At 37.4% G+C, this 62,656-nt stretch overlaps 1 protein-coding gene across 1 annotated transcript; it reads right to left on the reverse strand.

Moving 5' to 3' along the window:
- Positions 1-12,758: 12,758 nt before the first annotated feature.
- On the reverse strand, positions 12,759-60,742 carry LOC127988362 (serine/threonine-protein kinase Nek7-like). Its single transcript, XM_052591105.1, has 9 exons — positions 60,545-60,742; positions 54,047-54,184; positions 51,280-51,342; positions 46,880-46,990; positions 43,587-43,695; positions 40,047-40,154; positions 33,337-33,431; positions 20,613-20,726; positions 12,759-14,428 (listed from the first exon to the last, which is right to left on the reverse strand). Exons 1-9 carry the CDS (start codon positions 60,596-60,598, stop codon positions 14,318-14,320), a joined length of 903 nt encoding a protein of 300 aa, XP_052447065.1. The 5' UTR covers positions 60,599-60,742; the 3' UTR covers positions 12,759-14,317.
- Between the last annotated feature and the right edge of the window lie 1,914 nt (positions 60,743-62,656).

Raw genomic sequence — 62,656 nt, forward strand, 5'->3', positions numbered from 1 at the left:
CTGCTCTCTGGCTTTTTGAAAAGAATCGATTACGTTCTGTCTTGTTTATACAGGGATTACAGTGTTTATCAAATTTTGCAATAATGTTTGTTACCGTCCGTTCATCAGTTTCGGATGAGGTAGTAAAACCATTTGACCTTCATCTTTTCCTCCGCATTCATAGTCCGCTCCAAGTAGAGATTAAACTGGTCCCTCCAGGGTTTCCAGGACTTGGAAACATTGTCGGTGTCCATGCATAATCAGTGATAGGGGCTTTAATCCAGCCATCTTGCAGCTCTGCTAAAATGCAGCTCTCCGCCTGTAAGCTAACAATCTAAAAGTGCCCATGCTGCCACTGTGCTGTAGGTATTCAATGAAGTGACTCTTCTGGTTCCCCACTACAACAAACATACAACAATTGTTCCTATTGTCACACCTACCAGTAGTTGTCCTTCACAAACAAAATCTTTTTGTATCATAGGTAGAATGCGAAATTTTTCAAAACAAGCATTTCAGTCAATTGCATGTGACACCAATTCGTGGTTATCATTGTTTGCTTTTTAATACAAAAAAAACAAAAAAAAAACAGGTTAAAGGAATCAAAAGCCAGAAACCGCCCTGATATCATGAGATGTGATGTCAAATGCAGAAATGTTCTTGCTTTTATGCCCTCCAAAAATAATTGTGCACTGGTCAAATATATACAATAATATAATATAACAATACATATAGAGGCATTCAAAAATCGATGGGACTACACTGCATTTGTAGATTGTATCTGTCCTGATAAATCCAATACATCCTTAAAAGACATCCTACTCACCAGTCAATCAACAATTGAGGTAAAATATGAGAGACATTACCCTTGTAAGAAACCTAAATGTGAAGTTCCAACCCTCCACCACTGGATGGCAGTGTGCATCCATGAATGTGTTTATTTACTTAACTTGCCTAATTTTGCCTTTTTTGCCACTGTGGGTGACCTGTGTTTTTTAACACATCTACATGAACCCCTTCGTCCACCTTTTAAAAGGATCATCAGCCACATTTTCCCATTTTGAGGTCTGTGATTAATAGTGCAGCAGGACTGGGCCCAAATGAGCTTTTTCAGGAAATAAATATGTTTCTCGAGCTCTCTCTCTTTGCAAAGGTTACAACATGGTGAGGCAAGTTTTCTTTTTGATTGACAGCTTCCTAACAAGGGCAGCCTAAAGCGATGGAGTTGCGCCCTGAAGCCCCTCTCCTCTCCCACAATGCACCAGAGGGCACAGGGCTGTGTGTGATGTGTTTGTCTTTATCCTGTTCCACCTGCACACACACACACACACACACACACACACACACACACACAGTCAGAGGGGTATAAATGTGGAATTACCGAAATGAACTTTCACTGTTTCTCATTAGGGTGGAGCCATTAAAACATCTTCCAGTGTCCTCTGACTTCCATAAAACCGATTAAAAACTACTACAGACCTGTCAAAGTGTTATTACATATACAGACCTGCTTCACAGGGCACAGGGCTGTGTGTGATGTGTTTGTCTTTATCCTGTTCCACCTGCACACACACACACACACACACACACACACACACACACACAGTCAGAGGGGTATAAATGTGGAATTACCGAAATGAACTTTCACTGTTTCTCATTAGGGTGGAGCCATTAAAACATCTTCCAGTGTCCTCTGACTTCCATAAAACCGATTAAAAACTACTACAGACCTGTCAAAGTGTTATTACATATACAGACCTGCTTCACATTTTAACATTGGTAAATTACACTTCATATACACAAATAGGCAGGTGGTAAATACCAACAGCCGATAAAGAAAAAGGTGTTAATTTGATGACAGGATGGTGAAAACTACAACAGCTTTTGAACACCTAATATCATGTTGCAAAGATGCTATTGTTGATGGATGGATGGATGGATGGATGGATGGACGGACGGACAGATAGACAGACAGACATTGTATAGTTATTGGTTCCCAACCCAAAAGGAATGACAACCTCATCAACACTGAACACCGAGCCTTGTTTATCTACAAATTAGTCGAATTTTCTATGGAGGTAACCATGGCCCAGTTTTGAAGGCCAAGAAAATGTCCAATCCGCTGAAGAGTTCCTCAGTATAACAGTAACACAGCTGTAGCATGTGGTGACAGTATCACAAGCGCCACAGACAAGCATTGCTGACCAGCTGGACATGGAAACCAAGAGTACCTCATTGTCGGCATACCTTGGAAATCTATTCAAACAAGAGCTAGAGGTGGTCATTAAAATTCCAGATCAAAGGATACATTCATGTCAACTCCCTCATTTCCAACACAACAACAAACCTTCTTCATGTGTGGCGCTAATCAAGATGTGCCGATGCAACAAAGCATTCAAACGTCAACTTCTAGCTCTTCTAGGACCAACTGGCAAAGAATACACCACAAGGGATACCAAACATCTCGAATGCACTTTGATGTATACATCTATTTTTAAATATATACATACTATTGCGCTCTCCTGGGCTGCACTATAATATTCCTGACCAAACAGCAAACAGCAGGTATGCTAGCAGACTCTCCAGAGGTGTTCATCTTCTATATCTTCTGACAAGGCAGCTCTACTCATTCAGTTCTTCCCCATTTCTCGCTCTAGTAAAGGTGGAATGTGTCAGTCACAAGCTAGCATACAGTGCAACACGTACATTATTCTTAAGCTTTCTACAGAAAGGGATTCATACACCTTCCACTGATTATTAGAAATATAGAAATATCACATCAGATTAGAAAAGAACCTTGGAACATTCATCACCCATTTAGAATCGAGACCATTTCGATCGAAAAGAACATTTACAAGTTCTTTTCACATGCTTGTTATGTTAAAATGTTTGTTAGTAATCAGTAGAGTAAGATATTATTGCTAACAGAATAAGTGAGGTACTAGGAGAACATTCCCTGGCTGCCCGAGGGATTTGGTAATAGAGTTCTCCTGACTGGATGACATATCAGAGATTAAACAGGGACACCGACCTAATGAGCTGCAGCTAAAGACTAGAATAAACAAATGTGTTTGTTCTTTGTCATGGCTAAAGCTAACATTAATTAGCTTATGATATCACCTTGACTAGCATGTGAAACAAAGACATAGGAATTCTTTGTGCTTGGAAAGTAAAGTACATTGAATTTAACCTTAATGTCTCATGATAAAAACACCTTAGAATCTAAGTAGAGCTTTTATTATCTGGCCTTGAGTATTTTCCCAATTAGATACACTAGGAAATAAGTTCACATATTAAAACTCCCATTTAACGACATCGTTACAATAAGGACAATAATAAGAAGCAAGGCCTACATCAGAAACTTGGAATGGCAAGCATTCCCCCGAGAAATAGCTTTTTTTTTTTTTTTGGAAAGATACATTGGCTGCACCCCAGAGATTTGGCTCTCAAAAGCTAGCCACACACAGTATGCAGCCTTTGTTCCACTGAAAGCATTTGTCTTCAGTGCAGCGCAAAGAAGAGGGGTTAAAATCCAATTCAATCGATATCACTGGAGATGTACAGATACAAACAGAGGCTAAGGACCCCTCCCCTTCTCCAGCTGAAAGTTAAAATAGAATAAAATGTTGAAATGCCTTTGAAGTTTCAATACCAAACCCTGAGCAAGTCGATACTCACCGTATTGTTACAGATATCCAAGAAATTTCTACAGAAATCCACAGAAAAACAATGATAGTCCTACCTTCATATTCACATTGAGATGTTAAATGCTGTCTACTTGTACAAGGTCATGCATTTCTGAAGAATAAGTGGTGTTTTAAACATTAGCAGGGACCTATTAGGGACTTGATGTCCACCATAAGTGAGAGTAGGTGGTCCATGAGGGGGGATTGCATACCCAGGCAAACTTATGTAAAATAAGACTACTGTCCCGAAACCAGGACCAAAACCTAACATTCACCCTCCATTCTCTTACTTTACCTCCTTCCCTCCAGGTTAACCCTGTGCGTCCCAGCTAATGAGGAGTTTCCGTGGCCTGCTGAGCTCCCGGGATGGGATGGAGCTTACCCCCGGTGTGGGACTGGGGGAGCGGGACGGTAGAGCACCGGTGTCAGCCTCCGCTTCGCTGCACATACATCATGCCGGTCATTAGCGGAGGATCAGGCTGGACCTTTGGCCAGCGCGCCACTGGCGGCAGGGAGGGGATGGCCATAAAAAACCCCAGGCTCTGTCACTCATTGTCACTTAAAGCGAGAATTTATCAGGGCCTCTGCCTGTGCACCGATGAATAATGAATGAGGTTCTGGAGCTTTGCCTTGACGCTCGGGTGCTAATGGCGCCGGAAAGCAGCGGCAGGACCATCCTTTGTGCCGGAAGGTTGCGCTGTCAGGGTACGGGCTGGCCTCTATTGGTAGGCGAGCCTAGCCATAATATCACACATTCACAGTGAGGTCTGCCCCTTCTTTTTCGATGTCCATGCCTGGAGCACCTTCTAGACCCTGTCTATTCTGTAACACCAAAAGTGTAAGTAAGTTTAACACCATTTAAGCAGTATTAGAGCACTCAGATTTTCGGAAGTGTCAGAATTCTTGTTCAAGTAATGCGTGTTGACATTCCCTTGCGTTATTTAGCACGAGACTGGATGAATGTTGTTATTTTGACATTAAGCTGCTTAGGGTGGTCTAAGAGGAGTTAAAACTTACCCTTGAATATAAATATGGAAGCACTTTTGCCTCCAAGATCTGTATTCAGGGAAAAGTCTGGGAGCTTTAGGATAGACTCATAAAGACCAGCATATTGCATCAGCTGTGAGTTTCCTCTAGTAAAAGAAAGCAAGTTTAGTTTAAAGGCAAAGACTTGGTTCATATCCAAAGATCAATGATAAAAAAGCTCCGTTTATTTTACTCGTTAATTCCGAACAAACTCGAGACGAGATGAACACATCTGACAGCTTGGGACCTTTGTATATTTGAAGCAGCACATATAGAGAGATATGAAGACACCTCAGAATCTATAAATTATTTCCCTGTGCTATACGATCAAACTTGTTGTGCGTGTAAACGGTGCGAAATGCAGGATATACTGTCGCAATCAAATGTGTGGAGCTGTGCACCCAAACTTCTTTGAGAGAAAAGTTTGTTTTCTGGATCGAAAAGGACTGCACGGTTTACACACTTTTGATACTGTAACTAACCATAAAACTCTACGCTACTGATGAAATAAAGAGTTCAAATTCAGTCTTAAAGTCTTGGAGCGAAAGAGTTTTTGATTTATTCAGAGAAAGATTTTAGGGTGAAAAACAAAAAAACGAAACAATAAACAAGCGAACATTCTGAGCTTCTGCCACACTTTCTTCCTGTCAAGTCTCTGAGAACTTTCAGCTAATTACGAGCAAAGCCTCACACCACAGAGAACTTGCATCCGTCGCTGTCTGAGGATGACAAAAGGCTTAGAGGGGGCAAGAAACAAACAAGCCCCAGAATAAGAAAAAGGCTTTCCTGCTAGCTGCATGGGCGACAGCAACATCTAATCAGTTTTTTTCTTTTTTTTTTCTCAGCGCTGCCTTCAGCGTCGCATCCAAGGCGCAGTTCCTCTGATCAGTGAGCGAAGGGGCTCTCCCACTGCGCCAGTCTCCTGTCCTCTGAACCATGGGTCAGTCCTTGGTGAGTAGCCTTGCTCCTCCATCTCCATCTATGGTGGTGCATCTCGTCTTCATTACCATGCAGAGACACATGCCGGGGGTAACGGCACCCCAGGACTGCCTGGAGGGGTTGCGCTCTATCCGGCCTCCATCGGGAACTCCTGCGCTGCTGGTTGCCGGCGAAATGGGAGCGCAGGATGGAAACGCAGTGCATTAAGTGACTCCGTGCCTCAGGGTCAAAGAGGAGGCGACGTGGCATCTCTGCCGAGCGATCGTAAACAAGCAGAGGATGTTAGATCTCTTCATCCTATTCAAATGCTTTATTATGCTGATTTTTGAGCAAACTGTAAACTAATCAGGGCAACTTTTTACCCGTTCTCGCATACACACAGGGGAAATTGTCAGAAAGGTTAGGCGCAGAGAGTCAGTTCTGGTGCCTCGCCTCAAACTTTGCACTCTCTGGATCATTTCAAACAAACACACGGAGAGTCCGGGGCTCTGTTGCGGTGAAAGAGATTTCATGCGGCATACTTATTTGGAAGGGGGTTGGTGGACCATTGCGAGAAATATTCACATTCAGTATTCTCATTGGGAGCGAAGTTGTAAATAGTTAATTATGACTCTGTATGCAAATGTTGGCCTTTAAATGAATTCAAGGAATAATTTCCATGTTCATGTATTTGCATAAATGCATATTACATGCATTTCACACTCAACACCTCAAAATGTCATAAAGAGTGATACAAATTTTAGTTGAAATCCAGTGTATTAACTTGCTATACCTCATACAGCTCACAGAAAACACTACAGGTGTCAGTATTTTTACTGACTATTATTATTAGAAAACAAAATGTATTAACATATGTATTATCCATTAACAGTCATATGTAGCCAACTGTACATTTCGATTAAGTAAAAAAAAAAAAGAAATTATCAAAAAGGTCATGGGTGATTAAACTGCACTTACATCATAATGAAAATGACTCATTCTTTTTTTTTTTAAGTAGTAATATTTTAAAAACCTGTCTGTCCAGTCATGTGTTTGTAACCAACATGCAGGATAACATATATCTACATTAACATAATAATAAAACATACAATAGAAATAGACATTTAAAGAAAACAGGCAATGATCTCTGGGAAATTACACATCACTATAAATATACATAGTAATTTCCCATTTTCTTCAAAGTAGTATTAAAGTTCAGAAACAAACTTTTTTTTAAATTATTTTTCTTTAATTCATTTTGGACACTCTTATTTTTCTAAACAGAATGCCCCCTTAAAATCATTAACAAATAAAATGATCCTGGAAGCAACTACAATCACAATGCAAAGAAATTGACTTTTTAACGTCATTTTACCCAAAACAAAGAGTGAACCTTCACAAATTCTTCACCGATCACCAATTGCATTGAAGATCCGACACATTATTGTTATCCTTATTCCTGGTGGTATGGTCTTAAGACAAAGCCTGAGTTCTGGCTGACAAGAACAGGTAGAGAGGAGGCGGGGGAGGGAAGGAGGGCGGCTAGGACGACTGTGTTAATTGGACTTTACAGCAACGGTGTGACAGGTGTTGTTTGGAAAAAGAAAAAAAATAACTCGCCGAGAGTTGGGAAAATAACACACCGAGCCATTTGTCAGGAAAAGGCAGCTCCATCCTCATGCAACCGCTTCCCTTGCCATTTTCCCTCAAAATGAATGCTGTCTGCTTGTTTATCGCCGACAAAACTCCATCCTCACACTTTTAAATTTTGTCCCTGCCACATGGAGGTGGGACTAAGCCTCTTTAAGCACTACCTCTGATAGAAGCCCTGCATCAAGAGTAGTCCGACATGATGCCCCCACCCTCATGCCAAGATATGCCGCACTTGTCATTTAGAAGAGAAAAATGAGGTGTTTTTACAGTTGCGGCAGGTCATGCCACTTTGTTGTTTCGTTGCTGTCAGTGCAAACTACTTTTAAAAACACAGGATGTCTTCTCTTGCGTTAAAAGCTGTCAACAAATAGAGCCGACAACAGCTCGCTCCCAGCATTCTCCCCGGGCAAAGGAATTGGTCCAAAACAGATGTTTCACCTCTAAATATATAGAGAGTCTGCTGCAGCTGCTTGTGATAGAGTACGTACAATGTAATTTTGTTTGTCGGTACAAACTTCAGCTATCTCCAGCTGTGTTGCAGTCAACTCCAAACCACTTTGAATGTGATTTCAAAGCTGTTTTCTTCTCAACGAAGGACTCGCAAGGTCATCAGCCAATGAAAAGCATCTCGGCGGCGACTCTGCTGACAATTTCAGCCTTCCCTGCATCGCAGTCTGTCTTTCTTCTGGTAATGACCGGAGACCAGTGGTACAGCCTCTACTGGCAGGCAGAACAGAGGAAAGCGTGGGAACGTACAGGCAGACATGGGCTTTTGCTTCGGCGTGCAGCGAGGCCACAGGTTTATGCAGGAATGCCTGTGGTCGCACGCTCGCCGCGTAAATCAAGGCCCCAAAACAGAGCATTTCATTCAGTAAGGTTGGGGAGGCAAAGCTCTGAGAGAGCCTGCATCTGGTAGCGTTTTTGATTTACTAGGGACCTGCACAACATTACAGCACTGGAAAACGGTGGGAGCCTGAGTCCAAAGGGCTCTAATGCGTAGGCGAAGGCTGTCTTAAGGATTCGGTCGTAGCGGCTGGCATCCAGGAGTGCTTTGCCATTTCAGAGGATATGAGACTATGAGTAAATGCGCTGGATTAAATTGAGTTTTTCTGTATGAATCTGCAATAAAAAAGCGAGCTTGCCAATGGGAGCAGAACTCATGTCAGCATAATAGCACTTGAAACGAGAATATCACATTATCACATCTGACATGTTTATAACACGGCAACACACAAACAATAAACTTACCTCTTTGCATTACAAGCTGTAAAAATGAAAAGGAAACACAAGTTCTGCATAATAATTCTACATGACATCATGTTACAAGCTCATATTTTAATGAAGTTCAAACTTCTGCAGACAAGACTGTACTTAATTCAGAAATCAACATAAATGCAAATACATGCAAATGATTGAAGTCCTTAAAGAGAGAAAACAAACTGAAACAAGACTGATTATTTATGGAGAACCTACCTTGACACATGGAAATAGATCCTTTTCCTAAGATTTAGGAGAACTTTTTCATTTTGATGTTAAATTTGCACTTTTGCGACATACGTTACATAAATTTTTTTTACATTTATTCATTACCAAACAAATATGAATAGTTAATGAATAAATATAATAGAAATGAATAAATATAATATAAATAAAAAAATCACATATCAGTGCTTTACCATTACTATTTAAATAGAGCTTATATGATGGACCATATCCATCTATTGTTATTTTATTTTTTTATTTTTTTCCAGAATGATTTCAGTTACTTTACACTCCAGATTGGAGTCCAAAAGAAAATAATGGCAACATTCTCTCTTTTCATGCTTACTCAAGCAAGTCTATTTAACTTTTTTTCACAGCTTGACGGAGGGAGGCAACAGGATGGGATGTGACATTTTGGTTGGAAAGGCTTCAGAATTCAAAGCAGCTGTGGGTGAAAACCACCTGTAAAGACACTCTCTGGATCAGATTTCTTTTGAAACCTCAACCTAGCATTTGTTTCCAATAGTTAGTTTGCGAAAAACCCCAACAGGTTCTAGAGATGCTTCCTTGGTCGGGCAAAATGGGCTAAATATACCAGGAGATGCTGTTCAAATGTTTATGGGTCTTGCTCAGAGGGTAGCCTTATTTTTTAACTTTGCTAAGGTTTACCACAGATGACCATATATCCCCATGCTTCCTCTGGGAAGGGAAAAAAGAAAAAAAGAAGCATACATAGAGTAAATGGACAACAACACTGTTTGTGCATATGTTTGTGGAGTATGCAAGTAACAAGACTGTACTTGTGACTGTGACTGTACTTTGTGGAGTATGTAAGTAAATGGACGTTTAAATGGTTTTAAATAAAATTTTAACACATTCATGCATGATGACTTCAAAAAGGTAAAAGGGTTTAGAGTAACCAATACTATCTCACGACCAATTCGTACAAACTCACTTTTACGATTTTGTATGATTTGTCTAGACCCCATTGACGGGTAGGTTTAGGGGCGGAGGTTAGGTGTACCTGTAGGTCATTCGTACAAATTCAGACAAACTGTGCAACTCATAAAATATGTACGATTTAGAACAAAAATCGTATGAATTTGAATGAGTGAGGACATACACATTTGTAAGAATTAGGCACTTCGGGAAAATATCTACAAATTCCTGTGAGATTTGGTTGGAGTAACAGAGTTGACCTTTTTAAGACATTACAAGTTTTACGTCTTTCGAATATTTTTGTAGATGTGTGTAATAAAAATGTCTATAGAACCAAAGTTAAAGCTGGAATCAGATATGCATTGGTAAAGTCTTTTTCACTCGTATATGAGGAAACGCGTTTTGTAGAATGACCCAATAAAGAAGAAACAAAGAAAACAGAATCATTAACAATACATAAGTCAGAGTTTACTCGCTGTTGTTCTTCTTTCCATAGAAACCGCAGTTCTAAGATATTGCCAGATATAGCATTTTGGAGAAAACTTTAAAAAAAAACTAAAAAACAATGATTTGAATGGTGGATGTTTGGAGATCATCCCTTGATAATTCTCTTCCCTTGACAAACTAATTGGTTTAAAGTTGCCAAGCATGCGCCACAAGCTATTTCAAACCTGCGTGCTATTGATATTTCAAAGCACAGATCCTTTCAATAAAGAGAAAAAAATGCCTGAGATGCACTAGCTATTTTCCTCCATGCGTGTCCACAGGGGGAAACGAACAGTGAGGAACCCGGATTCTGTCTACTTGTTTTTTTGGGGTTTTTTTTGCCCCGACCAAGACTTATTTGTTGTCCCAGCTGCACTCACAACTCCAAACTTGGACAAAGTTTGGCTCAAAGACTGTCACTCTCTGCTGACCACACAATCGGCCAATAAAGCGTCAGCTTCCTGGCCACTTCAAATACCGAGAACAAGGCAAAACTCGCCTCAAGAACCATAGCTAAACAGAAACGGCACGTTTCTCATGCCGAAATACAGAAACGAAAAAAATAAAAAAATCTATGAAAATGCTGCCAGCAGCTGAATCTGCTGCCAATGCAGAAGGGACATGTTACAAGTGCTGGTCCCTCTGGCAACAGACAGATATAGAGAGCTGAACCAAGCACCTGGATTTTAAGGAAAGAGAATATATTTGGCCTTGGTGCAAAAGGTAAAAACATCTGAGTCAGTTGGGCTTCTGTAGTGACATCTCTCAGTGTCTGTGCAGTCTGCCGACAAAGTGTAAAACGCATCAGTGGGTAACAACTAGCATACTGTTCAATAGCAGGTCTACATTGCTTTGGAGCATGTTTTGTGAACAGCTGACAAAAATCTCAATTTCTGGAGACTGATGCAATTCTTGGACATTAAAAATCATGGTACCACATAAATTGTCACATTTTAATGGCCGTTCCAGTTATGAATCATTTTGATTCGGGACAACTCCCTAATGAATTACTCACAGATTTAAGAACTTAATCAACTAATTATAACAATGATTCTGTCATAAATTATGACAATAATAAAATAAATATTGCAGCTACAAAAATATGCTACAAGTTATCTGTTAAAATGAGTCTCTTTTGCTCACCAAGGCTGCATTTATTTGATAAAAAAAATACAGTAAAATCAGAAATATTGGGAAATATAATTTTTCAATTGAAAGCGCTATTTTCCACATACTATATTTAAAATGTTTTTTGTTTTCCTAATATCAAAGCTTATTTTTCAGCATCAGCATCCAGTCTTCAATGTCACATGATCCTTCAGAAATCATTCTAATATGCTGATTAGAAAATTTAGATAAATGCATTTATAGGCCATTTTTATGCATCGCGAATAAAAGTATTATTTTCTTAAAAAAAAAATAATAATAATAATAATACAGACTGTGAAATGTTATTTATATTTAAATAGATTTTTAAATTGAGATTAATCTTTTATAGACAACGTTATAGACAATTTTTGTAAACAAAATTCTGTACCATTTCAACATTAACCATATAATGTGATTAGACGTTATATTGCGTTGTGTCATCTCAAGACAAATAATACATTTTTGTGTTGGGACAACGTTTTCAAAAAGGTAAAATGATTGACAGTAATGGAGCTGACATTTTTTATTGAACATTTAACAGTTAATTAAATGAACATTTAACAGTTAATTAAATTTAAATTAAACAAATACTGTTAAGTAACAAGTATCAAGTTAAAAAAAAATAGGCCAGTAGCGTAAATTTACTGCAATCTTCAAAATAGCAAAAATGACTTGAATTAAAAATAATTCCAAAATCCCTATTATGTTTCTAGGAATAGAAAACACTAAAATAAAGAGATCTATTATATTCCTAATATTTTTCAGGAATCTGATGACTGAAATTTTGAATGGGATTTTGACTCCTAATTCCATTGTTTAAACTCATTAGCTAACGATATGAAAGCTGCACCACAGAAAGAAGCCTCCATTCAGATCTATTACAATCAATGCAGTGCAGTTAGACTGTGCCGCCACAAGATGGATACCTGCATCTGTTTTCTAAAAGGAAAACATACACTAAATGCTCAGACGACAAACAAAAAAGAAAGAATCTCTTTATAACTAGCATCGACACTAGACCAGTGTGGCTAAAGATAGCAGCGTACAACAAGCACAATATCAATTGTGATGTTTACTTAAGTTTGTTTTCGTTGTTCTGTCAGTTCCAAGGGAGCAATTTCCAGTGATGAAACTAAACCGCTCTCCTTGAGGAATTCATTAGAATGAGAGGAAATAGTCCCCTTGCCGATGCTTTTCCTGGAGGGAATAAGCCGGACGTGGACCCTGGGGCACGAGCGCGACACGCTGCCAGCTAATAAAGCTCAGGGCTAAGTGGAGACAGTCGCTAAAAGAATACAAATAAACACAAGTGGGCGACGCTATGGGGGACTGATTGGCATGTGCAATTAAAAGACTCTGATTATAGAGTTTTATAGCTGAAAGTTTATACGTTATGCAAATTTTGCATATATATTGAAATAACCACAACACCAGAACACAGGGTTAACGTCATTTAATTTGATTTATTATTTTTATTTCAGTTAGCATATAAAGAATGAATGTGCATCTAGAATGTTAAACATAAACCGTCAAAAAAGACAAATAAATAAAAAGTTGCCTTTCCTTCCCCTCCCAAATGATTCGGGTGAAAGTAGAGAGAGTACAGTCTGGCAGACAGTGAGTGTCCGCTTCATGTGTGCTTTACCGCGGTAAAGGATCCAGATCTGGCTGGAACAGGCCTCGCGTGCCTCCTCAAGATAAATACATACTATTATTGATAAGGCAACAAGCGTAATCTGTTACGGTGTTAACAAAAGATGAAAGAAAAGGGTGATTATCGCAAAATACAGTAAAAAGAAAACTGTAAACACTAAAAATGCTCACGACTAAAGTTACAAAAAACATACCATTTTATACGTGGTACTATCACAGCAAGTCATACTGTCTGTGAAATGTGCTGCTGTGTGGAGAGTTTAACTTCATACGCTTGAGGAACTCATAGTAGACCCGAGTCTGCCAAAGATCACAAGCCACATTCTGGAAAGCAGCACTGTCTGGAAGAGGTCAAGACGTTTCGGTGAACGTAGCACCGTTTTGTAAACGTACCTCTTTCAGGATGCACGGTTGTCGCAAACCGATCGAAGGACGCAATTGCTGCCAATTCTGTATCAAAATTCGGTTTTGGTTTACGGGAAGAACAGTTTTCTGAAATACACGCAACAAGGCACTATGAAAGATGTGTGACTATTTATAAGTTACTACATTGCATGTTAGGCCTTTGCATTAATTCTTTATTAAAGTTCAAGTATCAGCCGTAGAGGTGCTGATATAATTGGGTAGGATTCGCCTTTGAGAAATGGACTTCATTCTGAATGCATTACTTGAAATCTGGTGAACGCAAACGTATTGTCATGATCTATGATTCAATGCATTTTAAAAGGTCTAAGGCTTAAAATACTATGGAGTATTGCAATAAATGTTAAGATGCTGGACAGGCGATACTTGGATTGAATACATGTTTAGATATGGACTAGTTATTTTGTCCTTGGAAACTGCGAGCACAATGCACAATGATCTCATGCTCTTTTAATAGAACGACAAACCTCTGAAATGTGCTTTTTAAGGGAAAATGTAATTCTCTTTTTATAGAGATGTTTTTCTCGTAAGGTTTCGCTGTGAAAAAGTTTTTGGAACGGCTGTTGTGGGATTTACAAAAGCATATCAGATTTACATTTCATGCTTGTGACAGAAAAAAATCAAATGGAGGTAAATATGCAATCATTGATGGGACCAACATCGGAAAGAGCAAAAATCAAGCCGAAACAGTTTACAACACTGCTTATTTTTGCTTTTTTCTTCTTAGAAGTGCTATATGTAAAGGTAGGTTTTGTCTTTTTGATGTAGTTCTAGTAACCCAAAGGCCTTGCTTTGTGCCGTATGTTGTATTTTTTGTACTGAAAGATGCCAGGTTACATTACAATGGAGCAAAACAAGCTTTAAATGACATTTGTGGGCCAGACGAAGGTCTTAAAAGTAGAAGCACGAAGAATCGGGTGGCTGACTCAGTTTGCGATCGTCAAGGCGTGCATGTGTTTGGCGATGCCATATACGTAGGTGATGTCAGGCCTCTTCTCCGGGTCAGGGTTGATGCACATATCTACCAGTTTCCTCAGCTTGAAGGGGGAAAAACAAAAAGATAAAAGACAAAACGTTAATTCATCACACTGATCCATTCAGAGACCCAGATTAAAAAAAGGTGACAAGTGAGCCACTGAACAGTTGACAAATCACAGGTTTGTGCAAAGTTTTTGAAAAGTGGTTTATTTCACATTTGATGGGGTCATCCTGATTATATTGGTGCCAAAGCATCAGTGTGAGTAACGCTTTTCAATATGGTTCCATTGTGTTAACTAAATTTATATATGTGCGTATATAAAGTATATATAACATTTATTTACAATTAGGGCTGCAACAATTAATCAATAAAATATGATTCTCATTATTGACTATATGGGTCTGCCCGTGCACATACAACTGCATCAGGTCACATCAAATTACAGCACTGAATAATGCATTTCTATGGACAAAATGCATCTACATATATTGGAAGAAACATAATGAGCTCCTGCAGGAAACGTATGTGATCCAAGCTGCCCAAAACATGAGAAATCTTTATTTTAAGTTTCAAGCTAATGCATTAGTGTAATGGCTTGCCTGTTCAGCCGCTTTTACAGATGTGTGTGTGCGTCCTCTTTTAGTTAATGGTCATATCCCTATCTGTAAATGTTCCCTATTCATGCAAGCCTTTCTATTTTTGCATAAAGGCCCGTCCTGACTGTCTGCGTTAAGTTTTAAATCTTTACTGAAAGAGCGCCATCGGGGCGGTTGCGCACGTTAAACAGACAGAACACAGAGAGGCGAGGGAGACAATATTCAGCGCAAAAACATTCATTCTGCTGAAATATCTGTTGTTTAACATTTATATTTAGGTTTAAAATTCATCATGCAGTGTGATTAATTTCTGAGAGTAGGAACTGTGGAGGGACAGCAGCGTGTAATTGTCTGAATATAAATATCAGATGCTTTTACAGGATAAAGAAATGACAGTAAGAGAAGACCAAGATCAAAATCCACACGACACATGTTCCTGCAGAGCATTACTGTGATTTTATTCATCTCTATTGTTTTCATTTTTGATCTAGAGATTTAAACTATATGCATTATATAACCTACAGTGATTAACAAATTAATTAAAACAAATGTAAGGTTTTTAACCAATTTTGTAAGGTTTGTGCCACTGCTGCTCTTAACTTAAAGTACTGGTAATTACCAAAATATTTCTTTAGCTCTCTGTATTGGTTAGACCTCCAATATGTGTAAGCTTTTTAGTAACAATAGTAAGGAGTCATATATCTTTAATGTTATAACAATTATTTCTGTTACCCGTGAAAGAAAGGCAGAAAAAAAACTGTCAAGTGGCTTTATAGTGTTTTTTTATTCAGATACCCAATTAGTCAGAAAGTACATAAACAATGCCAGCAAGCATGCAAGCTGTTATTAAAGGCAATGGAGGGCATTTTTTTTATTATGTGAATAAATACTAATTTAGTTGTTTCAGCTTGCTACTTGTCCAAAAATTACAAAAAAATCCGATAGATTTCTAAAATATTTGTGCTTTTGTCTTATGACAGGTGGTCTAATAAATTGTTAAGCACTGTATGTTTTCATATCATTCAGTGGAACATTTGTTTTAAGGACACTGGGCAGAATGTGGAAAAGTGTGTTTTGTTTTGTAAAATTAAAATAAAGAATATAGGGGTTTTAATCCGATTAATCAGAAAAAATAATCGTCCAACTAATCGATTATAATATAAAATAATGATAAAGTTGCAGCCCTATTTACAATTGTATATATTATCATGTTTTTACATATATAAATGACAAATAATATAATATAATGTAATAATATAATATAATATAATATAATGTAATATAATATAATATGATATAATATAATATAATATGATATAATATAATATAATATATGATACGATATGATATATGAGATATGATATGAGATATAATATAATATAATATAATATAATATAATATAATATAATATAATATAATATAATATAATATAATATAATACAATATAATAATGTACACCAGGTTTTCTGGACTTTTGCTAGTAGAGACTATATTTTATAATATAGTTAATTTAGACTTACAATTGTCTTACATTTTGAAAAATATTCAACACACAATAAAAACTATAATGATAATAAAATAGTACATATTATTAATATAAAAAAATGTAGTAGTAAAATGAAAGAACAAGATTTTTATAAGGATAATAATAATCATCAAAAATAAGCAAACACACTGAAACACAGTTTTATTCACAGTCTGGAGCCTCGTATTAGTCATTGGGTCAAGACAAACAAGATGATTGACAAAAATGGCAAGCATTTCAGAGCTCAGTGAACCGGAGAGCTGAGGGATAGACTTTAAGCAATGTAACTTCCAGCAAGAAGCCCTCTGGCCCTGCGAATATTTGTTAATTCTCCGCTAAAAACATCCTAGACCAAAAAAACCCCGCAAGTCAGGGAAGTGATTGAGAGTCGTGATGCTGCACTGAGAAATAAACTGAGCACAGACAAGTGGCAGCAGCAGCAGCATCATTAAAAGTGGGGGGAAAGGGAAAAAAAGAGGAAGGAAAGAAGATGCCCCTGTGTCGGATCGCCATGGCAACCGCCTCTCTTGCCGGGGCCTGGCTGCTGTTGCATGGCGCGGCGTCTCCTAATCAGCCCGGCATGTGAAATGCAAATGCAGACAGTCTGAGAATTAGTGGAGAAGAAATGGGGGGCGGCGGCATTGGGGGCGAGCAAGGATGAAGATATGTAAAATATTCATGCTTTTGCGCGAGAGAAATGCGGGGGGTTCGATGGTCGCGTTTTTTCCCCCCGTTTTAAGGGGGGCTGTCTGTCAGGTGAGATACAAGGAGACGGTAAATGACACACCAAAGATGAACGGCTGACACTTTTTTGCCTTTCGCCTTCAGGAGCATTGTTTACATGTAGACAGGGAGGGAGGCAGGCATTCCTGCAGCTCTGGAAAGCTGAAGGAAGTGCTGAATGGAGGATGAGTCGGGCCGGGCTTGTAAATAATAATAATGGCAGCTTTGGTCGGACGTGCCGGATCTGTCGGAAGATTTCGATGGCTGACATCAGAGAGTGACAGCATGTTACGAGGAAAGACCGGCAGTGCTGGAAATTCACAAGCTGGTGTGGTGATGGTCTACTTGATGGACTAGTATGAACAAGCATGGCAACTACAAGTTAGACACCGCTAACTAGTTTGAAAATGTAATTATGTCATCATTTTCTCACCTTCACGTTGTTCCAAACAGATATGGGCATAAATACATGGAAATGTATTTAAAATACAAATACAAAATACTGTGTGGAAAAATGTATTTAAATACAAATACAAAATATTGTGTGGAAAAATTTATTTAAATACAAATACAGTATTTTGTATTTTGAAAATACACAAAATACATGTGAAACTGAAGATTCAGTGCAGGTATCCCTATTAGGCTGAAATCTATCTGGGTCTATTCTGAATGCCAAAAAGCATTTAGATGTGTGCAACTGCTTAGAAACTTTCGTTTTAATTTTATATACATTTTTCCTTCCCCTGCAGTGTAAGAAATAAAAAACTACAAAAACTACAAAAAACTAACTTTTATTATGTTTTATCACCATCATTAAAAGCCAATGTGACAGACTGGCATTCCAATGTGGCCCAGTTCTGTTTGTTTCACAATCTTAAAGTATCTGCCATCCAATATTGCTGACCTAACCCGCCCAGTTGAACTACTTGATGGAATTTCGATGGGTGATATGACCAAAATCTTAATTTTACTTTACAGTAACAATATATGGCATGGTTTCACAATTATCAATATCAGTTTTGATACCACAGCAAAAACTGAATTTCAAACTCTTTTGATGCTTTTTTTTATGCAAGTAGTATAGTAACTTTTATATTTGTTTAATGTAAAGTTTGTTTCTATATACATAATTAGAAAATCTAAAGTTTATCTAAAATATTTTTTTTTTACAATAAAATAAAACTAAACAAAACTAAAAGTGTGGTGTATCTTTCATCATTGCACACAATCACTACAGTAAACTGCACACAATCACTACAGTAAACTGATGTAGACAGACGATGATTAACCTAATTATTTCATCTCTACATAAACATTTGCATAGATGGGTAAACACAATCACAATTTGGAAATGTGTCCAGTTGCATTTTCATAAAGCACCATGTTTGTAAAATTTAAAATGATCACATTTACAAAATGAGCCTGCATAGCAGAAATAATGAATAAAGTAATGGTAGGTGTTTAATACAATCGAAATAAAATAATTAATGAATTATAAAACATTAGTATTGTTCAATTTAGTGTTATACATATGTTATCATATTATGTGTTTTGTTCTAATATCACAAGTCACAATTTCAAGTTTACTGGTTTTAACTTGATTATTTAGTAAGGGTTTAAGAAGTGTACTAAACAACTTTTTCATGTGTCGTGAAAATGACTCACAACCTAATCAGTTTACATGTGAAGAAATCCATTTATTCACAAACTTCTCACGAGACGAGTGTTTGACGTAAACAGTATAAGAGATGTTTGACAAATTATTCGGCAAACTACTTCCTCTCATCGCTGTTTTTTCGTGGTTTGGAGAACATTTACTCAGAGTCGCCTTCTGTTGTTTCACAGAATTATACAACGGAGAGCACGTCAAGCATAAAAGCCTTGTAGGTTTACTGAGGAGCGCATGCAGTAAGCAGGTTCATGGCGTAGAGCCATGCGAATTGCGAAAGTATAAACAAGGCTTCAACTGCTCAAAGCTAAAGAGAAAGCGGAAAGTCCTATGTAAAAGATTTAGAAAAAGTTCCATCGATTCACAATTTATACCATTGTTACGAATCTATGATATTGTCACCCATCCCTAACATGCAGTAACGTTATTGATTGAAACACATTTGACAAGCTACTTTAATCAACAAGTAGCACATCCTCACTTTATTCCAGAAAAGTTGCCGATCCAAGGCTGGGTTGTACAGCGGCTCATGTGGATGAATGTTGGGGTTGGGGGGGAGGGGCGTGTCTGGTCTGAACTAGTTGATGCATGAAAACAGCACCCTGATAAAGAGGTTGACTGGCTCAAAGTATTTTGAAAATACAAAAATACTCGTCTTAAATGTATTTAAATACAAATTACATTTGATTTTTCCCAAAGGCTTTAAAATACAAAATACAAAATAGTATTTTGTATTTCAAATACGCATTTTAAATACATGTATCTGAAATACTGCCCATCCCTGGTTCCAAACATGTATGACTTATAAAAAATGACCCAGTGTTTTTTGTACAAAACAGTGAAAGTCAATAATATTCTTCAAAATAGTGTAAATAATGACAAGATCGACATTTTTGGGTGAACTATCCTGTTAAGGACAACATAATGGTGATATAGTCACAACTATTAGAAAGGAGAAATTACAAATTTCTGCTAATTTACTCACCAACGTCATCCAATATATTCATGTTTGTCTTTCTTCAGTTGCAAAAAAAATGAAGGTTTTTGAGGAAAACGTTGCAGGATTTTTCTGCATTAAGTGGACTTCAATGGGGATCAGTGAGCTGAAGGTCCAAATTGCAGTTTTAAATGTAGCTTCAAAGGGCACTATAGGATCCCAGCAGAGGAATAAGGGTCTTATCAAGTGAAACGAAATTTTTATATAAAAAAAATATAAAAATGTATACTTTTTAACCAAAATTGCTCATCTTGCACCAGCTCTTCAATGCACATGCATGATTACACGCATTGCGTACTCATGTAGGAGTCAAATACAGTTAATTCTTCATCTGAAGCTGCATTGAAACTACAATTTGAACCTTCAACTCATTGGCTCCCATTGAAGTCCACTATATGGAGACAAATCCTGGAATGCGTTCTTCAAAAACCTTACTTTCTTTTCGAATGAAAAGAAAGTCATGAACATCTAGTATGACATGGGTGTGAGGAAATCATCAGAAAATTTTCATTCTGGAAGTGAACTTCTCTAAAATGAGGTCAGACTTTCGGCAAAAACATCACGGCAAATCTGCGTTAAAATTTGCTGTGAAATCTGATGATAAATTTCGAATTGCGTGGATTGTTATCGAGATGACTGGATTTTGTCTGTGAAAATTCACCGTACAGTCATTCAGAAGAATGAAATACAGAAAAACAAAGAGTGTAAAAATCTCTTGCATTTGAAACATACCTCCTCAGAGTAATGGTCAGACGGTAGTGGCGGGTAGTCACACTGCTCAATCTTTTTACACAGTGAGTAGAGGTTCATTTTGTCCCCGTAGAATGGACTCTGCAGGGCAGCCATCTAAGTGAAGAGAAAAGATAAGACAAAAAGGCACTTTAGAGAGAAGGACATTTGGTTCCAGACATCTTGTTAGCTTAAAAAATGGGTTACACGTTCTTATGGAACAATCTGTCAAGGTTCATATCTTGATCATTTCAATTCAATTTATTCATTCCTTAAGTTTGCAATTTCATCAAATGTGTAACTATTGAAAATGCATTTACAATTATATTTTACTGTTCTTTCCATGGCTGTGCCATTAAATGACTCCAGAGTTCACACCTGGAGGTTCAGTAAGTACCCATCTCTCTCATAAACAATACTGCAATGCACACTAAATCTTCATCAAGCATAGGCTGCTGACTGTTTGTGGAGTGACTACGGTGTCCCATGTCACAGACGGAAGCAGACAACTGCCATCTGTTTGCTCAAGACGTCAGATAGCTGAGAGTCAGGTCTATAGAGCATGTATCATGTCACTCCCAAGACACTGTGCATTACATTAATCATATTAAGCACAATACACATTTTTCATAATATAATAAACTCATTAACCTAACTATAGGATGTTTAGCTTCTTGTAGTATTAAGATAGAATTTGACTGATGATGTGTGGAGACAAATGAACATATTTTGAACATTTCACTGGTTCATTTAACTTACAAATTCACAGTTTTTAATCCAAATTGTATTTTTACTTGTCATGCTCTCAGGTGGTAAATTAAACCAGTCTTAATCAGTTTCTTGGGCAACGAGCCACTTCTCTGTATTTTGGGTGAACACATTTTATGAATGGGTACTCAAACATCATTTGTTAAATCAAGGTGAAGTGAGTCCACATTGTTCACCATGTTGTGTGGGCAAAATGCATGCTGACAGTCAAAACATGTCATCATAGACAAAGCTTAAGAAACTTTTTGGCAGAAAATTTATTTTTTTTACCCTCATGTTTTTCCGACCAGACTTTTGGAAAGCATCTGTGTTTTTTGCACATACAATGGAAGACAATGGGGTCCAAAGTTGTTGTTTTGGACCCCAATGACTTTCAATGTGGAGATGTGGAGAGAGAACATTCTTCAAAATGGACAATGATAGCCAGACCATGTAATTGGAGACAAGATAATTAAATTTCACTGTTTTGGTCAATGGCTTCATTGGAAACTGAAATTTATTTATTTACTTTTTGGTTTGGTTTTTTGACTATATTTTCTATTGCCACAATTTTGGTGGATTGCTGCTTTTTTTTTGTCCATAAACAGTACGTAATGGAAACAACCCCATCAGACCCTACTGACTCACGGTTTAAACAAAAACACTTAGATTCTTTTTGAAAAACAAAGTCATAGAGGTTTTAAACGACATGAGAGTGAGTAACTGATGACGTGCTTTACCACTACCCACAGATGGCAAGTATCTCCAATAGAACCAATACTTTAAAAATTAGCATGAACTGTAGGTTTGTCATAATACATTTTATTAATTAGGACCCATCTGCCAACTCATGGCCAATTAGCTTGCTATATCTGGACTGAAACACTTTACAGAAATATATGGATGTCCTGTCTCAATAAAGCCTTAGAAAAAAGACTGTGACATTTCAGCTTTTCAGTATATGTTTTGTAGAAAAAAGCCAGAAAGAGATGAACAACACTGTCGATGTCACAATTCTAGGACATAAATCACGGTGGTACTGAAGACATGCAGTGTATCCTGGTAGCCTGGAGCTGTGCAATCCCGCTCAGCCAAGAAGGCGATGCTTTGATGACGTTATGAGATTATGATACTGCAAAAGCAGACTGGCAAAAACAGCTCCAAGCAAATCCACTGACTGTGGGTGAGGATATTTTCAGAAAAAAGCTTTCCAGATGCCAAGCATTCGAGCCACACAATACTCGCACGAAACCACTACACCGCAAACGCACCCTGGACGAGAACTCAATTAAACTGACATAGAAGGACAGAGAGGAAACGGCGAGCGAGTTAAAGGGGTGGGGGCGAGGGGTGTGTGATCGAGAGAGGCGAAACGACGGTCTTGGCTGTCAGAGGAGAAGCGTGGACTGGCAGAACTCACGGAGCAGAGGCGGATTCATCGCTGCTCCGCACGAAATAGGAACGGGAGGGGCGGAGGAAGGAAGGGGGAGCCCCTCTTAATCACTGGCAGTGCTGGAACTGGGAGGACTGGGATGTTTCTATAACATGTAGCGCTCTTACGGGAACCAGAAGTTCTTGTTTCTGATCTAAATGTGCCAGAGCAAAACTCGTCAACTCGTTTTGGGGTATTGTGTCAGCGCAAGTCCAAACAGACCACGCCTAAGTGTCAAAGCCTGCATTCACACAGCAGCAAAAATACAGTTAAGTGGCATACAAATTAAAGTGATAATCAAATTATATTACCAGTCACATCATTTTTTTAAGATTCACACTATCTTATTTAAGAAATAGTTTGGTTAGCCTGTGTGGTGTTGCATTTTATCTTCTTGTTATGTTCTTTTCCTAAAAAAGCATATTGAAATAAAAAAGTAACTAAGGATGCAAAAACTCAACTAAGGAACTGTGACATTTTAGCAGATGTTCTGTGAAACGAGGCACGACTTTGCTAAAGCAAAGAGATAAATAACAAATGAAAATCTGAGTTATGCCATCTGAAAGTTTTAGATCAAGTCACTGCCTTCTATCACACCAGCTCCAAAACATTCAAAGCGGTTTTCAATTGATCTAAATATGACAAATGATCGTATTTATATATTGATAATATATTTATTATCAATATATAAAATAAAATATATGTATTTGAATAATGTATAATATGTATTCAAAGCAGGTGTGGTTTCTATGAGGAGGCAAGGGAGACAGTGCTCAATCAAAATATTGGATGAGGAAAAAAAAAGAGTAGTACAAAAAAACCTCCTTCAATATCATTAAATATAACATTAAAAAGTGCACCACTTGTTTCTCTAAAAATGCTGAGATAAACAGTGACACCAGCAGGTACAGCAGGAGTCGGCCGTCTCTCTCTCTCCTCCCCTGAGCCCATTGAGTTTTAACAGACCCCCTGAAGTGTGCGGTGAGTTAGGTGGGGGGTAATTGAGAATGAATGGGGGAAAGATATATGGATATGACTGGTTATGTTTGGCTAAGATTGTTTAATGCAATAAATCCCATAAAACATACATACATACACACACACACACACACACACACACACACACACACACACACACATATATATATATATATATATATATATATATATATATATATATATATATATGTTATTCCTATAGAGTAATTTCATAGCAACATCTGTCTCGGAAGCGTGCCACTGCTCTTGCAATGAGTTCCTCGGGATAATTGCAACGTGCAGTACCGTAGAACAACATTTAGCAAGAAGAAAATGCAGCAGCAGCTTTGACTGTTTACATGTGGTGTGCGTACCTGTGGAAGTGTGGCCACAGAGGGGGGTCAGGGGCGAGTAGCAGCTGTAGCCAGCAAAGGGTTAAACAAGGACCACCATATTTTCATGCATCTTCTGCTTCTGACAGATGAAAAATGTCAACTGTCCTGTTTTTATTTTGGAGTTTTTGCACTATTCATCTGGTTCATTAGTGCCTGGGCGCTCTTGGCCCTGACAGCTGCTCGCCCCGTGCTCCCGGCCCCTGAATTTTTCAGGCTAATTTGATTCGGGGCGCCCAGGCGATGGGCAAGATGATTGACTTGCTCCCTGACCCCCGGAGCCCAGCAGCTCCCCTCATTGGTATTCTAGAAGAGTCCACCCCGCACCACGCTGGCCTGCTGTCTGTCTGCGGGGCTTCGGCTACCGGTGCATGGTGGCCAAAGACACACGCCTTTACACACTCACACGCACACACAAAAGGGGGGGGGGGGGGGGTTGCACACACAGACACCAAAGCTCAGAGGAACATACTTAAACAGAATCTCAACCACCAACACATAAGTGCACTGACACAAATACACACCAAACAAGTAAAAACAGCCACACCTGCTCAGAAACACACACACACATAGATAGATGCTCACAATATCACAACAGGAAGGAAGAATAACTAAAGACAAACACATATGGCCACCCAGATAGGAAGACAAAAACAGACTCTTTTCTAATACCTACCTGAATATAACCTGACTGCCCTGGCTTGCAACAGTACCTTTTTAATGGGTGAACCACTAAGGCCAAACCATATTTTTTATATATTCATACAGAGCATTTTTTTTCCCTGTATGCAAATGCAGACACACACACACACACACACAAAGATTAATGTTTTGAAATGTTTTAAAAGACAGTTTTGTGCTAATACAGTGCCCCATGTGGCAGCACTGAGAATGCAATGCAAACTTGCATTATGAATTAAAATTAAAATTAAGCTATATATTTTTTTTTAATACACAATGCGCATATATATATATATATATATATATATATATATATATATATATATATATATATATATATATATATAAGGGGTGCACCGATCAAGATCGGCCGATCGTTAATGCGCATCTCGTCAGTAAAGCCGGTTCTCTAATCAGCGGTTAATTCCATCAGGTGCATGATTTCACATAGAGCAGCTGTTACTACACAGAGCCATTGTTAACTGAGAAGATGCGCAAATTAACGCTGAAAATGAACGTGGATTTGCGCAGCTTCTCAGTTAACAATGGCTCTGTGTAGTAACAGCGGCTCTATGTAAAATATATATATATATATATATATATATATATATATATATATATATATATATATATTCAGACACGTTGGTACCATATTGGTTATTGGACAACATTATATTTTTTTTGTTATGTATCGTAGTGGTCAATAATATATTTTAATGCATTGTCACTTTGCTGTCTTATATTTTGACACTATTAATTTAAAAATGTACTTGAATGTAATTTTTGGAAAATCTCAAACTTATATTTATTTTCCATACCCCACATGATGTTGTAATGCATAAATTTACTTGTAGAACTTAATATAACCAAGCATTATACACACACACACACACACACACACACACACACACACACACACACACACACACACACACACACATATATATATATATATATAAAACTGTATTTTGACAAGAGTCTAGAATTTGAATATCAGTCATTTATTGGATATTAGCCATAACATGAAAATAAACAGTGGCTTATCACATCAGCATTCATCTCAATCTAGAAGATCTTTCGATTCTCCATCTTAATATTGATCTTTGTACTTCATTGAACTCTTTGCATGCCAATTAATCTTCTAGCAAAGGTCCTGGCTCTCAAGGGCCATGGAAGAGGGCGTAGCATATAAAAAGAGTCACGAGTTTGAGTGTGAGAAACCCATCATTTCATGCTGCTCATCCTTCTCACACAATTCTAATGATATATTAATCAAATGGAGGCGCATGCATAAGAAAGGAACACAATTAAATATGAATCCATATTCTGTGACTTAAAAAAAGTCTCCATCTGAAGCCGCAGACAGGCACTGACTTGTACGAATGCCTAACCTACACACACAGTGCTGTTTAAGCTCTCTGGGTTTTCCCCTTGAACAAATAAGAAGAGGAAAAATCCTCACTTCTTCTCTTAGTAGCACCATCACCCCAAGAAGAAAAGTTTCAGACACGTGTTATGTTTGTAAATTTGCTGAATGAGTGTGCAGCGTTTCTCGGTTTTATGCATCATTAGCAAAACATGGGTGCGGCGGCTCATCAGAATGTTAAGAGTTCTTCCCGAGACGCCGGCGTTCACATACACCGCACTCCCAAAGCATCTTTAAAGAACATGAGTATTCCGCAGCTGTACACGGCTGGGCCAAATTAATTCACTAAGCTATCAAATTAAAATTTGAGATCCGTGGTGAGAAGACACCAAGGTATACTGGGTAATCTATATTTGAATAGGAAGCGGGGCGGACTTAATTAACTCAAACGTCTTGATGGATGTTTACTATTCAGGTGTGGGATAACACTTCTCAAAAAATCTGCTCTAAAAATTTAATATATAAACCTTCCGAACTCTGAAAACGAAGTGCTACAACGCATCCCAGCAACTACGGACTAAGCATTCTTATTTAATGACAGAATATCATTAGCAACACGTATCAAAAATGCAACACACCTCTTGCATGGTGTGCATGCTAATCTCTTTGCTTTTAACGCTCTTGTTAATCCGATTCGGCTCTCATCTCTGACATTCTACTCAAAACACATGGTCGTAAACGAAGATGTGACTTCACAGTTTAATTGTAAAACCTGCAGCAGGAAACCTGGCCTCGTGTTTTTGCGATGAAGGGAGATGCAACGGTCTCTGCCTCTTATTTATGCCAACATAAATCTGAAACACCTTCGAGAACGTCTATTAAGAAGGGGTTTAAGAGGACTTCAAAAGGCCAGGCCAGACCGTGAGCACAGAGATCCACCAATATGAACTTTCTTTAATAGAGAGAGGAGATGTTGCGGGGCGGAAACTGTGAGGACACGGAAAGGGCCATCTGGGTAGCTTGAGACGATCCTTTCATTTTCGGAATCATAAAACTCAACACCAAAACCAATCGCATGAGTTCTCCAAGGATGGGTTAGTAGATCATAGACTAATACAGCCACAAGAAACAGTCTTGATGGTTGGAGTAAGGAAAATATAGAAGAGAATCCATAAAAATTTGTGGTCTTATTCAGGGTTAAAATGGAGTCAACGGAAAGGTGAATTCGCTGCACTGTAGTGGTGGGGACTTTGATTAAACTCTTTGATTTGGAATATCTGAATCAGCAAATGATTAATTTATCTAAATGATTCACTAAAAAAAATAGTCTTTACATTATTAAAATATGCATATATAAATCTATGAAGAGAATCCAGAAAAAGTGCTTAAGCATCATAAGCATGACCATCATAAAGATGTGTCCTTTTGATCTCAAGACACTAACTACATTGAAGGAAGCATATTTGTTCAGCCGGTCCAAGCAATGAAATCCTCCTTTACATTCCGCACTTTAACATCAAAGTCAGTGTTGTTATTGCTAACTATTAAAAACTATTTTCGTTAACTAAAATAAAACTGAAATTAAATAAATGCAGACTATAAAAACATACTAGATTAAAAACCTAAACTAGGTATTTTATGAAACTTAATTTAAAAATAAGTTTCAGTTGAAGTACTGAAATGACTAAAACCGAAATAAAGCTAAAAAGCGAACAAAAAAAGTAAAAAATAAAAAAAATATCGCCAAACATTTGCTATATGGTTTAAGAACCTACGCCTTTTTCACAAACTACTTACAATAAAGTTTTTTTAACCAAATTTTTTTATTCCATTATTTCAAATTATTATTATTATTCATTTTCATTGTAAAGGTGCAAAACTTGGTTAAGGTTTTAGCACTTGTTATAGGAGCACAATTAAAAAAATGATGGACATGGTTCAAAGAGATTGCATTGAAAACAAATAGGAAATGAATTTCATCTAGTGGAAATATCTGGTACTTCAGTCAAACTAAATCTTACAGATAGCTCAGTTTTTGAGATATCTAACTAAAATTGTTAACATAACTTTTGATTTTCTCTTAGTTTTAGAATAAAACATGTTTTGGAAAATATATATTTAAAAAAAAAAGAGTAATTAGTATTTTTACATCTACTACTACTTTTAATTTTACTTTAACTTTTTCCATACACACGTGTGGATGTGTGTGGATGGCTGCAAAAACTTGGTATAAAGTTTATCAGCAGTAAGCTTTCAGCCTACTAAAACATTTATTAGGTACTTTGCTGAACTCCCAACATATGAACTAAACACCCAAACAGACAGTGTGACCCTCAATTCTTCCACTTACCACAAAACCACACATTTTCACTATGATGCAGAGAGCTGTCAATAATGCAGATGGACCGTGCAGTACAGTGCAGTTCTATTGACAGATGCACAGTGGAGAGCACGTGTCCCGTCTGCCGTGAAGGCCTTTGGGTGTCAACTCCAACTCTGGCCTTGTCCTGCACCCCTCCTATTCATCACAGGATGGCCGGCCAGCCACATCGACTGACCAAATGAGCACCAACTGCGAGTTTCAGCATCAAACGGAATAGCAGATGCATATTGAGGAATACAATGCACAGGTATTGATGATTTTCAATCGAGGCCTTATGACCTCAACAGCTTGCACCACCCCCACCCCCTCCTCGAATCCTCCATAACAGATCGACTGAAAGATTCATGCTCTCAGAATAAAGGAATTACATGCACACATATAGGCCTTTCACACAAAATAGATCAATGAGGATCAATGGAAGATGGCACAAGTCTGCAAATTACCAATTCAGTAGTTCAACACTGCAGCTAGCTTTTTATTGTCTACTAAGACAATGTTTACACACACACACACACACACACACTCCAAAATAAATAATTAAACTGGACATACACAATATACGGGCCTATATATATGAAATGAATGTCAATGAAATGACACAACATTCTTTTTGTCCCATCTATTAAATTATTTAAAAATGCATTAAAAATTGATTTCATACATTCAATGGCTTGAATACATCTCTACTACTATGAACATGCTCTGATATTATAATGAAGAACAGAAGCTTAAAAAACCTGCTTTTTACAGCTTATTAACATTTCATAAACTTCTAAATTAGTTCAGGTTGTGATGCAACTTTACAAAAGTGAGAATAAATAGATTTTTGTAATTTAGTAAATGTGTGTGTGTGTGTGTGTGTGTGTGTGTGTGTATGTATATATATATATATATATATATATATATATATATATATATATATATATATATATATATATATATATATATATATATATATATATATATATATATATATATATAAATTAAAAATACAAATTAAATATGTAAATATTTTAAAAATGTAAAGTCATTTGTGCATTTTTTCTGAAACCCTTTTTATTTTTCATTTATTTATAGAGAACACACCAATTACCCACGCATAGAATAGATCATAAATAAAATAATAATAACATTTTAAGTAATTTGATCGTAAAATTCTTTGAGGACGTCATTGACGACAGACTACAGTAACTCATACATACATATATATATATATATATATTAGGGGTGTAACGGTTCACAAAATTCACGGTTCGGTTCGATACGATACACTGATGTCACGGTTCGGTTCGGTTCGGTTCGGTACGTTTTAGATACAGCAAAATGCAAAAACATCTCAACTTTTCAGAATGCCGCAAGCGCACCGCGGGTCATGTGACAAGAACTAACCAATCAGCTTCATCCTTTCCCGTAACAACGTTGAAAACTCAGCCAAGATGAAGGAACAGCTGATTATAGTTGTATATGGATTGCAATTTTGAAATAAATTTAGTAGCAGAGCTACTGCAAGCGATTTTTAGAGCTGCAAATCCATTTATCCTTCGCTGAAATTTCCGCGTCTCATGGAGAGAGCACGTCATTGTTGCTTAGCAAAGACAGACGCCTCATGAGCGCTTCTGCCCGAGCGCTTTGGAAAGGAGGAGAAAGACGTGCTTAGCGTTTTCCACGCGTTTTTAGGAGCGATATGTGAACGGACCCTAAGGCGCTCGCTCACTCAGCACGCGCTGAAGGCTCATTGCAAAATGTCTAATGCATTTAACAGACCAGAAATATAAGATCCTAAAATAACCAACAGGTCTGGTGTTTGGGTGCACTTTGGATTCCCTGTAAGCTATAATACTGGTGTCTAAATGCTGCAGGCATAGTTTGTTGCGTGCATGTTTCTCCTTTTTTTCGTCTTTTCCCAGATACTGACACAATAAGGTGATGTCGGCGTAAATGAGTTGACATGTTTCAAGTATTCACGCTGGTGTTTTTTTTTTTTTTTTAAAGCAATGAAGCAACCGCGCGAAGCCCTCACTATATAGGATTTTAGAAAGAATGCAGAGCACTAGTGTAGTGTGCAAACTTACCACAGTGTGGATTTCAGAAAGTGTGCAAAAACTTCACGTGCACACTTACCATAACATGGATTTACAAATAATGTTCTAAGGAGGGGCTCTCATGTCACTCTGATCGAGCAGCTCATAGATGGAATCATGCATCTCAAACAATATGTTTGAGAGTCATCTTCTTTTTCTAGTCTGTTAAACGCATTGGCCATTTTGCAACGAGCCTTCAGCGCGTACTGAGTGAGCGAGCGCCTGACTGAGTCATAACATAACATAAACATAAGTTGGTGTTTTTTTCTTCTTCGGGAGTGTCAGGGGCGTTGCCTGTTACGTCGTTTGGGTTATTGGGCTACCTTGTTGAACGCATATCATTATATTTCTCTTTTTTTTTTTCAAATATAATTAATTAGTCCAACGAACCGTTCGGTATGCATAATGCGTACCGCGTACCGAACCGAAAGCGTCGTACCGAACGGTTCAATACGAATACGCGTATCGTTACACCCCTAATATATATATATATATATATAAATTATGTTGTCTTTTGACTTTTAGAGTTTATACATTTTTAATAAACATTGAGATTATCAACTGAAAACTTCAAAACTTGGTAATAACGAAAGAAAAACAGTCCTCCTTTACTATAACATCACAGCAACTGCCGGCGGGTTTGCCGATCATCAGATCTGTCATTCAAACAGATGTCACTTCATCACCTCTCAGCTCCCCGCCTCCTCTAGGTCACGTGACCTGCTGGAAGCGGGACAAGATGAAAGTCTTCTTGTACCAAGGGGCGACAGCACCGATCTGTTCAAGGCCAAGCCTGGACCTGGCTTTAACAGAAGCTTAAGAGATCACAACTGTTCCCCGTTTGCCTTCTCCCCGCACTTGGCTGACCCATGGCCACTGCTAAGCAGGGCGGACTGATCACACTGATGGGCCTGGTGCATTATGGGAGACTAATTAGTGCCAAGAAACGCTGTCTCCAAGCAGCGGAGAACTCAGATGGTTGTTTTTCAGCCCCAGGCACTTTGGGAGGTGTAGCTACTGGTAAGCTTCCCCCCAAATAAGAGGCAAAAGACGGAGAACAGAAAAGAAAAAAAAAACACACTCTGGGGATTGAAGGGATAGAGTGGGTACCGGACTAACAATGTGTCTATTTCCACACTGTGCGAGTGTGAATTTGCGCCTGCTTGCGTGTGTTTATACACCAGTTTTCAGTAGCCAGTATGTCTCCTGGGATCAAACGTTGTGTCATTTACGAATTGCTGCTACCCATTCCAGGTGGCCCAAGTCACCTGGATAAGAGGAAACCAGGGCCAAAAAACACATAGAAACATACAAAATGGCCAGTTTTGAAAAAGGATCTGCGCTTTAGCAAAGATCTATTCTGCAAGATCTCACACTGTTGGATGCTTAAAGGGACAGTTCCCCTGAAAATTATGATTATATCATCACTTAATCACATTCATGTCATTTCAAAGACTAACTGTCTTTCATTGAACACAAAATGAGAATTTTTGAAGAATATCCAGGTCGTATTCATGAATCCATGGAAATGTTTTCCTTTCCAATTACTTTACTACAGGCTGAAATAGTCTGCCTTTATTTTCTAGTCTAAGATACATTATTGAATCCTATAAAAACAGTGGTTTTCAACCGGGGGGCCTATAAATTATTGAAATGTACTTATGTATTTACCACTGGCACTTAAGATATTTTGGCTACCAAGCTTAAAAATGACAAAAGAGCACATTAAAGCATCCTTGAAATGGTTCGTATGGTTTTCTGAAGCTTTGCATTCTTCTAAACAGTTAATCACTGAAATTCTGACCTTTATAGCTGTTCTTGATTTATTTCTGAGAGCAAGTAGTAGTAATGTCTAATTTGTAAATGAATCATTCTTTTTAATAAATGAGTTTTTTGTTTTGTTTTGTTTTTAATCAACTGGACCAATTCACAAAACTATGCGAATTACTCATTCAAGAACAAACTCAATCATTGCTAACCCTAAATCTAACATCTCACCAGAGGTGAACATTATTAAAGAATATGACCATATGACTTCTAAAAATAGTCTACTTTTATGGTTATTTGTCATTTGAAGCGTGGCACACTTACTTTCATTATACTGAAAAGAGAGGAATGGACGTTCTTCAAAAATGTAACTTTCGTGTTTCATTGAAAAAGGTTTCAGAATGACATGAGGGTGACTAAACTATCCTTATCCCTTTAACTTCCCCTTTAAGGTCTAAAGATTTATCACAGCCGGAAAAAAAACAGCTGACCTTCTTGCAACTTCATTTTACAGCAAGCTGAAGAGAAACCACTGCTCTGAGTATAATGGATCCTGGTCTGCTGTGTCGAGGAGAAGCATATGCTATTAAAGTCCAATCAAAGCAGTCAGTATCATTTCATAGTAAGAGCAGTGGATGTTATTTAAAACACATGTAAATGTCATTCAAATTTCCTCATCAGCTTGGAAACATACTGCAGGTATCCTTCGCAGAGACCATTTACCTCGGAGTACAAAACCATATTGTAGTTTTCACGACAGACCGCAAGGTGTAGGATTGAGTCTCACAAAAGGAGACGAACAGCGCTGGCAGAAGCTCGGGAAGAGAATGGGAGAGTAAGGGAGGGTAGGGGTGTATAAACGGAGGAGGGGGAGTGATGGGATGGGTTTCTATACCTTACCTCATAGAGCAGACAGCCTAGCGACCAGATGTCAGATTTGAAGTTATATCCGTTTTCGTGTATTCGCTCGGGAGACATGTAATATGGGGTGCCCACTGGAACAGAAAAAAAAAACAGATAGAGACAGAGAGAGAGTTAGGCTGTCTGGTTTGCTATGCGAGGAGTTCATCCATGGATGCTTCATTGACAAAGGTTTCAGACTGAGGAGTTTTAGATGACTAAAGTGAGGTTACTAACAACAAACTCAGTGATGCGTGTGTACAGTGTTGAGGGAAAAACATGTAAACCGTTTGTATACTACCACTGAAAAGTTTGGGGTTAGTAGCGTTTTAAATTTTAAAAAGATGAGAAGTGACAGTAGAGATTTACAATATAACAAAAGATTTCTACTTTAAATAAATTCAGTTCTTTTGAACTTTTGTCAAAGAATCCTGAAAAAAAGCATCATGTTTTTCCACAAATAATAATAACTTGTTTTTAACAGTGATAATAATAGGAGTGTGTCTTGAGCAGCAAATCAGCATATTAGAATGATTTCTGAAGGATCATGTGACACTGAAGACTAGAATAATGATGCTGAAAACTAGGGCTGTGACTCAAATCTACGGTATCTAAAATTTTAGAAAAAGTTGTGTCTGCTCAATTGTGCTCCTTCCTTCAAATTTTTTTTTTATCTATATGAAGAATATCAGTCACGAATTTCAGGCCCCACCATAGCACAGAAACTGCACTTGTTAAAATTACACATGACTTCAGACCAAGGCTGCATCTCATTTCTAGTTTTACTTGATGTTAGTGTTGCATTCGACACCATAGATCATTACATATTTATAGATAGATTACAAAACTATACAGATATACAAGGGCTTTAGGATGGTTTAGATCCTACCTGTACCATTTCACTTTCTTTATTTAAATGAGGAGTCATCTCAATTATCACCAATAAAATATGGAGTGCCACAAGGATCTGTCCTAGGTCCTCTTATTTTCAATATACATACTGCCCATTGGTAATATTAAAAGAAAATACTGGATTAGTTTCCACTGTTATGCTGATTATATTCAACTATATATATCTTATATTCTATAAGTTAATTTTCTAATTTATTTCAAATAAAACATATTTCTTTTTAACTTATTTCAGGTGGATGAGTGAGTGTGATATAACTTATTCAACAAGAACTCTGATTTGCGTAGTCCCTTTGACAGATTCTTTTAAAACAAACCAGCACACATGGTTCTCAATTTCCATGATTTAATTGAAAACCCAGTTGAGACACACAGAAACAAAGACACTTCTGCTCGACATACACCTATTGTACAGTATATCCAAAATAATTATTGATTTTTTTTTTTTAAATACTGATGTTAAGATTCCAAAAAAAAATTACATTTAAATGTATTTAACCTAACTATTTAAAGACACTTATAAAAATAAACTACTGCTATAACAAAAAAGAAATTACACTAAATACACACACACAGAATTTAATAGAACAATGGCAATGAAATAAAACTGCATTCGTTTGGGACATATGACGTAACTAACTTGATCTGAAAAAAAAAAAAACCTGTATAATTTGTGAACAGAGGTGGTTTGACATTCAGATTATGACTTGTAGAACAACTTTTATAGATGGAGCTGCATGTCAATGTGAATGTTCATGAATGCATGTAGGTGGGTGGTTTAGCGAGCTGGGGGGTTTAGACTGCAAGTATATGTATTGGGGAATGAAAATCTCAGCTTACATGTGAGGAGATTTCAAATCTCTCATTCACTTCTCATTACAAAATAACCTCAATGATTTACAACAGGAGCCATTCAACATGGCCAAAAATGAAACTTTAATCAGTTCACTCATGTTTTTTTTTTTTCCCTTGCTCCACTCTTTGTCTGTCTTTGAAATTCAATAAAACCAAAACAGCCACTTTACCAAAACCGTCTTTGATGGTTCTACCAGTTGTGCCACAAGAACATTTAGGTCCTACCTGATGATTTCACACTGTACCTAAGCTAATGAGTGACTGCTAAAATCCAATATATACTGGTTTGATGCTGGATTGTCTGTTTGCTTCACCAATGGAAGACAGCGCAAATGTTTGCCTGCCAAAGGTAAACAATGATTACATGCCATGATGTTACATATGCTGAAAGGCACTGAGAATCGCACTGTGACAGACGTGAGACTGAACAGAGCGTCAGGTCGCTTAGTCTGTGGCCCTGCAAAGAATTGTGGGTAATTGGCAGTGACTAATAGCCATCAGGCAGAAGAGCGGGACCCAAGAGGCCAGTCAAACTCCCTACGCTATACTCCCTAAAGCCGTGACAAGCTCCTTACTGCTCAGTGACTGTGGCCAACCAGCCAGGCAGCGTGAAAGATTGATGATAGAAAGAGGGAGGAAAAAAAAAAGAATGGAGTTAAAAAAAAAAAACATTCTGACAAATGCTTGCAGTTTATGAAAGTTTAGCCTTGGCACAAACAACTCAGATCTGACAAAGCGTTAAGAAGTCTCAGGTGGCGAGAACAAGAGCCAAAGCGAGACGTCTCGACACTTAACGGTGTCAGGATGGTTGGCTGGGTAGCGGGGCTGAGGTTGAAACACTTGCTGAGAAAAACACAAGCAAAGACGTGGCCCTTCTCTCCTACCATCTCATCCTATGATGCAATCAGTGTGTCAAACCGACCTATGTTAAAAAGCTTTTCTTTTATACAAGTAAAAGAAAGTCAAACAGAAGGTGAGAGCTGGCCTATGAGATATTACAAATGGCGTCAACAGAATCTGACCAGTCAATATTATTGACTTCAATATACATTAGTGCACAGGATTTATCCAAGGATGATCAAAAAAAAAACTAGAAAAACAAAGGTATATAAAGAAAAAAAATAGATACTGATTTTGAAGTTTGCGAAGGATTACATCTAAAGGGATAGTTCACCCAAAAAGAAAAATTAGGTGTTTAATTATGTCTCTCCAAACCCGTAGAATCTTTGATAATCTTCAGGAACACAAATTAAGATTTTTTTAATAAAATCCGAGCTTTCTGGCCCTTTATAGACAACAACACAACTGACGCATTCAAGGCCTAGAAAGGTAGTAAGGACATTATTAAAATAGTCCATGTGACATCAGTGGTTGTGTTGCTGTATACTGAAGGTCAGAAGGTTCTCAGATTTCATCAAAAATGTGTTGTGTTCCAAAGATGAACGAAGGTCATATGGGTTTGGAATGACAATTTTCATTGTTTGGTGAACTATCCATTTAACTGTTACTAATCAATGTATGCCAACTGTAATATTGTTTGATAACCAATATGGTACAAATAAATATCTGTAAAAAAGCAAAACAGAAATTGAAACACTCCACCCATACATAAAGCCCCACCTCCAAACTCATGCTATTAGTTGAGCCAGTGTTGTAAATGTTGCAGGATTCTAAAACAAAAAAATGTTTTAAAAACATCAGTGTTGACACTTTTTTTGTGGGAATACACTCACAAATTATCTACTTAAAGTTGACACTAGCTTACGAAAAACTATATATAAAAAAAGAAACGTAGAAACTGACTCTTTCATCACATACGTAACTTAAAAAAAAAAAGTCATTGAAAAAGTCAATCTCCTCTCATGCTAATAGTTTCATAAAAGCCTAGCACTACAAAACAACTACTTCAGTAGCACTTCTAATGAAGTGTCCATTACTTACTCATGCAAATAAATCGTAGGCTGCGTTGGGATTCATTCCATTATTATGAATTGTTATAACATAAGAAACATTTTCAAAAATGGTGAAGATCCTTTTTTGTACGATAGAAGAGATTACCGCCGACTCTCAACGGTACGCTAATTACGTGGTAATCCACAAATATGCTTAATTACTAAAAAGTAGTGTGAACTGCGCAAAGTGAGGGATTAAATCTGTTCGGTCCCGTTAACTCCTCAGAACAGCTCTCCTAGTCTCCTCAAAACCTTGATGCTTTTACGTAATTAGCACAGCTCTTGGCATTAATAGCATAACGTGAAGGTTCAGGATTAGCTCAGTTTCCTTTATTTTAATTGTTATATCTCTTCCCGACTTCCTTTTGATCCGATTTCCCCTCTCGTTCAGCTCACCACCCTGCTTAATTTAAAAGCTAGGAAGCCTTTGGCAGGAAACGTTAAGAAGAGCTATCTTTCCTTTCTTTCAGTCTTGCGCTTTTGTTTGTATCTGTGAGCTGCGGAGCCACTCGGAGACGGAGTTAAAAGGCTAGGGCTCGGCTTCTTAAGAGAAGAATTGACAGCCGTGGAACGCCACTTCCCAGACCTCCATCCAATGCGCATCCCAGAGTTCTACCGTGGTGGTTTGTCTCATTACAGGCTGAACTGTCAACCCCCAAACTGTACCGAAGCAACCCTGCACCCTCCACCCCAAACCGCCCCCATGCAGTGAGAGAAACGGAGAGAGGGAGCGACTGTGAGGAGCGAGCGAGAACGGGAAGCTTTGGTCTGCCCGCCCTGAGGGAGACACAGATCGAAGGTCTCTTTGCCCATGGGTGAATTTAACCTGCCATGTAGACACTCATGAATTTCATACCCTGCTAAGGCTCAACCTTCAGCCTTCGTATGGAGAGCTGGAGCCTATGGGACAGGTGACAGAGAAGCGCAGGAGACTCTCTCTCGCATGTGTGCTGTACCTACCTGGGCGTCTTTATGCTCGTTTGTACATTCCTACTGTCAATACTAAAACATCCCGAGAGAAGAATTCCAGGCGCTCGGATAAATAAATAAGTAGGTAGGGAGGTAGCTAGGTAGATAACTCTACAAAAGACAAGTGCAACTGCGGTGGTACAATTCGCCGATGCATTAGCGGTTATAAATCATGTTAGGGTCCTAAAAAAGCCTTGTTAGGGATCCCTAACATGGCAGTCTGTAAATGATACCATGTGGCACCGGCCCCGAGAGCAGGTGCGAATGGATGATGTGGTCATATGGATCCACCGGCTCCTCCGGTCCCCAGGTGACGCAGGCACCATTAAGACATGATTAAGGACAGCCCTGATTAAACCCTTGCGGAGATTGTAGCTCATCTTGAAGAGCCGGACTTCTGAACAAGGGAGCGGAGCGTCCTGTAGAGGGCGCTGTGAGTTCAGGTTTACACGTTTCTCACAGTGTTGCTTGCAGTGAGGTGAAGGCTAGACATAATCTTGATGCTAGACATGCTGCGAACTTGGCTATTTCTAGGCAATTGCAAAACTTTATTTTTTTTGTTGACATCATACTCATCAAGCGCTGACACAAAACATACTGTTACACTCCTACACACAGATGCACATTTCACAAACATACTGGATTTATGTTCCATTTATATTCCGTTTCATATAGTAGCTCTATGAATACAAGACAGTAGTTATTATAATATATTCCTATGTGCTAATTGTGTTGTGTTCACTGTAACCTGTCAGCAACAGCCTAATAATTGTAAATGCAAAAATAGAAGTCATGCAATGGATATTAGATCAAAATTGCCACATTAATATTTTAAGTATGTTAGCACACTTCATAAGGAAAATGTAAAGCAGTCCAAAACTCACTGGCATAACGCTAGAGTGTCTATGAGATTTTATATATATATATATATATATATATATATATATATATATATATATATATATATATATATATATATATATATATATATATATATATATTATTTATTTATTTATTTTATATATTACTTTAAGTATTTTTATTTGAGCGTATCTTGAATTAGTAAAATAAAAAATAAAATAAAAATTGTTTGCATATTTAAAAATGTATAAACAATAAAATATATACTTTTTTTAATTAAAATTAAAAAGCAGATGGAAAATATACAAATAAAAACGAATTCAATATAAATATTTTTTACATTTATGGATGTCTTGGCAGTCATAATAGTTGGGTAACGAGTATAGCGTCATAAATGTTATAAACATTTTAAAATAAATTTTTTTTTCAAAATCAAAATAGAGGAGGAATTACGGTAGTGATGACCACTGAAACACATCATCACAATCTTTTGAAAAAGGTTCATAGTAATGAAACCGTATCATACTAGTGTTCTTAAATAGTATTATTAACTGAATAGCAGTGTTAGATGATGATAAAGGTAGTCTAAACGTGATCAGACAAGAGAAATATGATACTTATAATATTAAAATGTCACAAGCAATCTGATCTTAATGGAGAAAATAATCTTTTTGGCAATACAAACTGCTATAAAGCAAAAGACAAGCTATTAACCAATTTGTTTACTCTTGAAATGAGATTTTAAACAACAGGTCATCTTGAATATAAGGCGTGTTAAAAGCAGCACCTCCTCACGCAACAAGAGTTGCTCTGTCACCATAGGGTGTCCGAGCCTAGCATGGTTAGGGATTCAAGATCCTGTCCTCCTCCAGACATCATATGTGCGGAGCGGGGTCATGGGGTCAAGGCAACAGGAAAGGCCAACCGCTCTATGAAATGCACAAAGCCACTGGCACGCTTTGCTCCAAACTGGCCCCAGGGGCCGTCGGGAAGGCGCTTTTTTATAACAGACACATGGTTCTGCTCGCAGCCAGCCCTAATGAAACACATCCGGGCCCTACTGAGTAATTAAAGGCCGTTCCCGCCACATTCGATACTCATTTTCCCCTTTTCCAAGAAGGACAGAAAGAATCAGAGGAGGAGGTGGGAGGGAGGAGCGCTTACCTAGAGAATGAGCTGCAGTTGTTTTGGAACTGAAGAAGCGTCCCAAGCCTAAGTCGCCCAGTTTCACCACTCCAGTGGCTGTGATGAAGACATTAGCGGGTTTAATGTCTGTGGAGGGAGTAAATGTGAGTTTTAGAGACTGATCAGCACAATCTCCTTTTTTTTTTTTTTTTTACATTTCTGCAGAATTAATTTCAATATGGTAAAAAGAAGGTTAATTGAGCTGGTACTAAGAATACTATACTTTTACTGGTAGCTAAAAGCATGATCAAAGTGAATTAAAATGTCCAATAAATAACAATTTGGATTTTTCCAGCCAGTTGGGTGAGTAGATCTGATTTTATGGGACCTGACAACATTTGTAATTGCCCAAACAGAACAATAACATATTTAAATGTATATTTCCAAAAAATAGGCTCATAATCAGATTACAGTTGCTTTTTTTTTAAGGATTACTTGATTACATATTTACACTGTGGCAGTAAATCATCCTTAATTAATTGATTCCAATTATTCTTTTTCACAATCACATGTTTACAGTTCGGTGTCACTTGATGGTCACACTGACATGCAGGTAAACAAATTTGTGAGCCTGGAGCACAAAACCAGTCTGAAGTCACAGGGGTATATTTCTAGCAATAGTGCTGTCAAAGGATTAATTTAAAAGTTTTTGTTTACATAATATATGTGTGTGTGCTGTGTGCTGTGTGTGTGTGTGTGTGTGTGTGTGTGTATATATATATATATATATATATATATATAAATAACACATATAAACAAAACACATGCATGTAACTATTTAAGAAAAATATATTGTTTATATTAACTATATGTATATATAATATAAAATCTAAGAATATATATATATATATATATATATATATATATATATATATATATATGTATGTATTTACATGTAAATATTTGTAAAATATATAGTAAATGTGTGTGTATTTACATAAACATAATAAATACACACAATACAACGTGATTAATCGTTTGACAGCAAGACTTTATATCAACTCACAAACCCACAGCAGTTCTTATATTAAGCTGAGTTTAGGAAACCCTGGTTTAATGTAATGTTTAATGCATTTTATGATACTTATATTATATATATATATATATATATAAAAGGAAAATGTTTTCCTTCTCTTTACTTTTTTTTATATCAATATCTTACATTACATCTAAAACGAGTAACCTAGATTACGTTAACTAAATTTCTTCATGTAATCTGTAATCAGTAACTGACTACAATTTGTAAGTAATCTACGTTAACAAGTAAAGACACAATATGTAAGTAATCTATCTTTTTTTATATTCTTATCGGTATTTTTTTTATTTATTATTTATTTCAACGAAATTATATCAATGTTAGCCAGCGAGAAAACCAAATTTTGTCAAAAATCAGCATGTACATGTATGAGATCAATACTGGTAAATTCTTCAGAGGCAATACAAAACTTTTTTGCAAACTCCTTGTTGTTGAGATCCATAAAAAAAAAAAAAAAAAAAAAAAAAAAAAACATACACAGTATAAAATATACAACTTTGTAAATGACATCCATTCAAATTCAATGGAAGCCTGCGAAAATTGGCAGATTGTGTGAGAACCTGCTGATCAGACGGAACAGAATTACACGTGTCAAACAGAAGCAGCATTTAATGCATCCAAAAAAGCTAACAAAAATGGCCTATGTAAATGTTAGGAAAGGTTAAAAGAAAGGTTACCATTAGCAAGGTATCACGCATCACCTTGGCTGGTCTCTTGAAAGTCATTTGAGCCAAGACACATCGGTCCTGGAAGCATGTGCTCGTGTTTGATGTCAGACACCTCTGGACATGAACTTTTCCACCAGTAACACATACATACAGGCCAGGCGGTTAAAAAGAACAAGATCTGAACTGACTGCCCCCAAGAGTTTACAATCAAAAAGGGAAATTATCTGAATGTAAACCCGTGGCCTGCCATAACCTTTACCAGTTCTGCTAATGCACAGACTCGCACAGGTTTCGTATGTTACAATACTTCGACAAGAGTTGCAGAAATGCATGGGAACTGGGGAAGACAGTCTCGGGTCGCCATGGACAGTTTCGTCATCTTGCTTGTTTTCAAATGGCAAGAGGATGATGCAATGCGCTCTGCAGTGTGTCTGGTCAAGATTGTGCATAGCAAAGACCTTAGAGTCTCGTCTCAGAGCTGATGAGAAGCAGATGAGAGGTGGAACAAGTTTTTTTTTCCCCTTCGCAACATGCAATACAGCACAAAAATGATGCAGTGGGGGATCAATTATGTCCCGATTAGGGATATGTCAAGATGGATGATTAATCATCCAACAGCTGAGAATTTAATTAGTTGGTTGACCAGCTTAAAAATGTATTTTCTTCACCTTTTTTTGATAGTATTATTGTTTTGACGGTTGAAATTTTTCTGGCTGTTTTTGCACACAAGGATGCATATTATGTTAATGCACCTTTAAAAAAATCTGTCTGATTAGTTATTAACTAAATAAAACTTATGATTAGTCCAGATAACCCATAAACTAGTCTATTTTGAAAAAGACAGTTTTGCATCATCTACAAGCACATGGTGATGTTTACATATCAACATCTACAGTATCAACTTTTTTGCCAACTTGGTCCACCTGATGGACATCATTTTCTAAATTCTATTTACCGAAATACATGGTAAATGTTATTTATCCATCTATTGACTGTCTTTTGTCAGACTTTCAACAGTTGGTAATGTGGATTGTGTATTTTATAGAGAAATTTAGTATCACATCACTTGCAAATCAATGGATCCTCTAGAGTAAATGGGTGCCGTCAGAATGGGAGCCCAAACAGCAGATAAAAACATCACAATAATCCACAAGTAATCCACACGATTCGAGAAGTAAAAAGCTGCATGTTTGAAAGAAATAAATCCATCATTTAGATACTATATAAAAATATAAAGAAACCTCTTCTTAATATTGCTTTCTCCAGTGAAAAAGTCTGAATCAGGAGAGAAATATGCACAGATCAACCACCGTTTACATGTGAAAACAGTCCAAATGGTTCTGAAATAGGTTTGTCGGTGGACTTTGATGTTAGAGGACAACAGGGTATGGACTTTTTCAATGGGGGAAACATTTTAATGGATTACAACCAAATATTTGACTTTATATTATTGGCCAGAAGTGACTGTTTAAAATGAAAACCCCTTAATTATGAATTTCTTTATGACAAACATGCAGCTTTTTGCTTCAGTGAAGGTTAATTGATGAACTAAAGTTGCGTGGATTACAGTTTAGTTTTTATCAGCTGTTTAGACTCTCATTCAGACGGCACCCATTCACTGCAGAGGATCCACTGGTGAGCAACTTATGTCAATTTCTCTAAATATGTTCCAATGAAGAAAGAAACTCCTATAGATGACATATTTCTTTAAGGGTCAGTGAGAGGGTGAAAATAAAATGTGTGATAGAAGTGTAGAATATGTCCCCTTTAAGTCTGTTTCTACATGTACATGTCACAAGGTGTGTGTGTGTGTACCTCTGTGCATGACGCGGCGGGAGTGCATGTGCTCCAGTGCGCTACACAGCTGAACAAAGTACTTCCATACCGTCTTCTCAGGAATCAGCCGTCTTTGTTTCTTGAAATGCTGCAGGCAATAAACAAATAAATAAATAAATATGCTGTGACGGCAGCACAGCCTTTTCATAGATGTGTGCAGTCTTCGTTAATCCATAACATCAACGTATTATTCTAAATGTTTATCAGTCAAACTGCTCAACCTACCGAATAACTGTATAAGGCACACAGTTTTTTAAGATTTAAAAAGCTTTAAGATATAAATTGTCTCAAAAGCTCAACATAAACCCGTGCTACTCTAAAAAGAGCACAACAGGATGACCATGAATGTGAAGGGCTCTGGGTTCGACTATAATCTGATGCAGGCTCTAGATTGAAAGCCCTCTATAAACTTTCCTTCCCTTCTCATTTGAAGCAACTGCAATGGAAAACATCTGAAGTTTGTGAGTACAGCAGGAACCTCATGGGGAAACAAACATTTGGGGAGACTTTCAAGATGCACACATGCTTAGGATGATTACAGCATACAAGCACCGAGAAACATCTCCATGAATCTGACCGAATGCAATTAGATAAGGCCAACAAGACCTTTAAATTATGGATGCACATGTATTTTAACATATAGGCTACTGGCCGATATTTTTGATTTTATCAGTTGATAATGAAAATTAATTAGCTAAAAAATGAATGTTAAACATCAAAGTTTACATTCAACCCTTTATTATGTGTTTCTTCAAAACACATGGTAAATATGTTATTTATCCATCTATTATTAATCTTCTGTCAGACTAGTTGTACCGTTCAAAGGTTTGGGGTCGGTAAGATTGTTTGTTTTTGAAAGACGTCTCTTATTGTTATCAATGCTGCATTTATTAGATAAAAAATTATGCAAAACAGTACTATTGTGGAATATTACTACAATTTAAAATAATGTTCATATTTTAAAATGTCATTTATTCCTACGAAGCAAAGCTGGATTTTCAGCATCATTACACCAGTCTTCAGGGTCACATGACCCTTCAGAAATCATTCTAATATGCTGATTGGCTGATGGAACATTCAGTATTATTATTATTATTATCATTATTCTAAATATTGAAAACGTCAGTGCGGTTTAATATTTTTGTGGAAATCACAATTTTTTTTTTTTTTTCCTGGGACTCTTTGATGAATAGAAAGTTCAAAAGAACAGCATTTATCATAAATATATATATATATATATATATATATATATTACATTAAATGTCTTTACCGTCACTTCTTGCTGAATAAAAGCATTAATTTCTTTTAAAAGATGTTTACATTTACCAAAAATACAAAAAATATAAATTTTATTTTTAACACCGATAATATGACTTCACTTTCAATATAGTTTTATGCGAATCCATTTTAAGAACAGTTCCCTAACGAATCAATTGTTGAACAAATTAATTTTTTTTTTTTTTTTTTTTTGCCTTTTATTGTGATAGTAAAGTTTAAAGCTGATAGGAAGTGAATTGGGAGAGATGGGGGCAGGATCGGGAAAGGTCCTCAAGGTGGGATTCGAATTTGGGCCTCCCCAAGGCTATCGGAGAAGACTCAGATCAATTTATGAACCAATACAAATAATTCAAAGCATCAACTCAAACAATTCCCTGAAGAATCATATGCAATATCCAAAGCTATATTTTTTTTATTGGGGGGGTTGGGGGTTCGTAATTGCCCAATTATTTTCCATGACTGCTGTAAAAAGTTAAGAATCACCTTGACTCCAACTATTTTGTTATTTTAACTTATTGTGAACGCAGTAAGATTTTTACTAAAACAACTATTTGCACTGACCAATCATCTTCTGACATGGTCTGTAGGCCGTGAACATCATTTAATCTGTTAAACAAAGATTTCAAGTGCGTTTCATATTACATTTCACTAATTCCAGATCAAAGAGCACCGTTTGTTTTAATCAAACAGATGTTTTAGCATTGCTGACGATTCTGGACGCTACTTCATAAAACCAACATCTATTATTCTCCTAAAACCCTGAGTGTGATACACCATCAAATGTGATCCTTTTTAAAATTCTGCAGCGATTCAGAGCTTTTAGCACGGTGTTGTCCAGAGCAGTCGCTTTAGATGTCAGCGAGTGCACGACCTTGCTTCAAAGCAGAAACTAATATGACGTTACGCTATTAATTAAGACAGAATGAAGCTTGCTTAGCCAAAACGACTGAGTAATTATGACCTTTTCACATGCAGTCTCAATAATCATGAAGTAAAGCTTCTTGTCGAGGCAGTTAAAAGGGGTCGGGAATTGATTAACAAAACAAAACAGGTTATTTTAGCGCGACGTAATACTTCATTGTGCGAGCACTCACTCGGGCCGCTTCGTCCCCACCTGTACCTCTTCACAGGACGCCGGCGAGCGTGCGGTCTCGAGCCCCAGAAAACCTTGGCCCACATCCAAACAAAGCCGGTGGATCTATTCTTCCCCTGCCTTCCTATTTGCATATCAGAGGGCTGTTTGATGTCAATGAGGGAGAGCGCCAGCCCCCTCTGTGCCTTTAAAAAGCAAACACGGCACATGCAATATTCTGTAAGTGCATGCAAATGAAGGGGCCATTTGATTTCATTTGAATTCCGAGATGGACCGAGAGAATTGGGTCGGGGGCTTAGACAAAAAAAAATCAAAAAGAATAAAAAAGAAAGTAAAATTTATGCATTCGGAGCTTCCATTTTACATATGGCTCAATGTTCGGTCGTACAATGCTGAGGGGATTAGCCGCTGTATACACCTTTGGAGTGACATTGTTTAATAAAAAAACAAAACTAATTAAAGCGCTGCGGAGCAGAAGCGCTGAGAAATCCAGCGGCGCGGTGGAGCAGACCGAAGTGGGGATATTTGCGCAAGCGTGTGTTATGATGCACATGTCCAAGGCGTCGTCATACTAATCCATCCTGTTCCTCATTTATTCTTCGGCAAACACTTTGTTTGCACTGGGAATGATTTATGCAGGTGGAGATTTGGCGGCGAGGGGTTTTACATGCAGACCATTAAATATGGAGCATCAGGTTGCAGGGGTTGTCAGGAGGAAACGTAGTGGCTGAGCGAATCGAACGTGCATGATTCTAATAAACAATAAAACCAAAGGGTATCCTAAAAACATGGTCGGGATGTAGATCATTTTACCTTCGTTCGGTCGTCTAGCAGCTGGTACGGTGGGAATGCTCTGAGGGAGGAAAAGGGAAACCGCTGACAAATCGGCATGTGTCCTTACCTTTATCATTTGTGAGAGGTCCCCAGCGTCTGCGAGTTCCAGTACTATATTTAGCTCGTTCTCTTCAATGAATGACGCGTGGTATTTAATTACGTTGGGGTGGTTCAATTGCTGTGGAGAAGAGGGACAGAGGGAAAAGACAGAATGTCAGTGACTGTTTAAATATTAACAAGACTCGGTGGGTCAGGAAAGACTGTAAATAAGATGGAGGCAGAAACCAAAGCAGATGCTTGTATGAAGGCATTATGAACCATGGCATTATGGTCTAGTGTTAAAGTCTGATAATCTCCAATCCGACTGTGTGTGTGTGTGTGTGTATATACAAATGACCAAAGTGATTATGTGTGATTTAGTAGAGCATTGAAGAAAAGTTTCTAAGTTTCTAAAAAAAGTACAATTCTGACAAAATCTGATTTCTTGATTATTTGATATTTTATAATAGTGATTTTATCATTTCAAAATATAGAGAAAAAGTATAAATGAATGACTAATAAGCCAATAAGTGCTCATATGCTGTTGTCTACTGGTTATAATTGTGATTTTATGTTTTTTGTTTTTATTTTTGATAAGCGTTTGTTTACCACAAAGTAAATTCTGTTCATCCCATTAAAAATAACATTTAAACTAGATCATCTTAGAGCTTTAAAGTGCTGGAAATAGTTGTGTGAAATGCTTGAAAGTAACTGAAAAGTGCTTGAATTCAGAATTTGAATGATTCTCACTAGATCTTGCAGCAAGCTTAACATCGTGCGGCGAATTCAAACGCTTCTCACTGGATCTTGCAGCACTGTTGCATCTGTGTAGTAACAGTGTCGCAAAATCAACTTTGTCTCTTGAGTTAAGGTGTTTTGAGCTCGTACAAGTTCGTACAGGTCTGAGCTGATAAACGGTCCACGCTGATAAACGGTCCGCACTGTGCAGCTGAAACATAGCGCGGTTTAGTTTCGCTTTCATTTGCTATTTGATGTTTAATTAAATTAGTAGCACTGGCAGAAAAAAACCCAGCACCTTTGTGATTCTTCATAGACATAAACAGAGAGAAGTAGTTCCAGCTATGATGTTTTTACGCAAAACGCAAGCAGTTCTGTTTATTAACCGCTAGAGAGTCAAAAGTTACCAACTGCAGCTTTAAATGTCAATTTTCAAAACTGAGATTTATACATCACCTGAAAGCTGAATAAATACAGTTTTAAGATACAACTATTTGAAAATCTGGAAAACTGAGTGTGCAAAAAAATCTAATTATAGAGAAAATTACCTTTAAACTTGTTCAGATTAAGTACTTTGCGATGCATATTACCAATCAAAAAGTTTTATATATTTATGGTAGGAAATTGACAAGATAACTTCATGGAACATGATCTTTACTTAATATCCTAATGAAAAAATACCTATGAATGTATTTTGGGCTATTGCTACCAATAAACCCATCCTGACGTCCCTGCATAAGGCTTGTAGCACAAACAGTGCACTATGAAGTTGAGGGCAATGGGTTTGTTTACATCCCTTAAACATGAGCAATAGCAAAAGTGATGCTTGTCTTAGCGAACACCCCTAATAAACAGAAGAAAACAAACAGATTGAATTTTCTAGCTGATGTTAACATTGTAGGCCAGGCAGCAGCAGTGCATTGCAGCATGGCATGATCCCCGCAGCCCAAGCCTTCAGCTTTTCATTGTTTCCTGTTGGCTGGTCAATGAGTTGCAATCGCTTCTTGAACTGAAGTCAACTGGAGGGGTGGGGGTCACAAAATAAAAGAAAACAAGTGTATCAATGAGAAGCTTGACAGGCAAAACCCTCGTGAGCGGGAGGGTGTCGGGCCCCTGCGACGCGCTGTGACACAGCAGAGGGGGTTATTAAAGAAATGTTCATGCCCCGTGCTGATATAGGGAAAGACGTGCACGCCTCTGTCGCCATCCTGTGACTTTCGTTAGATGTATTTTTGGATCACACAGCTGCAGCGAGTGCAGCCGGCGGTGTCAGCCCTATTCTTGCTTCCCCTTAACTGGCACATCCAATGTGGCTGACATGAAATGCGGCGTGATGTTGCCTTTAATCACGTTAAACATTGTAATTTCGCTCTTGTTTTCCATTGGGAACCATATTAAGCCAACCCTCTGTTTACGACGAGGCCGATTAGAGTGACAATTATATTATGAGAAGCCTAACTCGTAGGTCCTGCGAGCGATTTCGCAATCTCGCTGCTTCCTCTTGACTCTCGAAATGTTCATATAGTTCAAATGGATTTCAATGGTAGAGGAGGAAATCAGCTGAAGGCAGTTACGAAATGGTTTGCGATTTCTGTTGAGAGCAAAACATTTCCGCATAACAGCGTAATTTTGTTTACGAAGGAAAACGGGAGAGGTTTCAAAGTGACAGAAAAACAAATAGACAGATACGTCAGGGAGGGGCGGCTCGCGCTCATTATTTTGATTTGCGACTCTTGCGTATTTTTCTCCAGCTTTGTCCACTGAGGTAGAAGGCATGAGTCTGTGTTCCACGCAAACCGCTTGTTAGTGGCTTGAGGTGAGCTGGTTATAACGACTGAATTCATTAGCGCTGGAGTAGAAATGATTGTGTAAAGGAGACAAAAAAGGGGTGAGTGAGAGACAAGAAGAGGCGGAGGAACCAGGGTTGCGGCAGTCTGACCCTAGCGCATTCGTTTGGTAAAGTGTCATTAAGGAGCGTGACGGCGACCTCGGTCACCTCGCCAGCAACGTGACCTCTTCACCCGCCACCTCCGCTTCCTCCAGTGGGAGTTGAAGGTATCTCAGGGGGCTTGAAAGTGCTACCTTGCTTCTTTCTACTTTATGTTCTCATAAAGAGTCTGGAGGTTGACGGGTCACTGTACTGTCGGTTTCCACAAAAATCATTCAAAAATCTATGATATTCCGGCATGTGCCCAAAGACAAACGCCTTCTGAAGCTCATTTGAAGTCCCAACTTTGTCACATGGCCGAAATTTATCAACTTTGTGGCAGGAGACCACTGTAAGTGTGAACAGCCCTTTTGTCAGATTATTACTGTATATACAAAAAAAAAAAAAAATGAAAAAGTAGCAGGGCGAAAAAGGTGGCAATTATCTTGTCTCAAAGGAGATGCATACAGACTGAGATGGAACGCGAACTGGCTCCGCAATGGACACAATCTGAGATGAAGCAATTAACATGACTACACAGAAAGAATTGTGTGTGCTTGCGTGAGTGTTCAAGGAAGGTTTATCACGCAACCGATACAAAAACACAACAGAGCAGAGAGAGAATCCAGACACCTCAGATCAGCTAGACGTCAGCTCTTATTGGAGTTGTCATTAAATTTAGTTAGTGTTTGTGATACTGCAAGCCACAACCTGTTTAAGGAATTCTGATGAACTCCAAATGATTTGTAAAAAATAAAAATAAAAAACGTGGTAAAAAACAAAAGATTAATAGAAAAAAGAACTGAATCTTCTTTATGTTGCAGTGTTACCTTCATACTCAACATGAATAAATTAATGAATACATAAACAAACATATAATTAAATACATAATACCAAATATTTAATAAATATTTTACAAAACTTTTTGTCCCACTAATAAAAGGACACATTGAATTTATAATTTGTCTTAAATCTAATTTTTTTTAAAAAAAATTTTTTTTAGAAAATAATAAAATTCACTTAAGAGGGCTACTCATTTTCAAAAATGAAATTCAGGCCCTGAATAAATGTCAAAAAATCTTTATTGGATCATAACTATAAATAATTCTTCATGATAAAAGAAGGCTTTAAAAAAATTGGTATCAGTGACCGGTGCAACCTTAATATATATATATATATATATATATACATACACATATATATAGATACATATACATATATACATATACATAGACAGACATACAGACAGATAGATAGATAGATATAATTTTTAGACACAAATTATATAAATTAAATGACGTATTTTGGTAAAAAAAAAAAATAATAATAGTATTATTTAAACAACACACAAAACCATAAAGCCATTTATCGCTTTGTGTCAAATTAAAATGCTGGCAGGGCATGTATTGTAAATAAATAAATAAATATTTAAAACTGCTGGTCTGAAATGCTTATTGTCGAAAAAAAAATGTTTTTTGTGGCACCAAAAATAAAAAAAAAGAGTCAATCTTGGCCTGAAGGAACGACACAAAGAGGAGTATGTTCTGCACTTGCCTAACAGAAAGAGAGAAGAGAAGGAGGAAGAGGGAGAGAGAGAGAGAGAGGAAGAAAGAGCTGAAGGTCTAATCCAAATCAATTGTTTTCTGTTTCTGAATCTCTCTCTCTCTCTGTGTGTTTCTCTGGTATCGGGTCTCGGCAGAGGCACCTTTAGAGATCCTAATAGCAGCACATGGTGTCGGTCTCTCTTTTCTCTGGTTTCTTACCTTCAGGAGATCTATTTCTTTGATGCAATCTTGCCGAGCTTTGGCATCCATCAAGTCGAATATCTATCAAAAGATCAAAAGGGAGAGAGAAAGAGGAAGGAGAAAGAGAGTTATGGCATAAAGACAGAATAAGAAAAAGCAAGTACAAATGTTACTGGTACAGCGTGGTAGAGCAAGAAGGAGGGGGTACGTCACACTGAAGCAAAGACCCCCAAACTCCTGCCCCCACATCTACACCCCTCCTGCCTCAAGCATCCCTATTTTGTCAGATTCACCTGTGTTAATGGGTCAGGAGAACTGTGCAAGATGACAGGGTTCATTTTTAGTTCACCCAATTTTGTACTCCAATAGCACAAAAACAATATTTATTTCATTACGTTAATTGATTTATGTTTTAAATTATTAATTTGACTTAATTATGTGTTTTTATCTTTTAATTTTTATGTTTTATTATTAATTAGAATTAAATTACTGCTTAATTACTTGTTGTGAAAAAAGCTTGTTTTGATTAATTGTTTGATCTTTTAATTTATTTGTATTACTACATTTATTCATTTAATTAATTAGTTTATTATATTTATATTTACTTGTATTAATACATTAAACTATATTTTATTTATTTATTAATTAAACATAATTAATAGCTATTATTAATTATTTAAATAAGAAATTGTGTCCACATTCTGACAACACAATTTATTTTGCTATAACCGTCTGACTTTACATTTTGTCGTACTTGTTGTACAAGATTGTTTGTGCTGTTTTAGAATATCAAAAGCTGATTATGCCGACAGAATGTTAGATGTAAACCCTGTTTTGATCATGTCTGTCCTGATTATAATAAAGCACACAGTGTACACAGCAAACAGAAAATCTTATGAGCGTCTCAAGGCAAAAATCGAAAACTTTCAAACCTAAAGCGACTGAAACTAGTCCAAATATTACATTCGTCCTTCATGCAATCAGGGTTGCACGAAATTTGCGTCAGAAAGCACTGATTATAAAAATTATCATAAATCACAAAAGGTGTAAATGTTGCCCGTAGTGGACATCCAACCTGACAGCTTTGAACCACGTACAAAATCCGAAGGATTGAAGTTGATTTGCATTGCAATATGTGTGAAATATGACTTATCTGTAGCTCTAAATCTTGAATTTTCAAGTCAACAAGTGGCATGAGTGAACTGCATTATGGGATATATTCACTGAGTTAAGACTGTTACTACCTGTCACTTTTAATGGCATATACAACAATGCCAATTGTTTCTGGGCTCATCATTAGTGTTAATAAAGTCTGTGGTAGCCTCAGAATCGCCTGCTGTGTGTGCGCGTTAGGAAAGCAGAAGCGATAGTATCCACACTTTTAATCTTGAGCTTGCCAATTATTTCTGCTTCGCACATCCGGAGGAAACTGTGGAGCTTTTTTTGTACTGGCTGTGTCTGTGAATATACTTTATGGTCGGAAAAGAAACTGATTCAGTCGTGATTATCAGCGTAAGAGCCAATCAGTTGCCTGTTTTGTTCAAACTAAATTTGCACAAATGTATTGATGGCTGTGTTTATATAAAGAGTTTTGCAGCTTTCCAATCAATCAATCCAGTAAAGTTTTATCTTATAATAATGTTTTTGTTATGCGAAATTCAAGACTCGATGTTCCAAAAAAATGAACAAACAAATACATTTAAATTACAGATTTGATTAGCCACTGACTTTCTATTAAACTCGTATAAAAATGTTTTTTTAATTTCCAGTACTGTTTTATCTTATAATAATATTTTTAGTTAAAATAAATAAATAACTAAATTCCTGATTTGCTTAGCCACTGAGTTATATAAAAAGTGTTTACAACTCCCTTCAGCTGCGTTATCGTGTGTTGCAGCAGGACAAATGTTTTTAATCAAGATACAAAATAGAACAAACTTTCATCCAAACATGAATATCTCAAAGTGGCTTTTGGACGGATCAGATTTATGCTTCAGCTTAAAATAAATAAAAAACTAAAATATTTTATATTCATTTTGTTAATTACACACTCAAAATATATATAATATAACAACTAAATACTATATATAAAATATATTTACTTACAATGACTTTAAAAATGCTTAAACAACATTACTAAATTGTAATATTAAGTGTATGCAATTAAAATGATTACAAATCAATGCACTGTAAATATTTGATCACAATATTAACATTTAATAATATAAACATAAACATGAAAAAATAAACTTAATTTTCAAGCCATTTCAAAGCAAATACTTTGGCCAAAATTAGAGATGCACCGATCGATCGGCCAGGGATCGGAATCAGACGTTATTCCTCATGATCGGCCCGGACTGGTCGAACAGTCTCACTTCTTTCTGATTCTGAGCCGATTCGTGTAGCTCTCTTTATTCTATTGCATTTATTTGTGCTGTTAATCAGAATCTGCCAAGAAAACTAGAATCGGAGCATCTCCAGCCAAAATATGAAGAAATATTGTAAAATAAATATATATTTTTATATATATTTTTTTTTTAAGTTATTTTAAAAAAAATTAGTTTCTGTATGTTGTTTTTGTCATTTTTACTAGTTTTTTTTAAATTATAATTACTATTTTATTTTTATTAATTATTATTATTACCTTATTAAAATTATTATTATTTTATTTCAGGTTGTTTATCTTAAGTGACAAAATGTTTACACCAGGCTTTACTGACATAAAAAAATATAATTGCAGAGATACTAAAAAATATATTTTCCCCCATATAAAGACCCTTCTTACCTGCACTTTTTTCAAAGCTACCGGTGTATGGTCTAGTATGTATGCGGCTCGATAAACCTCGCTGAACTGTCCCCTTCCGATCTTCTTTATGATGTGAAAATTGGCTAAACTGTTATAGCCCGCATCCTGTTGGATTTTCTGAAAATGAAGAACACAAGGACATTTCAAGAAAGCGAAATGCACATCACACAGCTTTCATTTTATGCTTTTCCATTCATCTTAAACTTAAAAAGACAAAACAAACATGTCTCCACAGATCGGGCATCGCCAGCCAAACTCCATGATTGTGTTTGTTTATATGCCAAGAGAAGGAAGAAAACTCTGGAGGGCATCTGGGATAGGTGTCATTGGGGCGAAATATCAGGGCAAGAGAGTGTGGGAACGAATCAACATTAACCATCCACTTTGAAAATCCAAGGCGCAATATGAAACTTTGCCGTATACTGTCTGGACGAATCAGGCAAGTGGTGACATCCCTACTTCTGAAGTGACTTATGCTGGACCAGTTAGTGACAAAACGCCCCGAGCGCTTTTCCCAAGAATCCACGCAGCGCCTTGACACTCAGGCTCTAAAATTAAAAATCTAAACAAAACCCAGAATTAGCCCCTCGGAGATGGCGTGAGCAAATAAATTTATTAATTAACACTTTGACCTTTAGAGGCTTTTTGGGTGTAAACTTTAATCCTGCAAACGTTCTGCCAACTGGAGGTGACAGATAGTGGAACGCAATGTCATGTCGTGAAGAACTACCCGAGGACAGCCATAAGACAGCCTTGAAGGCAAATTACATTGTGAAGACGCAAAAGGGAGGGGAAGGATGACAAAATCTTGATCTTGTAAACATGCAAAATCTCTTTTATTTATAGTCATGGAATGCATTTTCATATTATGGTTCCATATTAAACTTAAGCTTCGCTCGACTCCCCGAAACGTTCATCCAATTAGGATATCCAGTCGAAGCAACAAACAAATTTCTTTCTGTCATTCTTACAAAACCAGAGTACTTGGACGCTCTGTCAGATCCATCAACATTATTGTGTAAAACTGTCTGATATATATAACGGGTTGAACTGAAAGAAATGAGTTGCAGGAAGCACTGCAACTTGACTAGACGCCAGAGGGGTGGATGTAGATCAAGGGGCGACCAATTTAAGAATTTCATTGTTTTGAAACTTGACAGCTTTAAGGAAAAAAAAAAGGTGTGAGCCAAAGAATTGCCCCATCCAATTAACACACTGAGGTAGCTTGTTTTTCCATGTGACAACACGCTCTCAGCCCCTTCTTCCAGGGACACATCTGGCGCAGCTGAAGCAGCGCTCTCTTTCTGCCACCGTGGCGAAGAGAGAAAGCTGGATCGGACTAAATTTAACAATATCAAGCTAATATCCAAGACATCAGGTTTCTCGGCAATGTGTAGTTATTTTGTGTCAAATCCAGAGAGGCTTAAGAAAAAATGGTTATATGAACACAATACTTGGAAAATACATGTTTTTCATGGTTATACAAAACCAAGAAAAAAATTAAATAAAACACAGGGTGGCCTAAGGGGGCAATGACAAATGTATTCATTAATTATCTACAGTGTTGATATCGTTTACTAAAGCTAAAACTTTTAAAATCATTTCTGTTAATTGAAATCTAAAATAAAATATAAATATTTAGATTAAAAAACATTCATAATGCAAATGAGAAATGTTGCAACTAATTAAAATTCATTTTAAAAAATGAATAAATAAATAAATAATGACAAAGTCAAAAAACAAAAGTCACAAACAAACTAAAATTAAAATGTAAAATATAAAATAAAGTAACTTAAAATATTAAAACTGCATAAAAAATTCTAAAATAACAGTGATTAATAGTAATAAAATTATTTACTTTTAATTACGACAAAAAAAGTATATATATAATATAATCAACAACTGCTACACTTTCATCAGCCAAAAAAAACAATGTGGAGCTGGAAAACAAAACAGGAAATTACATCATAGAGGACCCACACAGACGTCATGTGGTGCAATCAGTGATACATATTACATGAACTAATTATTCACAGTTAATAATACGTAACATTTGTGTAAAAATACTTTTACCTTAGAATATTTATATTTTCTTATATTTACATTATTCTTGAGTTAGACAAAGTGATTTAGAGACATGGAATTTAAACTTCTGAAAATAACATGCATAGTTTTCAAAAACATATGATATGGCCCATGTGCTTTAAACTGGATTTTTAAAAGATTTCCCGTTTATTGCGAACACTCTTATTCGTCATTGACCCATAGATGATACATATGTATGGTGTTGGTTTGGTCAGTAGCGGATGGTCCACAGAGGGTCAAGGCATTGCTTTCACTCCCCGCATGGTCGCTTGACAAATGTTAGCATGAGCCTCTAAAGCGGCATGACAAGCGCATGCTGAGAGCAAAGTCGAGCTAATGTGTTCTGGCATGCGGCTTGCTAATCACACATTTACATATGCAATGACCTACATTTGCATGTCAGCTCGTGCACTGTCCGGCCTGATTAACGGCGGGCACCTCCCAGCGCCTGGGAGGCCGGCATAGCGGCGGGAGGAGGCCAGAGGGTGGCGGCTTTTTTGGCAGCCGAAGGGATGCACTGCCAGCCAGGATTAGGCCTGACGCGGCCTGAGCTCCAGACACTTCATTAGAGGTAATCTGTTTAGCAGTGGGCAGTGTATGTAAACTTCACAGGCCATTTGCGGCACCTTTCTGCCCCCTGGCCTCGCCTTCAAAGGGCAGCAGGGGCGCCCTGACTGACAGCTTGTCTCATCCGTGGCTTTGCGCTGTCACACAATTTAGAGCACTGAGCTGACACGAGATGAACCGCAGCAGCCGAGGATCTCCACGACCGCCGGGGTCACTCGACAGAGGCGTGACGCGGTTTTTACAGATTGCAGCTTGCAGGAGGGGCGGGAGCTCAGAGGGCTCGTTGCAGCTCTGCGTGAAGTGAAGAAAACAAAAATAACCCATGGAGGTGGGAGGAAAGGGGCCAAGAACGGCTTGAATTGGAATGCTGAACAACTTTGACGCAAAGCTTTTCGTTAAGATTAGGGGTGCGACGATAAATCGATTCATGGATTGATTCTGTGATTTTCTGAAAGCATCATGATTTAGCTCAGTATTGATTCCAGAGAGAATCGCAATTAATTTCAGAAAATTGAAGAATATATCAATAAATTGATTTATTTTTCCACCCCAAATTAAAATGTGGTCGGTAGAAATATAAGGGGTCTGACTATTATTAATAGTGTAGTGATGCAGCTCACACAGAAGCTACTTTCAAACCGAGCCACTTTCTGTTGGTCAGTATGGCAATTTGTGTGACCAACTTGAAAATGAGCGAAACTTTTTCTCCCAGAATGACATGACTTTGCCCACAATATAGCAAAACGATGGTAATGTGGAGAAAATAAAAATAACAAACAGAGGTGGGAGGAAAGGGGACAATAATGGCTGGAATTGGGATACAGAAAAACTTTCACAAATTCTTTTTATTAAGATTCGGTTACATAACTGAATTTTTTTTTTTTTGGGGGGGGGGGGGGGGGGGACAAAAAGTCTGCTGTCTGTTGTCAATAGCATAGTAATTCAAGAAACAAAGCTGACATAGAAGTAACTTTCACACCAAGCTGCTTTCTGTTGGTCAGTATGCCAATTTATGTGACCAACTTGTATTAAAAAAAATTAGTGAAAACAATTTACGCACAGAGGTAGGAAAGAAGGGGCCAAGAATTTTGCACAAAGCTTTGATGCAGTCACATTAGTGGACAATAATAAAGCAAAGCTCACGCAAAAGTCACTTGTGTAGCAAGCAACTTTTATTTGATCAATGCGGAGATTTCAAGTGACCAACAACAACAACAAAAAAAGGATTCGAGGGGATGGGAGATGCAGCAGAGCATGCTGGGTAAATGACTCAAAGGGACAACACATCACAGGAGCAACAGCAAAGGATGGAGGGTTGGCCACTGGTGACACAAGTGTAAAAAGAGAAATGCAGACGTGCGGCCGCATGACAGGGGATGCGAGACAGGAGGAGGAGGAGAATGACGGAGGACGGGGCGGCAGCAGTGTGGAGACTAGGTGTGAGCTGACAGCACAACACTGCCAGTGGCTGCCAAGGAAAGGACAACCGAAGCGCTGAAGAGGTGGTAGAGTAGCAAGACGGTGCTTGGTGGTGGTGGTGCTGGTTGGTGGGTGCTGGAGGGGGGATCTTCATGGTGGGGGGGGAACAAGGCAGGAGATCCTGTTCGCATCCTTTTCATCAACGTCTCTCTCCAGGCCCAGCCCATGCAATATTTATACCTCCTTCACGCCGCTCATCTTCAATCTGCTCCAGTGTTTAAAGCCCTTGCTTTACAAGGGGATTTTGCTTCGTCGAAAAATCCGGCGTGACGATTAAAATCGGATCTGAAGATCTCACCCTCCCACTCGCTCTAAGAGCAAATGCACCATCAAATATGCACGCCTTACCGACTCATCCGGCATCTCCTATGCATATCCATCAAACCTTGGGGACTTTAAGATATGATATCGGAATATGCGCGATTGCATACACAATTCAGCATTTTTGGTCGCTTCTTTTTTCTTTCAAGGGACTACAAGTCGATCTTGGATGCTTGATGAGAGTCTTGTAGAAGTCATTCTCTTACACTGTCACGGTGCAATCCATTGCCAGACTTACCTTGAGTGTTGCGTTCAAACTAATTGGACAACTATCAAATTTAGCACAACAAGACCATTCAATGTCTCACGGGAGGTCAAATGATATATCAGATTTAGCCTAATAACTAAGGTTAAAAAAAAAGCCACATTCCGATTAATCGGTTAATACCTTTTAATAAAATGACTACGTTTAAACGTTTTAAGAGAATATGTGAGCCCAGAATGTATAAAAACCCTAGCAGTTTATTGTGTAATCAAAAATCCCATAAATAACTGGGAACCAAACCAGTTCATGGTATCTCGAATTTCATAATATATCAGACTCCTGTAGTCTCTGCGCTTGGATTGTTCTGTCCCATTTAAAATACTTGTTTAAAAACATGTTCAACATACCAAATTAAAAAACGACTGGATTTAGCATTTTTCCCCACATCGGTTATTGGTATCTGCAAAATTCAACATAAGACATTTGACGTTTAAATGACGTTTTGAATGCAAGGCTCAACGTAAGACGAGCAATGGATTACTTAATGAAAGGTTTAGGATTACACTTATTTTCTTGGGGGGAAAAGCTACAAAAATGTAAAGTCAAAACTAAGTGTGCTTGATTCAAGCTTTTTGACTTTTGTGAAAAATAATATGGTTCGAATCTGAATGGTGTATGATTCTTATTCAGAAACTAAAAATGTATTTTAAAAAAAACAAACAAAAATTTTTTGTTACATTTTCAATAACTTGTGATTATGTTAATGGTTCTCGAACAGTTCTTGAAAGAGTTCGCTCTTCCAATGAAAAAAAAATATTCAGATTTCATGCATTTAGCAAAAACTTTAGCAATAACAAGGCTTATTTATTATTAAAAAATATATATATTTTCAAGATGAAAAATGCAAAGTACATATCAAGGAAAGTTTCAGTTTTTTTTCTTTCAATTAAAAAAACGGTGTTCTTCCATAATAAAACATCCACGGTAGGAAAGAAATAGTGGTCAAGAATGACTTATTTACAGATACAAGAAAGACGCTGCCCATGTAAAATAAAAATAAGTAAATAAATGATAAAAAAAAAAAAAAAATATATATATATATATATATATATATATATATATATATATATATATATATATATATATATATATATATATATATATATATATTTTATAATTATATATATAATTGGTTAAATAAATGAAGTTACCAAAGTTTGGTATCTGATGTTCAAATAGCTTATATCGGAAGTGATTACTCAGTAAAAAACATTCAACCTCTAATTTGAACACAACTCATGACCTACCACGAGACGACATACAATAATTGAGTCGGATGATTGGAGGGAATTAGTCTGAAGGGTGTGAAAAGGAAGTACGACAAACGAGAGATTAAGAGAGCGAACGAGGAAGAGAGAGAGCAAAAGACTGCTAAAAGCAGCAGATTTCCAACACCTCTGTCTCTGGCGCTGGAAACACATGATGGCTCCTGTGTGCAGGAAACGCTGCTTGTGCAGAGAGCAGAATCTCATTATCACCTCTCACCCGGCACAGCGGAGAGACAGCCGGAGCAGACCGCCGCCTGTCTCTGCGGGTGGATTGACAGACACGGGGAGATTTGACGGGGGCAGAAGTGGATGTGGAAGAGGGCGACAGCCTCTTGCTACATGCTGCTAAGCAAGCAGGTGGTGAGTCAGGATGGTAGACGGTAAAAAAAAAAACTCAACTGGCTTTGTAGAATGCCAATATAACGAGATTACAAAGAAGGTTTGGCTAGACTGTATGTGTGTTTGTGTTTATATTTGAGAGAGCACACAAACCTGTGGCTGAAACACTGGCACCGGTTGCTGCTGGCCTTGTGATTGGGCATCCATCGTGACAGCAGCAGTCCCTTACACCCCTGTGAAACAAACAAACAAATAAACTAAATAAGATACATTGACCATTCCCGGCACAGCTACAGGAGCAAACCTCCCTTTGTAATAATCTCCAGTGAACGTAGACGTGTGAATCTGGTAATAGAATTAGGGTCTGAAGCAGTGCTCCTGACAATCACACGCTGCTGTGGAAACAGTCGGCACGTCACCTCGCCCGAGGAACCCGATCCGCTGAGAACACGATACCCATTGTGTTAATGAGATCTGTCAAAGAGCCACGGCACTGGAGACCCTTCAAATTGAATAGTAAAACTCAATCGGTAAAACTTGTTGCCCATTCGTCGAGCACCAAAGCACATTATTGTCGAAAAAAAAAAACATTGGATATGTGTAACCAAATATAGTGTGTTCAGAATGCTAAAGACACACAATTAAAGTTAAAAACAAAATGTACCACAGGAGACAGTACAAGTACCACCACCGAAACTAAACATTTTAATCAGATATACGATCTCAAAATTAGTCAGTTAGTGAAATACGGAGATATCTGCCCATATTTGGCCATTAAGAAATGTTTGATAGGGCTGTACAATTCGGATTAAATAATAATAATAAAAATATAAAATATATATATTTGGAATGCTCTATAAAGAAAGTTTCAGTAATTACATTTTAGTAACTGGGTAATTAAACTATGCTGCTCAGGGTGTCGTGTTTCATTGAAGTTCTTCAACAATGAACTGCTTCTCATTATTTCAGCTGAACAAATTTTACATACTTGTTTCTGATTGAACGTCAGCCATTGACTTCCAGGATATTTCTGTCCATGCTATGGAAGGTTGTGGCTATCATCTACTGTTTGGTTACCAATATTATTCAAAATATCTTCTTTTGTGTTCAGCAGAAGAAAGAAACTCAGGGTTGGAACAACTTGAGGGTGAGTAAATGATGACAGAATTTAGATTTTTTTGTGAATCATTTCTCTAAATGTTAAGAAGAGTTAGGTGTATAAGAAGAATTAAGATTATAAATGAAGAATGAAGCCAGGTTTTGTAAAATACTTAAGTGCTCAAACTGAAACTTTGTGCTTTTAAAAGAATCAACAGCAACCATAAAGTAAACCCAGTGCTATTTGCATTCATATTGTATTAATCTCTTCCTGAGGAGTGGCGCAAATTCTCTTTCACGCTTTTAAAAAACACGAATATACATCCTTCGATAAATCAAGCTACTTTTTCTTTTTTGCAAACTTCATGTTACATGATTTTACTAATTTCCACGGAGGACTGAAAGCGCAGCGCTGCAAAAGTCGGCGGAACGGGGCGCAATAATAGTTATCTCTAATAATAATAATAATAATAATAATAATCTCGATTATTGTATTTTCATAATCGTTGGATGCTAAAATCGAAACCGAACCAGTTTTTGGGATTAATTGCACAGCCCTAACTTCAAATTTAGAATAAATTCAAATTTAATTCAGAAAATGTGCATGTCTTACTCAGTATCATTAAAAAGTATTATATCCGTCATCCTGCTTTCTAGATGTTTTTTTTTTTTTTTTTGCAATTAAAGAAAAAAAAAAAAGTCTCTTAACCACAAATATCAACCCAAAGATTCCTTCATTACTTTAAAAACAAACAAACACACAAACGCCTTCAATAACCGCCGCCTATAAAGCACCTAGTATCAGTCTAGTGCTCCTGGAAAGCCTACAGAGACATTAATGTGGGCACAATAAAGCGTATGCGCACCTAAGAAACAGCGAAGATGTGTTGTCAATGCAGAGCCGACGATGAGAAGGAATAAATTAGGCCTGAGCTTTCGTCGGTGACAGAGAGCAAATACAAAAGACGGCTGCGTGCTTTTCTTTACATCAAGCCGGGAGATGGCCCTGTGCGTGCCGCAGCCATCAAAATTTTTAATGATTGCTCGGTTGTCACTTCACTGTGGCGCGCAGATCGGGTGAGCTTGCTGTGTCCTCACTATACTGAAAGAATATGAGTGAGGGTAAAAAAAAGAAAAAAAAAAGAAAAGAAACACTCCTTTCATAGG

The sequence above is a fragment of the Carassius gibelio genome, chromosome B22 (genome assembly GCF_023724105.1).
Source record: "Carassius gibelio isolate Cgi1373 ecotype wild population from Czech Republic chromosome B22, carGib1.2-hapl.c, whole genome shotgun sequence".
In the NCBI taxonomy this organism is placed as follows: Eukaryota; Metazoa; Chordata; class Actinopteri; order Cypriniformes; family Cyprinidae; genus Carassius; species Carassius gibelio.

Coding starts and splice junctions, on each gene's coding strand:
- LOC127988362 (XM_052591105.1), bottom strand. CDS start 60,598: ATGGATGCCCAATCACAAGGCCAGCAGCAACCGGTGCCAGTGTTTCAG. Junction 43,696..46,879: donor ACCTCTCACAAATGATAAAG/GTAAGGACACAT, acceptor TATTGCCTGCAG/CATTTCAAGAAACAAAGACG. Junction 40,155..43,586: donor CCGCCGCGTCATGCACAGAG/GTACACACACAC, acceptor CTCCCTCCACAG/ACATTAAACCCGCTAATGTC.